Source organism: Diadema setosum, chromosome 1, assembly GCF_964275005.1.
Source record: "Diadema setosum chromosome 1, eeDiaSeto1, whole genome shotgun sequence".
In the NCBI taxonomy this organism is placed as follows: domain Eukaryota; kingdom Metazoa; phylum Echinodermata; class Echinoidea; order Diadematoida; family Diadematidae; genus Diadema; species Diadema setosum.
Window position 1 is genome coordinate 25242363 of NC_092685.1, and position 53459 is coordinate 25295821.

Here is a 53459-nt window from a genome sequence, read left to right on the forward strand (position 1 = left end):
TGCTTTTACATTTAAAAATTATTAAAGGTAATATTCGGCTCCGTAAGGTGCTAACAGACTAATAAATGTTGGATGATTGCTTTTACAATAAGAAATGAATAACGGTAACTTTCGGCTCTTTACAATGCTAAAACAAATGTCGGATGCTAACAGACGTCGGCAAATGCTCCCACTTTTTCATTTCAAACGTAAGTTCTGACCTCCTTAATTTTTAGGCATCAACTTTTATAATAATCTATACGCCTATTTGCTAAATCTTAAAACACAAAATAAGATGATTGGATTTTCTAATTTTAATTTCGAGTAAATTCGACCACCAAAAAATAAAAATCAGTGATACTGCTGGTGGCCCGATAAAAGTTAGTGTGGAGCCTTGTCTATTCTATTTTTTTTATTATGCTCGGCCTATACTTCCACATCATATTCCACAATATTTTCATAATCGCATTGCTGAAAAAAAAAAAAAAAAAAATCAGTGCTTGCGTTCTCGGGGAAGAATAAATGAAACATACTTCATGAAAGGCGAAAAAAAAGTAAAAAAAAAGGCACTACGCAGGGGATTGATGTTTGGACAGTGGACCGTGATTAATGCCAAAGATGATTATAACTGTCAACACCCAACACCTACGCAGGTGCGCCATGACGGTTTAGAAATCTACGCGCGCGGTACGACTATCATGATCAAGAATTAAAACACAGTGGTTAAAGAAAAGAAGATGATGGGCAGAGCGTAGTGCTATCGTAAGCACTCCATTGGCAAGGGTGCTATGTGCATACCGTGTACGTATGTTCAATGTAGGTAGGTGTTGGGGATTTTTCTTGTCAGTTGTGTATACCGGGTATTTCTTTGGGCGCGCGATTGTTTCTGGTCGGGAATATTTACAGTCAAGTGTTAAAAGATTTGTGACATATCTTCTTCGCTGTCCACGCGCGCTTAAAAATCGGAGATGCTGAGTGATGTTGCAATTCGATTCGAGCTACATGCTGGGAAAAACAATAAGTTAATTAAGATTGGGACAGTAGATTTCACTTCGAGGTAACCGAACTTCGAGTTATTTCTTCGAGCTACGCGAATTTTAATACACGGAAACTCCATAGGAACAATCGGGACTTTCATTTTGCCCCCGAGGTAAGTGATATCGGCTTATCCGACGTCGAGGTATCCGAAGTTGACTGTATCTTGAAATATTTGTGAGATATGGAGAAAAAAGTTAAATTTTAACATTTTCACTTGACCTTTGACCCCGTGACCCTAAAATCCAAACAAAGTATTATCCCCCCAGGATATACCCTCATACCAAGTTTGATGTAAAACCACCACATGGTTCTTGAGATATTGACAAAAACAAAACAGGACGGACGGATGGACGGACGACCCGAAAACATAATGCCTCCGGCCACTTCGTTGGTGGAGGCATAAAAACCGTCAAAACCAATTGCATCTTGGATGAGAGACAGTGGTCTTGGAAGAATTTCATTTCATTACTTCGGCTTAATGAATCAGTAATCGGTACAGAAATAAGGATGTGATTACGTCCAATTAATCATATTACAGAGAAAGCATGTCCAAGTCAATCACCATTTGTATCTACATTAATGCATTTTGACATTTTGCTGAAATCTTGAATAATACAAGCGTGTAGCAAGCCAGTGGAGTAAAACGGAGACGAATGGGCCCCGAGCTTCTTGTTTAATCCCAGCAGAATCTTCATGAGACGCAAAATGAAAACATGCGAGTATCGCAGATCTCAATGAAAATGCGAATAGTGTATACACTGTCAATAGCCAACACCATCATTCTTATGGCTTTGATGTCAACATCTGTAGTGATGTTGATAATGGAACTGTGGTGAAAGGGACATGCAATTCTTACCCCTGACATGAAAGACAGAAACCCACTTACTACAGTTTTTCATGAACAGACTTGGAACTTGACCATGATTAAAGACTGATTTATAGACTTGGAGGTAATTGGATGCATGAATCAAAGTTTAAACCTTGTGGGGTTAAAAAACACTACACAACAAAAAAAGTGTTGGTATGATATGCCCTCATCACTACATTTTCAAAATTACAGTTTAAAATAATTTCAGGCAAAAAAACAAAACTGAATGCAACACCAAAGAGAGGAATGAGGAAAAACGTATAATCTATATATATGCCAAATATTTCGTGAGACTTTACTTTTGTGAATTTTGCGAGTAGGGTGCTATTTGCAAATTGAAAATCACAAAATTATCAACACTGATCCCCGATAAGAATGGACGGGCACACATGCATCTCTCTGTTCAGAAATGTACTTTACAATTGCAAATTTAACCACTAGCTAAATTGTCTGAAGTCCTGATTCACGAAATATTTGACTAGCTAATTATACAGTCTTCCATAGCTATGATAAAACTGATAGGTGAACAAAAGATGCATTGTTGGATACCAACACACCTTGAAAATCTTTTGAACTGCTTTATTTCTTTTGAGGCTTTTGTAGGAAATCAAATGGAATTTTGAGCCAAGGGGGAGAGATATGTATGAAGAATTAACAATAAAACAGTCACCATTTCCCTTACTTGCTCTACTCATTTCAAGAAGATTGGAAGAATGTGGAAAATAAACTGAATATACTAAATAAAATGTCAGATGGTTTAAAAGCAAGTCAATAAGTAACGGTACAAAATGTTAACAAGACTATTTGTCCATACACCCTTTTCTGACACACAAACATGTCAACAAGACAATATTTTCACCTGCAATACTGCAAATGAGGTTTCATGTGTTGTAACAGTCTGTAATTTTTATGATTCATGTGAACGCAGAATACCAACAAATGCATCAAATGAAGAACATCAAGTTTCATGGCACTGTTTGTAGTTCTCACTCATGATCTAGTTGCATTACAGGACTGTTATCTCATTGTAGTAAGTTCCATCGACTCCAAGGACTTTCCACATCACTTCGGCTGCTTATAGTTCATCCTCCTTTAGACTTGCACAGTGATTTCAGCCTCCACATTTCTGTCAGTTTTTGTCAACACATGTGCAAATGATGCTTGACTGCTGTACAGATCTCCCCAGTGAGGACTGCCTGTAGATAGGCATGTGCCAGCACCATTCTGAAACTTGCCATTCATGTAAAGTTCATGTCGAATCAACCCACACTCGTCATCTTGACTTCTTTGATGGGCCTGGTGAATCTTCAGCTTTCCTCTTCGCTGGAGAGGATTTGGCTGCAACAAGACAGGAAAATAATGCGTATGTCACATAAAACAAATAGAACACACAGATTGCCCATACACTCACAGGAATATCTTGTACAACTTTCATACGACTTTCATACTGTAAAGTCAAAAGTGAGATGATACCACTTTTTTGTCTCATTCACTCAACATCATGATTTTTACCTTTTTGAAGTGTCAAATTACCCCATTTCAATGGGTTAAAAGTAATTATCATAAGGGATTTGCATACAGTGCACTCCCGTTATAACGAACACGGTTATCACGAAATTTCGGTTACAACGAAGTAAAAATTTAGGCAGCAAAATCATCCATTCTATGTATCTTCATTCTTTATTTGTTCGGTTACAACGAAAGAAAACTGCTGTTCCCTTGGACTTCATTATAACGGGAGTCCACTGTATTTGAATCTACGTTTGGAAGGATCATACGATGAAAGCGAACATAAATTTGGAACATTCATATCTGTTTAATAGAGGGTTAATTTTGACAGGTAAATTGCTAATGCATGGAGTACTTCTCACCTTCTTCTTCATTCTCCCAGAGCGCATTCCTGACAAATCTCTTTGCAGCATCTTTATCCAGTTTGGCCGCTGGTAGAAAGGAATACAGTACCTAACTTCAGCATGTTTTCATCATAAAATGCACCACATAAAACTAGCAGATGCACATGTACTTGTAACAGGGAATAATTTCCCCACCCCCCCCCCCCCAAAAAAAAAAAAAAAAAAAAAAAATATATATATATATATATATATATATATATATATATATATATATATATTTAACAGGACTTTGAACAACATCTCCAGAATATTTTGATTTTCCCTATCTTTTTCTTTTTAAAGTATCACAGATTATGAAACATGACACTGTAATCAATTGTCATAATTGTACAAGAATTCATGTATATAATACATATATAATGGACTTCAGATGCTGGGGGGGGGGGGGAGGATCAGAGCCCATTGCTGTAAATTGAAACTAGTCATCATTGCCTTCCTGAAGGTTTAGACATTTGCCATCTACATGTGCATTGTTCATACCTGGGTAAGTGCTATTGACTAGAGCAGGTCTGTCTTTGAAAACTCTTTCCTTTCTACAGTTTTGACAAGTGTGATGTAGAAACAGTGACATTACAGCCTGCATTTCACAAGATTTGCTTCCTTGTCAAGTACTCAATACCTAAAACACTTTCATTTAGTCTTCACATGCTGCCAAAATCTCCAGACCACATCCTACTCAATTGGTGCATAACCTGTAAACTTCACTTGCCATTTCTAAACTTAACTGTTTCATTCATGGAATGCAGCAACAGCCTCTGGATTCAAGCCTGTGGGCTGTTCATTCTTAACTCTATGTGATGTCAACTTTGCTGGCATATCTCAGGTCAATTCATTAAAGACACAACATGTCTGAACTCACCTTTCTTCTTGTCTGTTATCTCTTTCACTTTGCCCATGTACTCCTGTATCCTGCGCTGTAGGTGAACCAATCAATACAGGGTATAATTATAAGAAAGAGTACAGTTGAACCTCTATTATCCGGCCTCCCTTTATCCGGATCTCTCTATTATCCGGACGCAATCTCGCCGTGATATCCTTTTTAATAATTACGGGAAGAAAGGGGGATTCCCAACTCCTTGAGAACTCCTACCCAAACACACATGAATTACATATTACTTCCAATATGATTAACATACATTGCATCAAATTTCCTTCCAAATTGCTTACCTTCAGACATTTCAACATCCCGAAACATCCCCAAATGTAACAATGAAAAGGTTGCAGTATACACATTACTACATGTGGTACTACAATGGGCTTCATCAGTACATGTGTATGTATATGTACATGTATAAAGCATTGAGTCTCCCGTATCCGGCCAAATCCCTTATCCGGATGAGCCCCGGTCCCGACTTGTCCGGATACGAGAGGTCCAACTGTACTGGCAAATGCATAATAAACCTTAACCCGTTGAGGACGAGTCCCGAGTATACTCGGGAAAGTGTCTATGGGAAATGAGTGTTGTAGCAAAATCAAGCCATCCTCAACAGGTGACAATGCATATGGATTAAGTTTTTTAACTAACTTAATTTATTTCTCATGCTGGACAAACTACAATACATGTACTGGGCTCCGTCTTATAAAGCCTTCAAATCAATCACAAGTCCCCAAATCAATCGCAACTTGCATTGCAGCACACACAAAACTTGTGATTGATTTCTATCACAAGTCTTTATAAGACAGGCCCCTGGATGACATCACAAAACAGGTGTATAAGTCTTTCCACTTGGACGTGACGAATCAAGAGAGAAAAGTCCAGGCAATCTCTAACCAACTCAAACGCCTCCATTGCAGACTTAACCAAGTCAACAAAGAAATAGACAATGGAGGAGAATGGTCATCGTAACTTTTTGGTCATCCACAGTTGTCCCCCCCGAGAACCAGAACGAGCGCACCAATGTAATCCTCTCAAGTTTGCTAAAAAGGAATTTGGCATGAACCTTCACACCAAGGACACTGACACAGCTATAGACTCTCAAAACTACCTCGACCAAATGATGACAACACACACACACACACAAAAGGACCAGTGATTTGAGAGCAATTCTCAACAGCTCCTTCCATAAGTACATAAGTACATGTACATTTCAAAATAGATTTTCAAAAAAATCTTGAAACATAACATATGCATAAGGGTGAAGTTATTCAAAGTTTGCTTCTATTATCAATAAAAAATGAAACAAAAACAGAAATACCACAGCCTTCAATATATAATATGCACTGAATTAAAAGAAAAAGTCAACAGCACTGCCTATATCATTCGATACACATGTACAATGTACATCATACTGTGCATGAATGGTAAGAATGGAATATTACAATTTTCGACAGACAAACATTACTAATTAAATGATTACATCACATGACAAGCATAAAATTTCAGCTGCAAGTCTTTATAACATGCAAAAAGAAATTTGAATGCATAATGCCCATCCTGCTTAATACATAGTCTCTACTTGTGGCTGATAAAGGATCATACACTACTCAAAAAAAGTTAAGGACCACTTTTTAATGTGTGTATACAATTTTCAAACCGGGTGTTGTATTTCTAGAAATACCCGAATATGGCTGTCTTGAATCTCCTCAAACACCCTGTAACAATTTCACACATGGGTGGTTTCAGTTGTTGCATGATGTCTCTCGCATTATTGCATATCCTGAAAAGTGGGCCCATTGTGAAGTGGTACAAATGTGGATTCAAATGCATTTTCTGTCTTTAGTCTCTACAATCAACAAATTGCTGACAACAGCAATGCCAAGATACAGCTGTCCAGGATGCCATCAAACACAATGAAATCAATTTCACACATGCAGTTCTTTCATGTCTCTTGCATCATTGCAATGTGCCCGTACAAAAGTGGCTTCCAAAGCATTTTCTGTCTTTAGTCTCTACAATCAACAACTTGCTGACAATAGCAATGCCAAGATACAGCTGTCCAGAATGCCATCAAACACAATGACATCAATTTCACACATGCAGTTCTTTCATGATGTCTCTGGCATCATTGCAGTGGGCCATAAGACAAGTGTCTTCCAAAGCATTTTCTGTCTTTAGTCTGTACAATCAACAACTTGCCTACAACAGCAATGCCAAGACACCACCTAAGTGAAACAGATGTAGCCAGAGCCCTAGGGATGCTGGAAGCTGGCCTCAGTCAGCGAAGAGTAGCCAGAATGATGGGCGTGTCACACAGTGTCATTAGCAGAGCAAATCAAAGACACCGAGAGACAGGGCTATACTCCGAGAGACCCCGCAGTGGCCGACCAGTTTCGACAACCCCTAGAGATGATCGCTACTTGACGAATCTCAGCCTCCGCAACCGCTTTCACAGTGCACGCCGCCTCAACAATGACTTCGCTGCAGCAACTGGAGTGATTGTTTCCACTCAAACAATCCGTAACCGACTTCACAGAGCCAATATGCATGCCAGACGGACAGCTCAGTGTGTCCCACTCACCCCTGCTCACAGAAGAATTCGTCTCAACTGGGCCCGGGAGCATGTCAGATGGACCAGACAGCAATGGCGTAGAGTTCTGTTCACAGATGAGAGCAGATTTTCCCTTGACCACAATGATGGACGTTCGAGAGTCTGGAGGCGACCAGGAGAGAGATTTGCAGACCTCTGTATTGCAGAACATGACCGTTATGGGGGAGGCAGCGTCATGGTGTGGGGAGGCATCACCTACGCCAACCGTACTCGTCTCTACGTGGTCCCAGGGGGAGCAATGACAGGAGTGAGGTACAGGGATGAGGTCCTTGAACCTATAGTGGTGCCATTTGCAGAAAATGTGGGACAAAACATCATTTTCATGGATGACAATGCCCGTGCCCACCGAGCTAGGGTGGTGACCGAGTTCCTTGAGGGCCAGGGGATTGAGCGTATGGAGTGGCCAGCGAGGTCCCCGGACTTAAACCCGATAGAGCACGTCTGGGACATGATGGGGAGGAGTCTCGAGCAGCTCGAAGCCCATCCACTTGGACTGCAGCAGCTGGGTGTGGCTCTGGAGGCTGCATGGGATGCACTGGACGTCAGAGACATCAATCGCCTCATCAGCTCCATGAGACAGCGCTGTGAAGCCGTTATTGCTGCAGGAGGTGGTCACACTCGTTACTGAACTGCCTGAAAGACACTCAGACATTCGTTTTTACCACTTCATGTCGGTAGCTGATACCCCTCGGGGCCCACTTTTCAGGATGTGCAGCGATGCGAGAGACATTGTGCAACAACTGAAACCACCCATGCGTGAAATTGATTACAGCGTGTTTAAGGACATTTAGGACAGTTGTACTGAGGTATTTCCAGAAATAAAACACCTTGTATAAAATCTTTATGTACGTTAAAAAGTGGTCCTTAACTTTTTTTGAGTAGTATATTAAGTCTCAGGTTCTTACACATTTTATACGCCTTCATGGAAATGCCCCTGCCTGTCTAAGTGACTGGTCATAATCTAGTACAGTAAAAAATCTCCTCTCTAAAATACACAGTAAAATGTAAGTGTGAAATGTCTGTGTGAAATGCAGGACATTTGATGATAGAGTGTGTGCAAAACTGATATCAACTAAAACATTCAACATATTGCAGATTTTGAAAAACTCAAATCGATGTTGAAAACTCAGCATTTTGATAATTGTTTGCTTAATTACGATATTGTTGTTACATGAATGTTGAAATGTTATATTTTCGTTTCTACATGTATGCATAGAGACTATCTCATGGTACAGACACCTCTCGTTGTAACAAAGTCCTTGGGACCGACAGTTTTCTTATTGTTACATTGAATTTCGTTATAGCCGAATAGTAAAGTGCACAAAGATACATGTACATACAGATAATATCGGGACTTGAATTTTTACTTTATCATAACAAGAATTTTGATATACCTGCAATTATGTTCATTATAACAGGAGTGCACTGTATTGTATGCTTTTCTGAGAACATATTATCAATATTATTATTACCAACTCTTGCTTGATAGGATGCTGCCTGGGGTCAACGCCTTGTGTGCAAAGATACACTGCATAGAGGAAAAGGACAATGTCACCGGTAAAGAATACATCATTATACAAATACAAAACACTGATGACACAATAAAAATAACACAAAATCTGGTTCGGCACAAACATACATGTATAAGGTGTGAATATAATGTGTTCATCACTATAAAGCCCAATTTTCTCTTCCAACAATTACAAAAATGGAGTTCAACATTGTGACCCATTGAATACAATAAAAGGAGACTAAAGTTGGGCCAGGTTGATTCCTTTAAAAAGGTATGACATTATATATCCATTTATTCTTCTGTTCTAAATTTCATGTAACAAGATTAATCAATGTACTCACAAGCATACAAGTGCCAAGGAAAAGATGCCATAACTTTTCACCTTTTTGACCTCTTCACATTAGACAAGATGAGATCCAAGATCTTGTCTTCTGAAATTCTTGGGTTCAAGAAGACAAAAAGGAGAGATACAACTACAAGATCTCATCTACACATCTTCTCAGACCCAAGAATTTTGAGAAGACAGGAAGACGAGATCTTGGATCTCGCCTATATGGACCAGATAAGGTTGAGGGGATAAGAGTTATCTTGTCTTCTCAATGGCACTTAAGGAATCAAATATGAATGTGAGGCAATCTTTGGTTTCCAGATTTCCCTTCCTCCTCCTTGCCCTGTCTGAGTCTGTATGATGTTGGGCCTGTAGAGTGTAAGAAGGCTGTATGTGAAGGTGATATGTGCATACAGCTGTAAATATGACTTGTGCCTTTCTACAGATATGTGGGTACATTTTCTTGTCAGGCAGAGCTCTGTGACGACTTACTGGAGTCTTCTAGCCACCTCAACCTCATTAAACTACAAATCACGTCAAAGACAGAAAATAGTTGGTTTCGACTGACTTTGATGATCTGACATCAAACTTGAATTTAATTCTCAACCGTTTCCAGCTTATACATTAAGTACATGTATATGGCTCCTTTTTGTCATGGGTGGCCACATTTGGGCACATGAAATTAAATAAAACAGAACTTACTCCAGAACAGTGAGTTGATGGCATATGCAGAGACCAGCTGCAGCTTTGCTTTATCGAGCACATCCATCTGTGATCAAGTACAATGTACATGAGAATTGAAGATAAATCTCATATTACAGGAAGTCAAATGGGAATCGACAAAACAAAAGAAATCAACAATTTAAACTGCATAAAGTTACAAAGCTTGTATAAATCTTTAACGTAAGACAGAAGTAGGCACAATGTCACATAACTGTATAACACAAATACCTTCACTGAATCACAGCAACTGTTCATAACTGTTCAACAGAGTGATAGCCCTCTGCAGCTGCTTATTTCAATCTATAATTCACTACACCACAAGATGGTCAGGTTTTCTAGGTCAATTTTCTGTTTTCACCAAGGCAATATTAATAATCCCTTACAAAACTAGTAAAAGCCTAGAACTTTGGATGGTCTAAAGGATATAAAATCAGACTCTGCTTGAGGGGATGCATGATCAGCCACAATGCAGAAGTTGTAGTTGTATAAACAACATTATGTACAATGTAGCAGAACAAACCTAAGACACAGGCTGAAGTGAATCATTGTCATTCGTTTGAGTATGAAACACGTAAGGTTTACTGTATGTGTGCACTGCCTGTAAACTATTCTATACCTTTAAGTTTGTCCTTGTGCGCTTGCTATCGTTACACACTGCCAAATTATCTCACCACAGACAACATATACAACTACAGTAGCAATGTAAAGTAAAGTAGTACCGGTATTTGATATTCATATCACGTGCCACACTGCCATGCCCACATTGTGCAGTATTCATAAGCACATACACTGTCAGGCAATCGTGCACTTTATGGCCCTAAAATATTGGTGTGAGATTATACCCCAATCAAGCAGTGCGTGCGAATTATTTACCAATCAGGCACCGCAGGTTCGACAGCATGTGTTGTGGTAATGTACTGTGTGCATGTGTGTGAGATTTCGCGTTGGGATGCAATGTGTGTATGTGTATGTGTCAACGTGTGTGTGCATAATGAAAGCACTTACGGTACTCCATATGGTTGCTCTAATGCTCTTCCCTGCCCAGCGCGGCGTGATCAAGCAGAGACAAACAGGGTTCTCTGCATATTGGCACACAACGGAACACAGAACACAACCAGTAGTAAACTTTCATCCCTCTTTGATGATATTACATACATATAAATGAATGGATGGTGCATTATGCAATGTATCTCAAGCAGGAAATCACTAATTAACCCATTGCAGAGGACATAATTGCATATAATTTCCACCATCTTGGCGAAATTATTCTGTGAAATAATGAAAAGAAAAACCCCAAATCTCATCCCAATTTGACAGTCTACTAGTGTTTATATTGTCTACACAGATACCGATTTACGGGCAGTCACAACATGGACACACACACACACACACAAGCCTCGCCCGCGTAGTAGCATGGCATGGGTGGTTTGCGCGATTTGTGATGGAGTCAAGATGGATGAAGGAGTGGCATAAAAATGTATTCACATTAACTGTTTTGGCTAGCTGGGATGTTCAAAAATGGAAGCTATTGTATTGCAGACTTACTGCCAACTTTCTCACACTTTCCTACAGCGGAGAGCATTGGCAAAGGCACGCGATATCGCACACAGTGTTCGTAAGTGTTTACTGTTTGATTGATGTGTCAGAAGCTGAGTGAGGTGGGCTTAGTGAACTTAGCACTCGTCAAACGGCATTCCATACAGCAAGAGAAGCTTGCCAGCTGCTAAGTGCGTGGTGGTTCATGGGATATCACCTTGCTCTTGGCGCACGAGGAATGAGGTAGGTACCAATAATCTAGGGCCTGGGCCGTATAAAGTGCATGATTGCCCACTGCCATACCATAAATACAAGTTGCATTGCTGCATTACACACCACCACCATACACGCGCACTAAATTTACAAATGGTAAAACCTTCACAACAGCAACACAGGTCACAATGTGCAATGTCAGTGGGACAAGGACAGAAGACACACAGCACTTTCACTCCGGCAATCCTGCTGAGAGGCTAGGCTGATCATAACCCCGGCGCGGGGCGCTGTGACATAGTTAATACTAGGGTTCCTCCTGGATTAGTATGTATTCTGGGGTCGCTGCTGTGGTTAGTTAGGCTGACCATAACTACACGCAGCCGCTGTCGCGAAGCGAGAGCGGCTGCACCTCTATTCCTTCGCAGACGTTGTCATTTTTCAGTGTGGTTGTGCGACTCCTTCATGAATATCTTTATTAATCGTGAAAAACTAAAATACAAGGAATTATCGTAATCTATGATAATCATTCAATAATCGGTATGCGATTTTTTGTTTAATTACGTCAAAAACTCACCGAAATCTGTGGCTGAAATCAGGTCTGTAAACGTCCTTATTGCTTCACTCCTCATCTATGTGTTATTTGAATGGCATTCACTCTCGTATACTACAACGTAGGTGGGGTACCTCTAACCCCGTCGCGGGGCGCTGTAACACAGTAACAGCGCCCCGAAGCATCGCATGCGATTTTTAGGAAGTACTGCGACGCGTACAATTCTGTCACAAACTCACCGTTCAAAAGGACACATGGATTCGCAACAAAAAGCCACATTTTGTAATACCATAATGTTGAATATTATAGCCGACTATGTATTACTCACCATTACTTCCGAAAACAAGAGAAATCGCCATCATCTTTGCTGGAACCCCACTCGACACTATCGACACTGCCGCTCGCCATTTTGAAAATATCACGTAAGTAAATTGATCTGGGCATGCGCAAATGAATATTCATGTTTACGTCATCTGCCATATATGTACATGTACAATGTTGCTCGTAGTTCTCGGACCATTCATAGCTATCAGTATCATCATCATGGAGTTCAAAGATGCTCTCAAGGAATTAGAGGAGGCGGCTGGAATTAAGTTTAAAGAGGAGCAGGTAGAAATAATGGAAAGCACAGTGAAACAGAAGGACACCTTAATGATATTGCCAACTGGGTTTGGTAAGAGCGTTTGTTTTGGTTTCCATCACCAAATCTTGGATAAAGTGAGTATACAATGGCATCAATAAGTACAGTGAAAGTAGCAAACTGAAGCCATTGTGAATGTACAACATTTTACAGTGTGAAAGGAAACTTGATTTATAGATGAGACATCTGGGACATTGCCCCTGCAGACTGGGAAAAAACAAACAAACAAAGAAACAAACAAAGAAACAAACATACCCTCTATCATGAAAATCACCTGTTATTTTCTTAATCCGTCATATCTCCAGATGTTCATTATGTGTGCACTTCCTTTATTGCAAATAAATAATGAACCACACATTCGAAATGTGCTTTAAAAACGAAATTAATAAGTGCCGGTAGGCCCGATAGTAAATCAGCGCCCAGCAATGCATTCTTTTTTGTTACGTCTCATGAATATTCATTTCAGTTCTCAGCGAGCCGTCCGTTTTTTTTTCCACACGCATACATTGCGTATTATAGTATGTGCTACGTTTTATCCATATTCGCGCATGCGCTGTGTAAGTCGTACCACAATACGAAATGCGGTAGGACTATAAAAACCCTCGGATAAACTCTTTCACTGGGCTCTCAAAACAGATCATATTGTAAATCGACTTCGCTTGCTGTGATTGTAAGTATCTTATCTAAGAGTAAGGCTACTAATTTCAGTGTAAAACCCTGTATTTTCGTCTCTGGTCACCGAAATGCTAAGCCATATCAGGTGCTTCTGTGACAGGTATAGGCTTGCTGTGCGACCCCTTTACGGTACGTATTTGTTCGTATGGGGTCGCTGCTGCGGTTAGGGTACCTCTAGCTCTCCGACTACCTACGTTGTACGTTGTAGTATACGGCCTTGCCATAAAGCTACAGCTGTACAGATGAATTGACGGCCAGCGCATGCGCACAAATTTCAAATCCATTGACTGTATAAGATGTCGTTCTCCCAAGTTCCTTTCGACCGAGTCGTATTTAACTCATCAATTCGAGCAGAAATGGAATATTGGCAGGACCAAAAGTTGAACGCTGTCAGTCTTCAACATTATAACTTCACCTGTAAGTCTTCATATTACAGAATTTTTGCGATTTCATATTGATATTTAGGCGCTATACTTCGCCTGTCATGATCATGTCTGCTACAATGCGCAGCCCCAACACTGCGTGTTGGGGCTGGTCGCAGTTAGGCTGACCATAGCCCGACCAGACGCTGTTAATACGCTACGCGAATACAGCGTCTGACCAACGAGCGGGCACCTACAAAGTGGGGAACCACAACACAACTACAAAACTTATGAAAATTTATACGTTCTTTATAAACAATGTACACGTTACCAAACGTTACTACAGAAGGTTCGTAAGTCCATTGAGAGCCCTCGTGATAAGTCCGTGGAACCAAAAAATGATACTTTCTGGCGGATTCCCTAACACCGTCAGGGTTCATCGTTGCAGAATTCAAAATGGCGCCTTGATCTCTGCGGAAATCTTTTGCGTGCGTGCGATGCGCTGCTTGAGTGTTGGTGTAGCAGCACGGTCGACAGCGCGACCTTTTGAAAGGGCATTCAGATCATGTGACCTCCCGGATATTGGAAATGGCCTGGCGTGAAAGACGATGTACCGTTCGTGAACCGTTCACACATGCTGCATATAACCATCATTTTAGGTAAGTTATTAAATCTAAATTTCAGATATGAAGACTCATTATCATTTTGTTCGTCAGATGAGTTTGAAGTGACAAAAAAATGATCATAAGTATCAAAATTCAATCCGATCGCATGCGATCGTTGGACCCTCTTCGTGTTTGGAGCTTCGTTGGTACAGCCCTGTCGCGCTACGTATGTACAGCGGCGACTGGGCTCTGTATAGTTAGGCTGACCACAGCTAAAATTACAGCCAGTGTTAAATTTTACACTTTTACACCGAGTCATTGATTGAAGACAGATGTCAGGAATACGCAGTATAATGAATGTAAGAACCTCGAGATCTACTCCGTACATAAATTACATGTATTGTAAACAGCAGGTTGCTGGAAACTGATTCACGTGCACGACTGCACGAGGCGAGGTTGATGCTACAAATTAAAAGTATTGAGGTGCCTACTAACGTGAATCTTTATACATGGGACCATGCTAAACTTGAATGAATAGAGGCACGGCACGGGAGAGGAGAACTTTCACATCTCCGTATCTACTGTAACTTACCTTCCTGTGTATATCTGCAAGACTAACTGAAAACAGAGATTCAAATGTTTCTTCTACATCGTGCAGAGACGATTTGAAGACCTCCAAACTTTTGCTTATCTCCTTGGGAACCTCCATCTCGATGTCATTTGTCCGTGTCGCGTCAGAGCAGAGCTGTTCAGCTGTACACACCACGCATTATTATACGTACGTACGTGTAGGTAGAGTTCTGTGTGGTACACACGTGATCGAAATCCTCGTTTGATCCGATCCGCAGCAAGCAAAGTCCGTGCAAAGTCTGGCTGCTGGTGGTTGGTCACTAGCTAGGATCGCATCGTGATTGCATCGCCAGCAATCGCGATCGCATGAGGAACGAATGAATCTGAAGTTTTGAGGACAAAATGCACCTGTACTTTTGTGTCCATACCTAATAACTTTGTTTATTGTATTATATTCATATATTAAGATTATTGTTGGCTTATCGCTGACCTTAAAATACGGAATTTAAATTAAAAAAGATGGTACGTTTAAACAGCTTGTACTGATTTTTTCTGTCACTCGCGTTGCTTCATTTCTTGAAATTTATGCTACAATCTATCAAATCAAAATTTACAGATTATAGGTTCATTGGTTTGAGTAAAATCAGTTCGTTGTTTACACATACACGCACGCGCACATACACACGCACACACACACACAGTACACAGACACACACACATACATACACAGACAAATATAGAAATGATAAAAAATACATGTAGGCCTATACATTATCTCTTATTGGTTTCGAAGGCTTCCAGTTGCTTAACCTGGTTATGGTTTATAGTATTCCAGTTTATAGCATAATTTTAAAGTGAGTCAACTGATAAATTTTCCAGTTCTGACCAGTAGAATCCAATTGGTGTGCCTTTGCCCAGTTTGGTCCTTTTTGTCCTAATAGGCCTATGGAGTCAACTGGTTTGTTGTTCAGTCATATACCTGTTCATTCCATTGTTTTTAAGTCGAATCAGATAGGCCTAATTTGTGTCCAGTCGATCCCAATTGGTATCAAAGGGCACTGTTGTTTCTATTGGAATCAACAGGTTGATGTTAGTACAGTGTAGTCAGTGTATACCGTTATTATATCCAGGCGCGGTGGAGCACCCCAATTTGCATCTCATTATCGCCCCGTTCTATTTGAATTTCCAACGGGCATCTACGGCTGCCCGAAACTGTGTGCATGAAAAAGTCAAATCTTTACCTCCTCCTTGTGCAGCTATGCTTGCCGCTAGTAAACTCAAACTTCCCACACTATCTAAGTTTTTAAAAACCTTCCTTTCGATGAAAAAATCATGAAATTTGCTGCACTAGAACTTGAGATATTAAAGCGTTTTGAAAATCACCTCTCGCAAAACATGCTCTCTGTTTTTTTCCGACTGGACTATGGCCGGGCTCCAATGTGTCCGAAATTGGCAACATAAGTTTATCAGGCCTCAATCCATATATGGTGAAAGTTTTCGCTTGGTTCCACCTGTATTTTTTTGAGAAATCAACATGTTTCTACAGGGTTTGGAATAGAAAATTGTAGTAAGCGAAACAATTGAAAATGACGTCATTTCTTTTCCCGTAATATTGGGCATGCGTGGTACGTGAGATTTAGGATTTCGTGCTCATTGTTGGTTTGCATGTGACGCAGTCAATTTTGCTGAGTGTCGCACGGCGGTGACTGCTGAGCTGCTGCCGCGCACGCTGCATGCAGCAAAGCGTTGTGTGTGCTGTGACATGCAACGCTACAGTCACGCGATTATATATACATGGGACCGACCTGTACACTTTGCGTTCGTGTCATTTTTGACATCACCTTCTGTTTTTTTCCGACACAACCATGGCCGGGAATATTACGGTATGACATTTAAAATGCAAGCAGATAAATAAATTTCGGTGTACTTTGTTCGAATGGCGCTTTGGTTCCGCAATCACACTTCGTGAATTTTAGGATGATTTTCGAGGCATATTTTTGGTAATTTTGCTCGCCAGGTTTTCGCTAATATTTCACATTTTATCATTGTCAAATCCTTTAATATGTTATATGTGCATATTCGGACATGTTTTCAAATTCAAACTAACTCAATTTTAATCCGAAAATAGGTTTCCTTAAATTGTTATTAGCTTGAGAAGTTGTTTACTTTTTCTCAACTACGCGAGTACATGTTGTTTACTTTATGCAAATGAGGCTCGGCTGCCGATGGATTTCTGCGAGATAATTAGGGTGCTCCACAGCGCCTGTATCATCGCCTGCAAGTGAAATGAAGTATATTTGCAAGCGTGTCCAGAATGGGTGCTGTTCGTTATTCCGAAGGTTCGATATTCCGAAGGTTCGTTAATCCGAAACACGCAAATTCCCTATACCTAGAGGTTCGTTAATCCGAAAATGAAAAAGGGTTCGTTAATCCGAACATTTGTGGCGTTATTCCGAAGGTTCGTTATTCCGAAGATGTGTTCATCCGAAAATGAAATTCGGAAAAACGAACCTTCGGAATAATGAATCTTCGGACTGAAGAGCCTTCGGAATAACAAACCTTCGGAATAACGAGCTGTAACCGTCCAGAATAGGCCTTTCTACTGGTATATGATTGGCCAGCTCTTATGCAATTAGTTTCAATTACACTCAGTGAATATGTTTTAGACGTGTCAGTTAATTCAATTTGTTTAGCCGGATTCGGCTATAAAAATCTGCCACTATAGGGTTTCCAAATAGAATTACTCAACTTATATATTCGATTTGTTTCTCCTGATATTAATTGGTATATCGCACAGCTTGCCTGTTCATTCCATTGGTTTCAGCCAGAATGGTATCGAACCAGGAGGCTCCAGTTAAAACCAGCCCAACAAACCAGCATAAAAATATCCAACCAGGTGAATGGATTCAACTGTGACCAATAGATATTGATACTGACATGCAGTTAAAATTTCCGAAGTTGGTGGTATAATGTTTTCCGACCCGAATATTGATGTAACATAAACATTTGAAAAATGATGGTCAATAATAAAGTGGACGGTAAAAGTGACTTTGATACACTAAGTCTATACATGTCTATTTTTGTTTTTTCAGGTTAAACCACCCAACGTATACTGGTTGAATAATTCATGAAAAGTGGCCGTCATAATTATGGTGGTCATAGATAAAGAACATTTGTTCATAAATTCGCCATATTTTCTGCAGAAATACCTGTGCAGTTTAAGATGATTAACGACTCCTGTTTACGATCGCACTGTTATACATGAATTCGAATATTGACGTAAGACACATTTACTGTACGTCATATAAATATGAAAAAAATGTAAATTATTTTCGTAAAATTCACTTCATTTTGAGGACACAAAAACAATGGGAAAATCTATGTGAAATAAAGTCGTCCTTATATTACCCCATGAATTATATAGGGCCTATATAGTCCATGTGATATGGTCAGCCAGTCTGACGCTCAAATATAAGACGTTATCATGCGATCGAAAGGACAAAAGAATGGATTTTTTTTTTTGAATTGTCTTAGTTAGAGGTTACTAATTGGTGAAGCCTTTAACGCAGATCTCCCATATTTCATATTATGATCATGAAAATAATGAAATAACACATTTTGCACATAAGGACGTCAAGTAGGCCTATATACGCCATATTATTGTCACCTGTTGACTTATGATAACTCTCTGACTTATAAAACTGGGCGTCGTCACTTTTATGCATTTCACGTTATTTTAAACACTTGCAGCTTCGTGATTAAACCGTACAGAAATTGATCACTGTAAAAAGAGGTTTTTTGACATGTTTCCCAAAATACATGTTTTTTTTATATGTTTCCCAAAATACACGTTGACACGTTGCGTCATCACTGGAGACGTGTTCACAGAACTCTCCACGAATACGTGTACAAGTACTGGATATGTATGGCAAGCCAAATGTCCTACAAATCGAAAAACTCGGTTAATCGTCCGATAAACTATAGTTTATCGCCCCCCCCCCCCACAGAAAACCTAGTTTATCGCTCAAAAACTATAAAGTCTATCGATAAACTATAATGTCTGTCGAGTGAAAACTAAGTTTATCGAGTGAAAACTTTGTTTATCCTAATAAACTCAGTTTAGCGGCAAACTCAGATTCTCGCGAAAGACAGAGTTTAGTGATTAACTTTGTTCATTAAGCAATACACAGAGTTTTTCAATAAACTCTGTTTGCAAGCAATAAGCCGAGTTTTTATCGAGCGATAAACTATTTTTTTCCATCTAGAAAGAAATGAGTTTTTGTATTGAGAAAACTAAGTTCACTGAGCCATAAACTAAGTTTATTGCAAGATAAAAAGAGTTTATAGATTAAGCGACTTAGTTTTTCACTCAATAAATGATAGTGTTTTCAATACCATAAAACTAATAAAATAAACAAAATAAACTTACTTTTTCTAAAGTCTATCTATTAAGCAGTAACTACGTTTACTCTGTTATGAAGTGAAAAATTAAGTTTATCAATAAACTCTGTTTGTAATAACTAAGCTTATAGAGTAGGAAACTCTGTTAATCAATTGGACAACAAAGTTAATCGTGATAATTTAACTGAAAGCTTAGTTCCTTTTGTTTAATAAAATGTTATATTTCGATCCATCATCCATGATCGATTACAAATGGAACTTCAGTAACAACTCAAGCATTGTTTAAGTTAGCATGCAAAATAAATAATGCAACTGTCATTGTGTCAAAAATTAATTATTTTTATATTAACTCAAGCATTGTGTAAGTTAGCATGCAAAATAATAATGCAACTGTCATTGTGTCAAAAATTAATTATCATACGTTACAAACACAAATCAATAAATGCATCCATCATCACGGCAATGATTATTAAACAATGGAATCAATATCATTAATAAAGGATCAAACAATAAGCGTATACATGTACGAACTATGCATTCAATACCTATGCATAGGGGTACATAATTCAGTGTCTGTTTATAATCCTTGCCTGTATTATTTAGAACGTTGTTACCCCTCGATCGCTCACCTATTAAATATTTCCGTTCCGGGCACACCACAGGTTTACCTAATACAAGCACAAATGCATAAGCACACAAACAAACACACAGAGCCTGTTCACCATGAACACAAATGACCACCCAACAATCATGCAATGTAAATGGTATAGCTATACAGATGTAGAGTATAGAGCACCGTGTTAATATCCGTTAAAAATTGGTTTAATTTCTTGCTGTTCGCTGTTCATGTTCCTGCTTTACTTCGTTTCATTATGCGGGAATTTCTCGAATTTCCAACATTCTTTCCTACATTTCCTTTATCAATTGGGACCTGCTCTTTTGCAGGTTAGGAAAATACACCAGCATCCATTTTTTTCAATAATATCAATCATATGGTTTATGAGTTGCCCCTTTTCCGATATCTGTATTTTAGTGCATACATGAATAGATTTCCAAGGTGTATTTCTGTACCTTGGGTAAAACAAAAACTTGTCTGCATAGTTTCCAAAGATTATCAACTTTTTTGCAATAAAAAAAAAATGTTCATAGGTCTCAACCTTAGAGTGACAAAATGCACATTCATTGTTTCCTGTTAAACCAAAAATAAATAACTTACCCTTATATCAAACCATACATTATTTAATATTGAAATTCACATGTCTGCAACCGAGAGAAGACATCCGAGGCGTATGAAATTCAATCTAATAATACATGTGTCTCTTTCCTGAAAATTATTATATATCAACTAAATTATTAAATGCTGATGATGTTTCAATTTGTCAATTCATCTCTCATCAATGCTTTATAAATAAGTTTTGATGTTATATCCTTTGTATAATATACATGTATCTCATTCTGCAAATAAAATTCATTTTTACGTATCCATGATTTAATATTTTTCCGCACCCTTCCTCGCCCTTATGGAGCATTTGGCTTGCCATATACATGTAAATGGATGCACTTGTCGGCGGCGGAGAGACAGGATATGTGATGGTCTGTCTCTTCTTTTGCATGTGATGCAGCTACTGTCCTGCATGCGATGCCGCCGGTTTGTATACCAGCGCCAGTGCAGTGTGATGGTGTGGCACCGAGGAGCACTCAGAGTCATATCCCGTACTCAATCAAGCCACACAACTAGTAGAAATCTAGTGGAAGATACATGAATGTGTGTGAGCGTACTGAGATTTCGAATTTATTTGTCTGATTGTCTCCCGGTGTCCAAAACTTTCGAAGTGTTTACGACTTTTGTGACGGAGTGCCAGTTTAGTTAAATAAAGAGGTGGATACTAGTGTACAGTGCAGTGCAGTACATGTATCATCATCACTACACGTACCCGTGGGCCGTTCGTTAACTTGTTAGACCACCACTCTACCTACGGGTGGGTACGTGGGGATACACGACGACGGTGTCACTGTCAGTCATCAGCTCAGTAACGTACAACATACTAGGACCTACCGGTAGTCGCAACAACTGGTGGTCATACGGCAAGCGAGCAATCGAGCTAGTGCGTGGATGCCCAGCTAGCTAGACCTAGTATAAACTACTTGACGTTGACAGGTACGTATACATACATCCGCTTTATTTTTTTTTTCCAGCCTCGTCACTATCGTGGTGCACGAGAACAGATATTAATATTATTAGGAAATAGGAAACTGCAGTGTCAAGTGATGCTGGTAACAGCAGAGAAGAAATGCATAATGCTAGTGGGTAGTGCGGTTAATTCTGAGTTCTCAGCTGACACTGTCACTAGTGTCAGTGACAGAGCTGCTCTGTCACTGACACTAGTGACAGTGTCAGCTGATACCCCTTTCATAAACTCATCCTCCTATTATCCGCATAAGAATAATGCGGACAATTCAATAAAAAATGCGTTCACAAACTCTGAAAATAATCCGCATTATTTTTACGAGCGCCCGTCCTGAAAAAGGCGGATAATCATCATGGTGACTGCACACGTCCCTCCTGCGGGAAAGACAGGTGACGTTTGACCGCACCCCGGCAATTATCCGCATTATTTGGGTTTGCGTTCATAAACTCAAAATCTGGTCCCGATGCTGCTATTATGCGGATAATAGAAGGGTCGAAATAATGCGCATTATTCTATCCCCGCTCCGGTTTTACGACCAAATGTTGCGGATATTATCCGCATTATTGAGTTTATGAAAGGGGTATGAGTAACAGACGCCTACGACTCGAGTACATGATGTAGGCCTATACTGTCATTGTCTAATCGTGGATGGAGTGGTGGAGTATAATAACTAGGGTAGGCTATCAATTGATCATACCGCGAGATAACTATACACAGCCCAGTCGCCGCTGTACATACGTAGCGCGACAGGGCTGTACCAACGAAGCTCCAAACACGAAGAGGGTCCAACGATAGCATGCGATCGGATTGAATTTTGATACATTAGATCATTTTTTTGTCACTTCAAACTCATCTGACGAACAAAATGATAATGAGACTTCATATCTATGCTATGAATATTGAAATTTAGATTTGATAACTTACCTAAAATGATGGTTATATGCAGCATGTGTGAACGGTTCACGAACGGTACATCGTCTTTCACGCCAGGCCATTTCCAATATCCGGGAGGTCACATGATCTGAATGCCCTTTCAAAAGGTCGCGCTGTCGACCGTGCTGCTACACCAACACTCAAGCAGCGCATCGCACGCACGCAAAAGATTTCCGCAGAGATCAAGGCGCCATTTTGAATTCTGCAACGATGAACCCTGACGGTGTTAGGGAATCCGCCAGAAAGTATAATTTTTTGGTTCCACGGACTTATCACGAGGGCTCTCAATGGACTTACGAACCTTCTGTAATACAAGCATGCACTTAAGGTGAGTAACGTTTGGTAACGTGTACATTGTTTATAAAGAACGTATAAATTTTCATAAGTTTTGTAGTTGTGTTGTGGTTCCCCACTTTGTAGGTGCCCGCTCGTTGGTCAGACGCTGTATTCGCGTAGCGTATTAACAGCGTCTGGTCGGGCTAAACGCGAGAAACAAGGTGCAAGTGAAGTGGGTTGATGTCTGACAATCTAATTCATCATGCCGCCGTGGTGCATAGTGTGACATAAAAAACAAAACAAAAACGGGCATGACATTGCTGTCATTTGTTTGTTACAGGTGTATTAAACTTTACTATTATGTATAGGCTGTGTCAAAAGCAAGGAGTGTATGCAGCACAGTGTAGTGTATCAACACGAAGCGACAGCGGCTGCACGACATTGTCATTTTCAGTGGTGGGTGTACGTTTCCTTCATGAATATCTTTAAAATTGTAGAAAACTAAAATATAAGGAATCCCTATAGTCTATGATTATTCATTCAATAATCGGTATGCGATTTTTTTTTTTAAAATTACGTCAAAAACCCACCGAAATCCGTTATTAAAATCAGGTCTGTAAGCGTCCGTATTGCTTCACTCCTCATCTTTTGCGTGTTATTTGAATGGCAATCACTCTCGTATATCTACAACGTGGCAAGTCGGAAAAGTTCATGACCTTGTTGGAGCGGAAGTGACCCATGAAAAGGTCAAATCATGAGAGCAGCACGCACGGAAGTACATGTATGTAGCAAACGACAAGCTTTACGTAACACACAAAACGCATGGGCGTACGTAAAATGCTACCATGGTACTTCCGGTTGAGCATTTGTGGTAGTTCATTGATTTTGTGAATCATCGCACGATCTACTCCGAAAAATTCAACAATAAGGTCTGGATACCAACAAAACACCAAATTCAACTCGACCATCAGCAAAATACAATGTAGGTGAGTGGTAAAAATCATCTTGTTGGTAAAATCAAACAAAATAAAAGACATTTTAATGTGATTTTGCCGTCAAAAGCGATGGTCGTATACAACGTAAAACACCAGTAGATGTCAGACTGGGGGGTGCTTCGCACAGCAGTCTGGTCAGGCTAAGTGTAGTGTAGTTTGTGCCGACACCTGACCTGCAATGTAAATTTATGCACATTGTCAATGTAAAGTCCCACCCCACTTCACCTGGACATGGGTGCGTCATGGTCGTTTTGGGGATAACCAATACATGCTTTTTGATTCATCCCTCGTTCACTTTTTTGGTGGACAAAACATTGAAAGTGATGCACACCTCCATCACAAATATGACAGACATCCCTGGTTAATTGATGCACACCAGAGTCAAAATTTTGATGCACATGTTATATGCGTAAATACGGAAACTAATTTTGAATGTCTTTTATTCAAGCATTTACATTTTTCTTTTGGTTTGTTAACATAATTTGTAAAAGTTCCAGTTTCCCTTACCCTGTACGTACAAGTCACTCTGCCACAACGATAATCCATATTCTGTGTAATCCATACATGCCAGTGTGTGTGTGTGTTTGTTGCTTGGTTGAATTGAATACATGTAGTTTATGTTCGATAAAGGAATCATGGTGTCTTTTACAAGCAGAAAACAAACAACTGTTGATCATGAAATAGACTAAATTAGTACTGTACGAGCTGAAATTTTCACCTACAGATATTTTCGCGAATTGCTACTTGGAGGACATTTTCGTGTGTTGTTAATTTCGCGGTTGTGAGGGTCTAACTGAACTTAGTTATTCGCGAGTTGTTATTTTCGCGGTTCAAAGAAGATTTGCGAAATTCGCGAAAATAAAACCACCGCGAAAATTTCAGCTCGTACAGTAATCAGAACAACTTCACGGTTCAGGGATAATTAAAATTTTTTTGAATTTTGAGAAGTATCATGCAGTTTTGCTGAACATGAAACCACAAGAAGCTTTCAGCTTTGAGATTGTTGAGAAGCTGTCACAAACACACACACACATACACACACACACACACACACACACACACACACACACACACACACACACACACAACAAGGTGCAGCAGTGTGTTACTATCCCTTACTACTGTACCAATACTGTGTACCATACATTTTTAGTACATGTGTGAATGCGTGGTACACATAGCTGAGCCTGTTATATGTCCCAAGACAGAAATTTATTTCTGTAAAGAAATAAAGAAAACACAATCGGCTTGATGTTGCTTAAATTTCGATAATGTACACTTTGTCCAGAGATTTGCGCCAGATCATTACTGCCAGTCCACACTGCAGTATGAGATGTGCTGCTTGCCTGTCGAAAAGAAAACTTACTTACTGTACAAATTTCGATGGAGATGATTTCAAGGCAGTTACAATGTGAATTTTGCAGCACTGTTACTAGTGTTAGAAAGTCAGCAAAATACTCCTAGATTGTTAGTATTAGACTTTATGAAGTTGTAGGAATTCACTAGTACAAGGAATAATTTAATTTTCCCATGAAGACAGCAGAATGGAGAGCTCAGGAAATTGCCAGAGTTTCATGAGTTTCACAGTATCATCTAAAATGAAAGTGCAGGCCACTCCAAAAGCAAAGAGGTCCCAATAAAAAATGAAAAAAAAAATGGTTTCAGTAATCAAAACAGACAGAAGTTTGATAATGGTTGTTCTGATATATGTACTCAAATGTTTGTTCATCTGTTCTTTATAACTTTGCTAATTTTCACTCATCACAGATTTCCCAGATGGATAAATTTTCCTTTAAATGTGTCTGGAAGTGTACTAACAGTGCATTCATTTCATGATCAAGAGTAATAATAATAGTCAGTTCTTAGAAACGCATAATACCATACAAATAGTCTCTATGCGTGTACAAAATAATGAAACCAAATCTATCACATATTTCTCTAATTCAAACATGTAATCAACAATTGTCAAAAAGGTGAGTTTTTAACACAGATTTGAATTTATCAAAATCTGTAATGCATCTAACACTGAGAGGGAGATTATTCCATAATGAGGGTGCCATTTTTCCAAAAGACCTATCACCATATGTCTTAGATTTGACACTTATTTCAGAGAGGAGTAATGACCCCCTTGAAACAAAATAATACAAATGCATAAACCTTGTGATTTATGTACTTGAAACTTGAAATCGTTTTCTTTGTACTTTTAGGGTACATGTGTAAGTGTGTGTTGACAGACCCCCTGGTCTCTGCTTGCTGTGCAAGACACAAAAATATGGAGAAGACGGTGTGGTTGCCCTTGGCGCCTCTGCTTGTGCTCTATTTAATGGCCATGGTTGGGAACAGTGTTGCAGCACCAATGTCAACTGACATGGACATGATGTCTACAGTGTTTGTGACTGAAACTGAACTTGTGAATTTGAGCACCGTCACAGCACCATCACCCAGCAAAGAGAATCAGAAAAATAATTCCAAACTTGCAAGTCCAGCAGTGCAGGTATGTACATTGTATTCCTACCTGATCTTGACTAATGAGGGATGCTTGTATTTGGATATAAAGTGCATGGACAGCCAGAACTTAATAGTAGAAATGCAACTCACATGACTTCACACAACACAAAATTCTGCTTAACTGAAAGTGTGCTTTAGTTGACCTATATCCTGTTTTGACTGATCTTATTTTGCTGTTACATGCATTGGAATCATGCCCAGTATCAAGACACTGAAATAAATTGTGTACAGATTGATGATGATTGCTGTATGTTTTTTTAGCAATTTACCAATGTGGTACTCTCATGAATGAACAGAGTAGGCATCTTTATGTCATCAAAAGGTCAAATATTTATGACAACTCTGCTCTAAAGGACAGTATTTAGGAAACATTTCCATTTTGTGTGACCTTTTAAAGCTTCTCACTGATTGCTAGCACTCTGTGTATCAAAACTCAGTGCACCTTAGCCTGATTTATTGTCTCCATTTGTGTTGCCATGATTAAATGAGATCATCAAATATTGTTCATTTAGCTTGTATACCAAGGTACACTGTATTTTACCTTTTTTGAAAACTTGCCCAAAGATACTGGTGACAGATCATGAGAGTGTCGGAATGAAACCCATTATAATTGTTATCTGTTTCCATCAGCCCCCTTTATTCCATTATTTTCTACAATGTTGATATGTTATTCATAATGCACTTGTACCCTGCAGAGTGACATGACTCCAGAGTCAACCACAGTGGAACAGACTGCACAACAGTCGACTCTGCCATCAACCCAGCCTGCAGCAGAGTCCACCGGAAGCCCTCGGTCACAAAGCTCGAAAGACGGTCTGAGTACCTCCTCTTCGCCAAGTAGTGAAAGGACAATGACACCGTCCACATCAGTTTCCACTTCATCAGCTGTATCCTCACAGCAACCACCTACTACAAAGGCATCCACAACATCAGCCAGGCACTCAACGGGAGAACCGGTGGAGGGAGTGTTGTCATCATCAGCAAAGACCCTTACTCAAAACCCATTGTCATCGTCCGCAAGCACCAGACAAGCAACGGCAGGAGCAAGCACAGGACAACCTTTGACACAACCCACGACACGGCATCAATCCACATTACCGCATCAATTTACCACATCGCCACAGAGGGAGATATCTGCTACTGCGACAGCAGGTGCAGTGCTGACATCTCTAAAGAAGACAACTGCACCGAATAGCCGTCCAACAGCTTCAAGTGAGTATATTATGGCCATTGTTATTTGTGTGTGTGTGTTTGTATGTATTTTCTTTTACAGTGCACTCCCCTTATAATGAACACGGTTTCATAACAAAATTCCAGTTACAACGGGGCCATAACATTTTTTGCCGTATGTTTTTTTATTGTTTATTTGTTTGGTTATAACGAAATTTCGATATAACGAAAGAAAACTGCTAGTCTTGAGGACTTTGTCATTTATAACTGGAGTCTGCTGTACGTTTGTATCTGCAACCCAAATTATTTGCTCTTTTCATTGCTATTTAAGATTTATTAAACTTTTGTTACAGAAAACAGCACAAGAACAAGTGGTAGCAACAAGAATAAGTGGTAGCAAAGGTGTATTCTTTGCAGCTAACACATGTGGAGATCGGAGTGTGCATGCTACTGCTATGTATTGTCTGGCTTTGATAGTCCAAACATGTAGTGGAAAAGCTTTGCACACTATTTATCTGACAGGGCAAACACCAACTTACAGATAAGAGCATTCTAGAGTGTACTGAATAATGATCATGTCTACTCCGGTAGTTCTCATTTAGCATGGTACATCGGCAAAGAGGAAAGGTTCTTTGAAACGTTGTACCTTGTATTATGCTCTAGCTTACATTGACAGAGACTTAACCTCCTTTTGCCACCAAATTTGATAATTCTTCATATCAACTGCGATCCAATTGTAATTTCACATGAATTGCTGCCATGATAACCATAGAGTATGTTTTGATTGTAATGTTGTGTTTTGTGAATTAACTGATTTATTTCATCATACAAAAATTCGTGTTCAGTCCAATTTATTTTTCACTTCTTTCCATTGAAAGATTTAAGGCATATCACAAGCCAGGATTGATAATAATGTCTGAATATTTTAGTGTTTCAATTCTTATAGAATTTTTGAAAGGAATCTACATGTCTGATCTTTGTACCTTTTTAGTTCATATCATCCTGGTGGAGTTTCATATAGATATGAATATTTAATGTTTGTCATACATTGTAGAACATATCGAGTGTGGTAAATGTCCTTGATCATTATTTCATTCATGTGCTACACTGCACTTTTTTTGTTTTGGGGGGGGGGGTAATACATGGATTTCTATGGTATGTACACTGTATGAAAACATTGCAATATTGTATGTTTCTTTAAGCAATTGTAAATGTGAGTCAAAATACATTGTAGATGAACAGATTTTGACCAGACCTATCTGCAGCTTGTCCTTGCTTTCCAATTTGGTTACATAATCAATAGACATCACATTGAGATTTAAGATATTTATATCTTGACTTCATATTGGTCATGACTCAAAGGATTAGGTGCCAGGTCAAAAAGGGCAGAAATAACTGTGTATCTGGGAATGAGCAGTGTGTAAAAATAATACCATTTTCTAGTCCTTTGATCTGAGCTTGATTATGATCATTGGCGTTAGTGTCTTGAGAGAGCGTGTTGCTGTCAAAAAGAATGATCATCTTTTATTCAGTTGAACTTGAAGAAATACAGATGTATCAAATAGCAGACTTTGCTTCGTATGTGCAGTCAAGACTGGATACAGGTATATTTATTAGCAAGCAAGGATGGTTTTAAGCACGTGAGAATAAACGTTTTTGCTTTCAGCATGGTTAACCCTCAGTGGAAGTCCACCCTGAATAATTAGTTTGTGTTAATGGAAGCAGAAAAAGAAGAGGAACAGGACAATGGAAGTTAGGCAAATGGAAGATGAGCTCTCATGCTATATTACAAAGTTGTCAAATTTCTGTTTCAGTGGTCACATCATCAAAATTTCATTTCATTTTTTTTTAATCTTTGAATGAGAATGTGGTCAAAATTGCATTGCCCTATTCTCATTTTTCTGGTTCTTTTCAACGAACTTATTTCCAGGGTGGACTTCGCCAATTAAAGTGTCTGTGCTCAAACTGCTATTGGCTTTGTGTACAGACATGTTGCCAATAGTACTGACATGGTTAGGCTAACAGAGGTACAGTAATCTCTTGTCTGTTATGAAAGCTCTTTCAGAAAAATCTATTTCATTCTTTAGAAAGCATGTATATTACTGATTTCTGGCAAATCATAAAATTTCATGGGATGAAATGCCTTTTGACCAGAACTGAAAAATGCTTCCATTTAGGGCCTGATGCAAGGATAAACTAAATGTACATGTACACTATATTATGTAATGGACATTTTAGCAGTTAATCATTATCTGGGGGTTCATAGCAACTTTGTTGTGTGCTTGGAAGAATGACAAAAACGCATGGGAGGAGCCTAGAAGAATGATGCAAACGCATGTGAAGCCAAAGTATATTACGTGCCTCTTGTGTATTCTTGTCATTATTTTGGGCACATTTTATACTCCTCGCATGCATTTGCATTGTTCTTCTGGGCACATAATGATTTGGATTGAAATCTGTTACTGTATACGCCGAATATTTCGCAAGGTTTTTATCTTCCCGAATTTCGCGAGTCAGCTGCTATTTGCAAAATTAAAATCATCCGAAACTATTGACTCTAATGCCGATATGAATGTGACGTACGCGTATACATTTCTCCGTTCAGTACAGGACTCCCCGATTGCAAATTTAACCACTCACGAAATTGTCGGGAAGTCCCGATTCGCGAAAATTTATACTCGCAAAATATATGGCATATACAGTAATCTGTCTTGCAGATATTGTTCGAGACATCACAATTGATCTCTTTCCCTCTTTTTTTCTCTCTGTTTGCTTTTGCACTACCCATCTGTCTGTCTCTGTGCCGTTATCTGTTTGTGTATCTTTCTATTTTTTCCTGTCCTTCATAATTTCCTTCTCTTCTTTTTTTTACCTATGCTTAAAAACAGGTGGAGATTGGTCTATCCTTGGAATCACAGTAAGTATGGTTGCTCAAAATTGTGAGAGTGAAGGAAATAGTTTGATACATGTAGATGTCCTGATCATCATATTTGTCACTCATGTCCAAGTGCTTTAGAATCTTTGAAGCATTCTACTAAAGAATGGAATCAATGTTCAAAAAATATGTATAAAAATATTAGTTCAGGGTCCCATTATAAATCCATTATTGCATATCCTATAGTGGATTCAAGTAGTTAAGCAATTTGAATCCAGCAATTAAATAATGTAGTGCATGTACACATGTACTGCACATAATACATGAATTGAAGATATACATGTTCTGATTGTGCAGGGTTCGAAATTGGCGATGGTCCGTTGGCCATTGGCCACCCGAAATCACGTCGGACTAGCTAAAAATCGAAAAATTCTGAAGTTACTAGTCCGTCTGGCTAGCCAAAATATTGCTTCAGTGTCAAATTTGATTCTAAGTAGTCCGCCTGGCTAGTTAAAAAAAAGTTAAGTGCGACCCCTGTTGTGTGTATGATCATGATGAGATGTGATTCAGTAGAGATGATGTGATCTTACTCAGGTAGACCTGATGTATCAGCCATCTTTTCCTATTGCATGCATATCATTATCTTGTGTCTAAATAGCTATCTTGAAGAAACATACTGTGAACCTAACCCATCAGCTAATCAGCAATTGTCACAATTACCTCTGAACCACAGACTTGTAAAAACATGGACGTAATCTTTTAGAATTAGAGGAGCATTTGATTACAGCCAAGTGAAAAAGTGGTAATTTACAAATAAGTGCTTCATGAATGGCTTTTGTTAATTTGGTTTACAAGACTACACATTTTCTCCAGTTTCTCAAATATCTCATTTACAAGTCAATTTCCAGAGAAGGTCTTATGTAACCTTTCAGACCTCAGACCTGCACATGCTCAGATTGTAGCAGAACTGAATGATACACAATGTCTGCTGCTTATATATCAGAATTAATCATATAAATCTCATTTGATGAATCCTCAATTCTGATTGGTTGAAATAGGGGGGCATAAATGCAGGCCCTCTGAGCATGCTCTCTGAGTCATTGCATGGAGTTGAGATTTCTCTGGGCAATGATATTAACAATGCTTCAAAAAGCGGTCCATATGATCAGTAGACGTTGAAGAACAGTCTATCTGCATGAAGGGTAATTTCATCCCCTATCAAAATTCTCTATCCCTGTTTGCCAGCCCTTTCCCCCTGCGCCATTTATTGTAAATGACAATCGTGTGTGAGCCCCGGAGAACATCACATGCATTAATGAGTTGCAGGGGCAGGAAGTCACATTATCATAGCGTGTGTGTACATGTATGCATGTGAAAGTTTGTGTGTGTGTGTGTGTGTGTGTGTGTTTATGTGTATGTGTATGTGTGTGTGTGTATGTGTGTGTGTGCGTTTATGTGTATGTGTTCGTGTACAGCTGCTGGATCGGCAAGGTTGGTAAAATTATGAATTGATAAAATCGGCCTGCCCCCCATCAAATGCAAACATCAAAGCTCAGCTGCAGTTAATTAGACTTGGGGATGCAGATGGAACATAGTACACTAGAAATGTTGGCAGCTGTGAATATTGACAAATTTTGTGCTGCACATGAGTGTAACTTGGCTTGGCGGATTGTTCTAAGAGTTCTTTACGTCATGACATCTGCTGTGTAGTTCCATTTTCAATGTTAGCATCCCTCCAGTATGCCTGCTTTTTAAGAATGAATAGATATGTTCTGGTGGATGGTAGATGGTGAACTATTCACTGAGCGGGTGATAAATGAAGTATGGTTCATTGTTTGATAATGCACTGATTTGTTGTTGTTGTTTTCTCTCTCTCTCTTTCGACTTGACAGAAAAACAGCTTTACAGGCAAGATTCTACTACCGATAGCAATTGGGATCTTATTCTCTGTAGTTATCATAGCTGTGGCATACGCATACTGTTCTCGGAAAAGGAAAACGAGGACGGGAAAGACACATGGAAATGGGGTAAGCAGGTGGATGCCTATCCTTTTTTTTTTGACAAATTTTGTAAATAGAATATGTCAGTGATTCATTGTTTGTCAGGAAGTGTCAACAAATTATAAAGTACATCCAAAACAAACATCCATTACTACCCCAGATGATAGAATGCAGACATCAATGTTTACAAGGACAAAAGTGATGTACAGCTATAACAACAATGGGGGAAAATATCAAAGAACAGAGAAGAATAAAAAGTCAAACTCCAGCATAGGAATATAGTTTCCTTTTCTGTTTCCTGTTTGTGTTGGCAAACATGACACTTTCTTCAGTACATGTAGCCAGGAACAATATTGTCTTTTGACAAGGAAATAATTGTCAGATCAGGAAGGAAGCTGGTTGTGAGTTGACAACAGACACTAGTGATTCAAATGATATTGCATACACTCATTGTTGTATTCATTAAACCTGTGGAAGTGAAAGATTTTTGTCACTAATGAGTTTTCACAGCGCGGGATATTATTGACACAAACAACAGAAACATGAAATCTGCGTTAAACAGCATCAAAGTGCATGATGCTTGTGCTGAGGGCTTAGAGCGGATTTTCCTTGTTCAGAAAAGGAAAAACTTTGTTTTATGAAATAACACAAATTTATGACATGGTCATGTCAAACTTGGACATGATATGACAAATGATCTCATCAACATGGAAGAGATTTTACAGAAAATTAGACAAAGTTTAGAGAAATCATGATGCCATTCAAGAACTTCACTGGTGACACAATATCTTGAGCAAAGGAATTTTTCAGTGCATTTCCTCAAATTTTGATACATGCTTGCGACAATGACAATGAAGCAATTGGGTCTGTTAAGGCCATATTCTTACACATTGCTTGCTAGTCATAGTGGCATGGAAACGATGGAGTTGAAAAATGTAAGATTCGGCCATGAAATTTGGTGCACAAGTATCACTTTGATATGCTTTGACTTCATAAACATTTCAATGTTCATTTAGGACAGACATAAGGCTTTTAGAGCCTAAAGTATAAAAGTTTTCCCTGGTATTTTACAAAGTTTTTGAGAAATACTTGTTTGTATGCTCCTTTCTAAATTCCTCACAATGTACTGAGTTGTTAAACAATATGTACATGAATGATGGGGGGGGGGGGGGGGGTTGGGTCTCACACAAGCCAGAAGAGTTAGCAATTAATTACCCAGCATGTTAAGTAAACACCCCCTCCCCCTGTGGAAAAAAATGCACCTGTTTGCATTTCATCTTGAGACATACATTCCTGTCACATTAACCCATTGAGGATGGACTGATTCTGCTTTCACGCATTTCGCATAGATACACCTGCCCAAGTATTCTTGGGATTAGTCTTCGACAAGTTAAAGTGTAACCACTGGTAAAAGTGATGCTGTATGTGGCATCGACAGTTTCTGCTTTGATTCAGGCTCATCTGTTTGATGTAAATGACATATTGCTTTGTATCGAAGCATGTCGTTATCTACAGTGAGATCTCAATGGGGAGGATACATATCAATGTCACTTTTTTTTTCATTGTGAAGCATACATTTGTGCATGGAAGCATGAAGGAAATCATGCACGTTCGGGTCAATACAAATTTTCCACAAGGACCCTCACAAGGTACATATAGTCAATACTTAGCTGACGTATGTCTAGCTTGCTGAATGATCTCGTTTTTTTCAACCTGTTTCTTCTTGTTGCCCTAAATCCATATTTCTCTGTTGTAGTATATTTTATCTATCTTTCCTTGCAGTCAATTATGCCATCTTTAAGGGTCATGAGACTTCATAACTGGCATGCCCTGCTGTCTAATGTCCATGTTATGTTGATTTGATGCTGTTTTACCCCATGTTGACAATGAAAACGCAAGACTTGCATTGTTCTGAGAGCACAACATAATATGAAGTTTCATGGCAATTGAAATTCTCATGCTACAGTGGAGAAAGCATTATGTAATCAATGTAACTTAAATAAACAGGAATGCTGTTTCTGTGATGAAATAGTCAAGATTCATCCTGTGGGGGGGGGGGGGGGGGGAAATGAAGTCTGAAAAGGTCCTTAACATTCTCATAACTGCCAGCTACTAGTAAAATTCAGTAAATTTTAATACTGTTAGTACTGTTTGGCATTGTAAAATTCTGCGCTTTATTTAAAAAAATAATAATAATAATACATAGGCTATGTACTTCTTTGCAAAACAATCCACTATTATGTCGGCAACTATGCATTCGTGGTGTAGTATGTCCAGGGCCCCGTCTTATAAACACTTGTGGTTGATTCAAATCAATCACAACTTTACGATTAAATGCAAATCCATCTTATAAAAAAGTTATGATTGAAATTAAGACGGAGAACTGCAATCAATCAATCACAGGTTGGGATTGATTGCAGCTTGCAAGAGATTTGTGATTGATTGATTTCTATCACAAGTTTTATAAGACAGGGCCCAGTTTGTTAAAAAGTGTCCCCTTTACATTTGTTTGGCTTGACCCGTCAAGTCTACGTGAGCATGGAGTGTAATGCCAAAAAATGTATCAATGTATCTCTGGTTTTCCTTTTTATAACATTCTCTATCCCTTTCTTTTCTCACCTTTGTCTAACCAGGTACATGACATGACAAGTATGGACAGAGTTATGCTTCTAGCGGACAGTTCGGAGGATGAATTTTGATCAGGAAATACCCTCTTTAAGATGAAGGTAGTCATATGTATAGAATTGCAATTTTCTATGTGTTTTTTTTTTCTTTTTGCTTAGTGATGCTGTAAAGTTGATTTTTTTTTTTTATACTTTTAAGAGATTGAATATAGTATATGTATGTATGAATGTGCTTGTGTATTCCAGCTCATCTCTTCAATACCTGCTTCTAGAGAGCTGTGTGTTTTTAATAGTGCACAGAAAAAAAAAAAAAGAATAGGTTCTCAAATGATTGGCTGATATAACAAGAGTTGTCTTCCAAGTTTATTTTATTTATGTCATCAGTGTACTTGAAAGTGTTTAATGTTCTTGCTTGCAATAAAAACTCTTGATTTTGCCGTGCTACACCGATAATGATGACTTGTAGATATGACCCCATGTTGCTTATGTGAACATGGCAATAATGGATTGGGAGATTGATAATAGTGTGAAATCAGTACGAATTAAAAAAAAAAATTAAAATCAAATTCAAGTATTAAAAAAAAAAATGACTTTGAATGCAAATAAGGGAGCTTTGGTAGATCATTTTTGTTATGTTCCCCTGGTAAATTCAGTGTTTCACGACCCATAATGCTTATCCAAGGAGACTCCCAGGTTTGTGCGATGTAGCAGGAGTTTAAAGCTGCAGTCTGCACTTACGCTGTTGAGATGCTCTTTTCAGAGCATCTTGTCTGGATTGCCTGTTGTCACATGCTTAGAAGGGAGAAATTTCTATGAATGTGCATGAACATATGATATGTAGACCAATAGTTTAATGAAGCATAGTAATAAGTGATCTGAAATTGATATAAAGAATAGAACAATCATGCATATAGAGCAACAAAAACTATAGTATGTAACATCAAATTTTTATTTTTATTTTTTCAAAATCAAACCCATGTATAGTTTGCATATTGCTACTCACACAGTGTGAGAGAGAGAAAAAAAGTGAGTTCCTATGTCTCTGTGAATCGATTATGATCTTTAAATCAGTTTTTCTTTTGTATGTTCATTTCATTTCAAATTTTTACATGTATGTCATGATAATTGGACACGTGACAGCCTTATTAAGCATGTTGTTATAGCCACAGGAAATTTGTTTGCAGTGCAAATTGTACAATATTTTAGATAAACTGCATATCGATAGTATAATGGAAATATTTTAACACAATTGTGCACATTTCCAAGGTGTGTTGAACAATAAGTCTCTGATATACATTTACTCCTCTTTTTCACTTCTTTCTGCATTTACCTTGTGGGACAGTGCTTGTTTCTTCAATTGATTGTGCATGCATTGTTTATTTTTATGCCTTTTAATTGTGATTTATTTCCCCCTTTTTTAACCTGGCAAAATAGATGCACACAGTATCCAGACGTAAAATTTAGAGATATTTTGGTGTAAAATCATTGTTAGCACTTCATACATGTGTAGAAATGAATATATAAACTACAGTAAGGACTTATGATTTGTTAACTTTATTGTTGTGGTTTCCGGTAGTGTCATGTATTGCTGATATGCAATGGCACAAGCATGATACACTGTACGATTTCTAGCCACACCTAAACTTCATGTACAGCATGTTCACCAATATACAATATGTCTTTGCTGATGACAAGGACATCAAGAAAGGTTTGAAGAGTACCCAGGGGGGTTCCAGGGGTACCTAGAAGGGTTCTACGGGTGCATAATTATTTGGATTGTCCATCTCACAATTTGAACACCATGATATATTGTCCCCATTATTGTCCTTGAACCCTGTGATTGATTGCAGCAGTTTAACTCCATGCTCAATGTAAAGTATGGGCAAGCTGATTATAGTTCGGATGAATAAGGTCAATGGTGCAGGTCAAAGGGCAAAGGTTGACAGACTTTTGTATACATAACCAGGTAAGCAGAACTTTCTGTGTCAGGTATTTAAGGTTAAGTGTAGAAATATAAGGAGCATTCTTTCTTGGTATGATAATTAAGCTATGAACCATATATTTACACATAGTCAGGGGGTAGGTGACAAGTCTATTTCATAATCATTTTTGAACCCTAAGTGTCGGAATGTCATATTCACCATAAAGGTCAGACTTTTCAATCACAAGGGAAAAGAGATGCATTACCAACAGTCAAATTAGTTTTTGACCCTGCAGGCACGATACCCAGGGTATATGTAACTTGATATGAAAATATAGATAACTTTCAATACCAATTCATTGATTTTAGATCATACTTTTTTTAAATCCATGAATTCTCATCGTAGCGTAGTATCTTGGACTGGACAGTTCAGGTAAGGAAAGTGGAATGGAACAGTTTGTTTGTTTCTTTTTCTTCTTTTTTTTTTTTTTTACCATAATACACTTTATTTACTTCTTTGTTGAGACACAACGTAATAGATGTGGAGATACGTGATGCATTTCTTTAGAAGACTTTGCAGTAGGATGTTTGTTTTCTGTAGTTGCTAATGTGAGTAGACAAGCCTTGTGTTAGGAAACCATGGTATGTGTTAAAGGTAGGGGATACCTTTTACAGACCTCCCAAAATGCAGCAAAACATTAGATATGAACCTCAGGGGACTTGTTTAGGCCACTGCTGAGAAATTTGGAAGTCAAGTTATTTACAATTTGAATAATGCACAAAACTCAACTACTCAGTAGTTCTGTGTGTTGGCCACACTTAAGCCTTTTTGTTGCAGTCTTCTGTATTTTCTATCTATAAACACAAATCTAAAAGTATAAGAGCTGATGTAATAACATATAGAGTGTGTGGCAAGAATGTATATAGAAATGTTTGTAAGTTTTGATGAACTTTCTTCACAAAATATACATGATGGACACACATGCAGTGCATGGGTCTGCAAAGGTAGCCTAGTAATGTACTGGAATTTTACGGTGAGCCCCGAAAAAAATTCAATTCAAATTCAATAAAAATGTACTAAATGTTACCTTCCACTTTCAATACTTTTATGGGAGTTTCTAAAATGATACTCTCTTCAACATACCACTGTATTTATACAACTCTTCATTTAAGGCATGCAAATGGGATTCCCTACCTTTAAGATAGGCTTGTTTAAACCTTTCTGTGTCAGGAATTTTGGACAGTGTGTACTGTGCTATGGGGTTTTCTGTGCCAATTATCACTCAAAGCACACAAAGGGTTAAGGTGGACTAAGGACTGCCATGAAGTAAGCATCTCTTCATTTCTGTAGTACATAATATGCTCGTTCCTGTGATATGAAAAGCACAGTTTGATTATCTTGTGTACATCGCCGGAACTTGCTCGTTAATTATGTCATAAAAATCCTTCGTCTTCCATGCAACCTATATGAACGTGTATAGAGATGTATTTTTGAAAGCATACATAGCCGTGGTATTGGGGTAATGGTGGGAGTACCAGTAGGGTTTTAGTCATTTCACAGTTTCATCCTCTTTCGAAAAGACAATCATGTGCCGGTCATATCACTGCGGCAGTAAAGCAGGGATCTCGCGATGTCAAAACTGCAGCAGTGATTACACTTTTTTGTTTCTCGTAAGTGTGATATCACTTACCCTTTTCTTTTTCTATTTCTCCCTTTCTGTCTGTTGTAAATGAGGAACTGATGTGAATAATGTACGTTGTCACCATTTGCTACGGAGGAAAGGTGCTAAATAGATTTCTAAGCAGTAATGTGCTATACATGTGTAGTTTTATTGGAAAGTGTGCTGCAGTACAGACATTGTGCTGGCAATATATCTCATATACAGATTGGCTTGATTCATTTTATCAAGCCTTGGGTGGTGTACTTGGAATGCAATATTTTCAACTTGTTCTCATTGAACGAGGCCAACATAACACTTTGAAGGACGAAAGGAAAAGGACGGTTATTGCACTTTATTTATAGCGGGGTTTTCTCGTTTCTGGTATGGGACCAAATTTGTTTTGGGTGCCATGGGATGAACTAATCAACCTTACACTTCATACAACATTGTATCATAAGGAAATTTTCTCCCTGGCGTGGTTAGTTAGGGATGACTTTGACAGCGATTATTGGGAATAAAAATGATAACAGCCACACAACATGTCATTTTATTATTAGCTAGGGGGAGAAAATATTGCTATTATGAATTCCTTTGGTGTTTGATATCGCCACCTGAAAACTACCTTTTGCAGTGGCACTGTTTTTTGTGGTCGCTTACAGTACCAGGTAGATGGCATGGTATGTGGTGTCTTTAGCATGTCATCATTCTCTTACGTGTGTTCTGACATATCCCCAAATTGCTGCATTTCACCTGTTTCATTGATATTTATAATTTTGCAAGCATTTTTTTTCTATAGCAGTCACTTCTCCAGACAAAATAAAAACATATCCTTTGCATTTTCACTAATTACAAACAAATTAAATTTGCATTAATAAACATGCAAAGAAGTAGAACAGAGGAAAACAATACAATAATTATCAATGATTTAATGGCATCAGAACATTTCATGTGGTAGTATAAGATTTCTCACAAGCAGGTATTGGGCAGACACCAGGCTTTTATAGTGCCTCTGTCATCATGAGTGATACAAATTATACTAGTTTAGTGTGATGCCCACACCTGTACTGATTAGATTCATCACATGTGAGACTTTAAAGGAAAAGTTCACCTTCATAGACATGTGGATTGACTGAATGCAGCAATATTAATAGAACACATCAGCAAGAGTTTGAGGAAAATCTGACAATCCGTTGAAAAGTTAGGAATTTTTGAAGTTTCTGCTTAGTCACTGCTGGATGAGAAGACTCTTACAGCTTGTGACATCTGTCACATGTGTACAACGATATAAAGAAAATATTTAAAAAAATCAAGATATTTTCACTTTTTTCGCACAGTAAAAAAACACTCGACTTCCCTCTTTCAGAAGGCAAGGGGGAATAATATTACCCTTAACCTATTTCATTGGCGAGTCAAGGAAATGTGCCCTTTTTATGCCTCCGCCACGAAGTGGTGCCGGAGGCATTATGTTTTCAGGTTGTCCGTCCGTCCGTACGTCCGTACGTCCGTCCGCTTTCGTTTACGCGATAACTTGAGTAATATTTACTGGAATTTTACCAAACTTGGTCCAAGTATGAAGTATGATGGGGCAATTAGTTGATAAGATTTTTGGTGAAATCGGCTAAAGGTCAAAGGTCAAGGTCAAATCATGAAATTTTATCCGTTTACGCGATAACTCAAGACTGGATGGAGCAAATTTCACCAAACTTTGTTGGAGGATGATGTATGATGGGACAATTAATTGATTAGTTTTTCAGTGAAATCAGACAGAGGTCAAAGGTCAAAGATCAAGGTCAAATCCTAAAATTTATCTGTTTACGTGATAACCCAAAACTGGATGAAGCAGCTTTCACCAAACTTGGTCCAAGGATGATGTATGATGGGACAATTAGTTGAGTAAATTTTAGTGACATTGGCAAGAGGTCAAAGGTCAAAAGGTCAAGGTCAAATTCTACAAATGTTGCAATTTTCCCCATATCTATGCAATGCCCGAAGGTATTTTCTTGAAACTTGGTGTGGACATGTACTACTGCATAAAGATTCTCCAATGAGAGTTTCATGTCATAAGGTCAAAGGTCAAAAGGTCAAAGGTTAGGTGAAAATGTTGCAATATCACTTTTCTCGCAAATGGTTCGATGTATTTTCATGGAACTCGGTACATACGCATGTACTGTCTGGCAGGGATTCTCTATGGAATTTAGGGGTCATGGGTCAATAGTCAGGGGTCAAGGTCAAGGTCAAGGTCAACTCAAAATTTTACTATTTCCCCCATATACTAGTATATGCAATGCTTGCATTATTAGTTTCAAAACTTAGTACATGCATTACCTAATGGAGATTCTCCAGGAAATTTCCAGCCTGAAGGTCAAAGGTTAAAGGTCAAAGGCCAGGTTTCAATGCCCCCCCCCCCCAATAAAAATATTTTTTTTGTACCGTTATCACACTCTTTCTTCATACCTTTGAAATTACTCAATGCATAAACTTCCCCAAAATTCCCCAAATATATATACCTGCACTCTTAGAAAATTATGGCAAACACAGTTCAAGACATTTCTGACAAACCTGTCATTTCAATATTTTGCCAGTTATGTGAAAATGTCATGGATCACACATTGTGAAGACATTGTACTATACGCCTATTGGGAGAATCACGCATTAAGGCGGAGGCATCAGTCGCCATAGCGACATTTCTAGTTTTCAAGAAGTAAAATTTTTTCGATTTTTCGATTTCCCCCAAACTTTCACTGACGTGTTCTACTAATATGACTGCATTCACTCCATCCACATGTATATGAAGGTGGACTTGCCGAGAAAAGACCTGGTTACGTGGGGATTCATGGAGTGTGAAGGCTGGCCAAATGTGGATATATTTGAGAATACCCAAAACAAAGGGCGCGGTCACACTGGCAAAAGATCGAGAAGTTTAAGATCGCGATCTTTAAGATCTCAAAGTTTTGCCAGTGTGACCGCAAACTTCCCGCGAAACTTCTCGATCTGTTTGCGGGCATTGTCTCCGAAGCGCGAGGCCATTGTCATGTTCAGATGTGCATTGTTACATCACAATCACTAGCCATCGGACGGCGCACTCTTTCTTGCGCGCGTACGAATGGCCCAAACTTCGTGATCTTAAACTTCTCGATCTTTTGCCAGTCTGACCGCGCCTATATTGTGTACAGCTCTATCACTGATCTCTGTGTAAGTACACACAGAGCCAAAAAATCTCAACCGGATTTGACCGTTACCAATGAACGTTACCAATGAACGTGGCGCTTCGATGCATGTATTTGCTGACCTGTGCTATTTGTGGTTTTTGAATGTGCTCCGGTGGGCCACCCATGAATTCCCGTGCTACTGGGTCTTGAGGAGAAAATCGTGTCCATGTTTAAGTTTCCTAGTATGCATAGAGTGAAGTCAATGACACAATTTAAAGGAACTGTATAGTAGGCCAAAGATTGTAATTCATGTAACATTTTTGTGATGATTTGGATTCATCATGCTCTCTCTCTCTCTATTTGTTCTGTCATGGTTCATCGGAACAAGAATAGATATATTGCGCCACATAATGTTTTGTGTAGGTTTTGATTATGATAAGAAAAACTTGAACAGAAAAGATGCAGGGTGCCACATGTAAGATGTGTTTCTACTGTTCTGATTTTTTTTTTTTTTTTTTATAGTCATGACATTCCCAAAGTTTTTAGGTGCTCAAGTTATGTAGTATACAAGGTATATTTGTGTTTCATTATATGTACTCGTATACACTGTATATATATGATATTAGATAATGGTTATGTAAAGAGAAAATGAAGAATGATGTGTTTATTTTATAGTCTCATAAATATGATTCATGATCAATGAACATGTTTTTTACTTGTACTTTGAAATAATATTTAGTTATGGTTTATTAGGTAAAAAAAGGGATTTTTGAATAGATGAGATGGTATAATTTGAGAGGACATATTGAAATCAAGAAATTGCAGTACCATGGTATTTTCTAAAAATGTATATTTGACCTGTCAGCACCTCACGATCACTACGTTGCAGACACTTAAGCTGAAAAAACTTCAAAATGAGGTGCTTGCATGCAAAAGTCATACTTCGCTTTGATGTTAAAAATAGTGTGACATCTTCACTACCTCCTGCCCATGTTTTCAAGTCAGTGAATGATTTTTTCTCCCCCCCCCCTTTTTAAGGAGCCTTTTGGTTGTGATAAAGAATGTTTCTGTGTAGCTTTGAATTGGCCTATCAAAGGTGGTTATAAAAGTGAAAACTTTTTTTTTTTTTTTTTTAAACCCTGTAGTGCTCATAAACTTCAAAGCAGGTCTTCTTGGTATTGTGTTTTGTATGTGAAGGCTAGCTTAATGCCATTTCCATGGTCAAGCGTGGAATTAAAGTGGGACAAATCGTAGGTGACTAGAACTTGGTTTTTGTGGCGATGAGTCATGTAGGAAGAAGATTCATGTGGATGTAGTAGGGCAGATATGTAGCAAAAATTGGTCGAGATGCTCACATCCGGCGGAAAGTATGAAATTTTGCATGTAGGGGTATTTTGGGGCACTGATTTCAAAAATTGCCAGATCCAAGAGATCTGACCACGGGGTCGGCTGCCATTTTCAATTCCAATATGGCCGCCATCACGAAACAAATTTAAAGATCCCTATCTTCAGTTCTGAATGACCTGTGTCACCAAAATTTGATACACAATAGCGTTTTGACATATTGCATTTAATGACAGATTAATTTGAAGTGTCTGACAAACATCGAATGGCCGCCATTTCGAATTCCAATATGGCCGCCTCGACGAAATGTTCAAAATCCCTATCCCGAGTTCTAAGTGGTGAGTGACGCTGAAATTAGGTGCACACCAGTATTTTAACATACTTAGTTAAAAAATGGATTGATGTGATGTGTCTGACAAACGCAATGCCGGCTATTTTGAATTCCAATATGGCTGCGAAGACAAACATCACCACTAACATTCATGGGCATACAAAAAAGTGTAGCAAAAATGAAGCATAATGCACCTGTCACTGACGTCACAATGTAAATACAGCAGCACGCACTCAATGAGTTACAAACGCGCGCTCAATCAGGTAGCCTAATTTACAAACCCGAGATAGAGATTTGCAACACTCGAACAAAGCAACTATGTAGGAAAATTCAAATTGGCTGCCGTGCAGCTTGTCAGACATATCAAATAAGTCTGTTATTGAAGTCACCATACCATCCTGCTTTTATGTATCAAATTTCAATAGCTTATGTCATTCAGAACTGAAGATAAGGATCCTTGGCGGCGGCCATATTGGAATTCATAATGGCGGCCGACCCCGTGGCTAGATCTCTTGGATCCGGCAATTTTTTAAATCAGCGCCCCAAAATACCCCTGTATGCAAAATTTCATACTTTCCGCCGGATGTGAGCATCTTTTTCACATATCTGCCCCACTAATGTATGTTGGATTTGGAATACAATATCCACTTCTCATCAGTCTCGTCCAGAGATTCATAATCTGTGATGTGCCAAATGTTGTTTTACACATGATTTAGATTTGATTCTGAGTACATGATTGGTGAGAATGGACATTTGCTATGAAGAACATGCTACATACCTACATACTGGCATTCATGCATGTAGGATATCACTGCAGCCTGAGAACAACAGTGGGCCTGTTGTCGCATGAATAATCACCAAGCAAAATATATCAAAATTATGCAGTCTATAATTGCTGCAGTTGCAGTTGATTGTAAATGTATTAGGTACATCTATTCATTTAGCTGCTATTGACATTACATGACTGTACTAGTATCTCAATTTTCTTATTCAGTCGCGTCTCTTCATACTCTGTTGGCCCCAGGTCATACCGTAATATGCAGAATTTAAATTTTGATAATGTAACATTTTGATTAATCAAGACAAATCGGGAAGTGATATCATGGATTTGTAATTCACCTTTTCATGGCAGCCCAGGGAGGCTATGTTACTACAGTTCCTACAGACAAGATTCCCATGACCTGGAGTACCAGTTATTGAGATATATGAAAGTTCCATTGAAAGTAGGAGCCCAATATAATAAAAGGTAGCAGGGTAATGTATGGTGCAAGAAGCTCAGAGTAGTTGCATCTGCGTTACTCTACGCAACACGACTGCAGAGCTGCCTTGCCAGTGACTCGTCTTTGGTCGTCCTTTTCTCGCTGTTTTCTTGGATCATGGGGTCAGATGTGAAAAACCCTCGTGCTACCTGGTGTAATTCATGGCAGTTTGTGTGAACCTTCACTCATTCACTCAATGTACTTTGATGCCTGCACAATGTCATTTAAGATAATGTAAAAGATCTTCAGAGATATTTGTTGTTCATGATATCAGTGTGTTGTCCATGTCTGATGCCTTTCCTCTCATGAGTCAATGATAATCGGTTCATCCCTCCAAACGAGAGAGGGCGACGTACTTGTATACATATAAGTGGAAATTTTCATGCATTTTGTGCGAAATGAAACTTGCGCGAAATTGAAAGCATGCAAATTTTATTGCTTGTAATACACATGTACTTGGTTATATTTTGATGCTTGGTATTGAAAATACACAAGATTCATCTTACCCAGCCCAGCATGAAAAATTACGCAAAAATTTCCACTTTTACAGTATGATGCACGTGAGGTCCTCTGTACAAAATTCTGAATGATTACTTGTGTTAAACAAGATCGTTCTTATCTATTCGTATGGATTGAATTATTTTTTGATTGAAATAAAATGAAGATGAAATTTGTGATACATTTTGTGCAATGCAATAAAAGAAACAGAAAATAAAACACAGTGTTTGTTTTCATATTTGTATAGTATGATATAGTCCACTCCCGTTACAGCAAACATGGTTATAACGCAATTCTCTTTTCTACAATGAAGTAAAAATTCAGGCCCCCAATTAATCATCTACACATACAGTATACAGTATGTCCCCCAAAAAAATTACAATCAGATTTTTGCATTGATAATACCCAATATGGTTAAACTGTCTAAATGCTACTTCAAGGTCTTTAAATGTAACACCTTGGCTCTATTTTGCAGAAAAACCCGTTCAATTTGGTTAAGCGGTCACAGAGAAATGTGGATTGTTGTAAAGCATGTCATGAGTCTGATTTCCAAGTTAAGCACTTCGATGCTCTTGTGTGTGAATACAACAACAGACAAAACTTGGAGGGAAGAGATTCCTGACTTCCTCTACAAACTTCCTCATTTCTCTTTGACCACTGAAGCAAATCAAATGGGATTTTCTGGAAGATGTGGGTAATGAGTTGTAGTTTCATACCCTGAATTTGTATTAAGATTGATTCACTATTTTCAAAGCTATCATTGCGGAAGGTCCCGTTGTAATTTTTTTTTTTTTTTTAACATACGGTATATCTTTATAGTTTACTTCACAGTTCGGCTAAAATGAAATTTCAATATAGTGAAAGAAAACTGTTGGTCTTGAGGACTTCGTTATGACAAGAGTCGCCAGTAATGATAAGAGGCTTGTCTTGTTTGGAGGTTGTGTGTGTACTCTGTGTGTGTGTGAGCATGTGTGCATACTATGAGCTCTCAAAAAAGTTTTGTATGCTATGACAGAAAAGAAAAAAAAGGGAAAACTTGTTATGATAAGGTCTGATATAGTGAGATATCTGATATATAACAAGATAATTTTTTTGGTCTCATTTGTTTTTATGTTTTGTTTTATCCCTGATATATCAAGATACCTGATAAAACAAAGAAATGTTGGTGGTTCCGAATAGCTCTAATGTGGTTCCCCTGAACATAATACAAGTGTACAGCATTAGAGTACATGCTAGCAAGTCATCTTCTCCCAGAAATAGGTGCAGTTCACTCCAAAGATTAAAATTTGATATTCAGGTTTATAGTGTCACACCAAGGAGGTTCTAGAGAATGGAGTCACAACCGTCTTATTCCCTTTGCTAGATGTTTGAAGCCGCCGCTCAAAAATATTTGAAGCGTCTGACAAACAGGGTCTGCCGCGCAGATACGAAGACAATTGACTCGTGTCTCATTGCATAATCACCAGCCACTTTCAACGGAAGATATGTCTTTGTGGTGGTAATTACTTTTTGCTATCCCTTCTTATAAAATGTAGGTGGTACAGACACAAGGATGCGCGAATAGAAATCGAGCAAAAAATGCTGAAATAAAGATGAAAATCACTCCACTGGGCATACCTGGGCACTAATCTGATATATCTATCAATAAAGAATTATACTTGAAGATTATTCCATATTATTTTCACTTGTGGAATTAGCAGAAAAATGATAAAACCAGCTTTCTAGGATGGTACAGTTTCAAACATTTTCACATGATACAGCTCTGATTTACTCTTTTGCGCAAATTTTTGGACGGAAATGACTTTTGTTTTACGTGCTTTGTCATTAATTGAAATTTCATTTCATTTAACAAATGAATAAGCAAAATATGGCCAACATTATGATAACATTCCAAAATGAATCTTCAGATTGCTCAGCAAGACGGCGGCTTGGAACATCTATCTTCAAAGGCACAAGTGCACCTGTGGAATTCTTTTGTACATCAATAGAAATCTGACAACTGTTTGAATAATTACAGCCAGTTGAAACTCCATTTATAATACCTCCTTGGTCACACCAAAAATTACGGGTGCTGTTCGTTATTCCAAAGGTTCGATATTCTGAAGGTTCGTTAATCCGAAACACACAAATTCCCTATACCTAGAGGTTCATTAATCCGAGCATTTGTGGCGTTATTCTAAAGGTTCGTTATTCCGAAGGTTCGTTAAACCCAAAATGAAATAGGGTTCGTTATTCCGAAGGTTCATTAATCCGAGCATTTGTGGCGTTATTCTAAAGGTTCGTTATTCCGAAGGCTCATTTGTCCGAAAATGAAATAGGGTTCGTTATTCCGAAGGTTCATTAATCCGAAAATGAAATAGGGTTCGTTATTCCGAAGGTTCGTTGATCTGAAGTGATATAGGGTCCGTAACGAACCTCCGGAACAACAAGCTTTGTTTCATTTCGGATTAATGTACCTTCGGAATAACGAACCTTATTTCATTTTCGGATTAATGAACCTCCGGAATAACAAACCTCATCACATTTTTGGATTAACGAACCTTCGGAATAACGAATCTTCGGAATAACGAACCTTCGGAATAACGAACCTTCGGACTAAAGAACCTTCGGAATAACGAGCTGTAACCAAAATTACAGCAAATATTACAGACCCCCCTGTGTAATTCAGTTACTGCAAGAGGTAGGGTGCATAAAAAGATATATAGATAGGAAGGCAGATTGATGGGTAGGTAGGTAGATGGATGAATGGGTAGATCAATTTATGTGTTGATTCCTTTCTTAAAAGCAAACGAAAGTTGACGTCATGGTGTTAAACATTAGCATTATATGACACAACCAAAATATTTGAGTGATGAATACATCTAATACAGTTGCATATAGATGGCACATGCATACAATCATACAAACCATACAAGATGGCTGCATGGTTTTTCTATGACAATAAATGCATCTACATGCTAAACTTGAATGATATTACATTTTAGCCTTTATGTGAGGGATGTCTTCCAAGAAAAAAAAAGTATTGAGGAAGAAGAATATTTAACGATCAAAACAAACACTGCAAAACAAACCTGATCAATTGCTCATTAACTGCTATTACATGTTTATGTCAAGATAATGAAAAGAGATGGCACTAACAATACCAGCCAATTTTCTTTTCCTTATCGCAAAGTGTGTATTGTACCTATCCCCATGCAGCACGCATCAAATGTCTATTTACCTCATTCAACTCACAGTGTACTTACAAATACTTTTCCTGGTTTTGAAAGCAAATTGTGGTTTCTGTTTCTTCTACACGAGGTGTGCAATGCAAAGTGCCATATTGGAAAGTGAGACTGAAAGCAGATATCTACATCCTGACCAATAATGATTTAGATAGAGACTTATCCTGGCAGACTGGATGACAAGTGGTATACAGGAAGAGGAGAAGAAACTAATTGTATACAGGCCAACGTTGTTTGTCCTGTCATCTTTTTTACTGATCTTTGTACTATCTGGGCCCCGTGTCATAAAAAGTTGATATGATAGCAACTCTTGCTGGAATGCCAATTGTCATGACAACGACAAGAATCCAGCTTCCTGATTGGCTGCTGCTATTGGAAGTTGTCATTCCAGCAAGAGTTGCCATCCTAACATCTTTTATGAAACGGGGCCCTGGTCATGGACTGGCACACGACTCTCTTTGTGTTTTCAATTTGAAATTTTATTGAAAGTGAAAAATAACTTTTGTTCTCGTTCAAATACAAGGAACTAAAAAAAAAACAAACAAAAAAAAGGGACGTAAATTTTTATCACAATGGTGATGTACATTAATACCAACCCAAATACTATTCACTGGAAGGAACAAAGACCAAGAAGGTGTATTTCCACTCATGCAGTATTTCACTTCCTCGGCTGAGAATGAGAAGGGGAAATCCAGTCCAAATATAAGTTAGTCTGATAAGAAAGAGTAAAATATTATGAGTTCAGCAGTATAAATTTGATCGAAATCAGATGAAAAATAAGGAAGTTATGACATTTTGAAGTGTCATTATTTTTTGGGAAACAGTTCTTGAACAGTCAATATGAATATGCAAATGGTAAAGTGAGCATGTCATTCCCTCACAACTTACCATACAGTTTGTACTTTCCAGTTTTTCATTCAAACGCAATTATGCCCGAGGTTTAAATCCTCGTACGTTGTTTACACAAGTGATCACTATTCTGAAGCTATTCAACCAGGAATAACGTCATGTTTCAGATTTCGATGACAGAAACATTGAATCTTTGTCATTTTTGTACACGATCAATGGAATATTGTGAGGGTATGACATAGTTAACTCACTCATTTGCATATTCATATCCACTGTACAAGAACTGTTTTGAAGAAACTAGCAAAACTTCAAAATTTCATAACTTCCTTATTTTTCATCCAATTTCAGTCACATTTTTACAGTTGAACTCGTAAAATTTTACTTTTTTTTTTATCAGACTAACTTATAATTGGACTGAATTTCTCTTTAAAGGTGCCTCGAACACTATGGCTTTAGTGGCAACTTAACACCCTAACTCATTCTCAGCGGACGATTTTATTGTCATAGTATTTGAATTCTGACATGTGCAAATATTATGCACATCATTGTGGTGAATAGTAAATTAACAATGCCACATGCATCAAAACTTGCCTTTAAGATGGTTGTGCTGGAGCATATCATGTTTACGTAGTCGTATCACTTATCAGGATGGTCACCAGTCCGGACACGGCCATTTAGCAAGGTTGGACTGTAAGTAAAATTGTCGGTTGAGAAAGATATTTAGGGTGTTAAGGTTTCACAAACTCTATGGTGTTGACACCCTTATCTTTCTGAAGTGACGGAATGCGTGTTCTAAATATACAGCAATGCACACTTTGTGAGTACCTGACACTCGTTGAAGGAGACCTGCGGATGATTTTCAAACTTTCACACATAAACAACTATAAATTGGTTATAGCGGGTACAGAATTTCAGAATTTACAGTGATTGGGATGAGGAATAGCAATGTTTTCAGAATTTATAACAAATCACAATGAACAAGGATGATGACATGGCAGCCTCACTACAAGAATGCATGAGTTGGGGCTCAAGGAAGCAGAACAAAAGAAGAAAGCATGCATAAATTCTACACAAGTGAAGTTGTTATGCATGTGGTATTGTAATGGAATTACATTGCTACATTTCTGAAATATGTGAGGCTCCTATGTCGTCATTCTTGTTCAGTGTAATTTGTTTTGGGTTTTTCAGAGTACCCTGGTATTGATTTCTCTGCTCAAGGACCACAATAAAATTCCACAAATCTATACATGGGGCTGTTGATTTATGTGCTCCATGATGTGAATTTATGAAAATCATCTGGAATGCCCCTTTAATTTTCTGTGTAGAAATGTTCTACAGTACAGGAAGTCTGCAGGGCTTGATCTTACATAAATCAATATCGAGCACAGTACGATGTCTTTCATTCTTTCCACACAGTAACTCACATAGTATTGAAGTCACAAGTGTGAAATTGTTCAGTTTCTAGTTTTTAGGTTTGAAAAGTCTGTAGTATGTACCACCAGTAGGGTATTATGTGAGCTGGTTTGAGAATTGTGGTGATAGGCTTCAAAGAGATGCCAAAGGCATGGGTAAAAAAATAAAATCCTAAATCGATACATATACATGAACTATCACGGATGCATTTCCAAAGCATGTTGCAGTATATTCTACATGCATCGCTGCTGACCTCCAGCCCTGGCCAGATGTTATTACACTGAACAGACATTGTGCATTTATATTGGGTAGTACAGGTGTGAGATTATTGTGTGTATACTAGCTATCGTGTGTTTGTCGCAAGTGGCTGATGGAGTGTGCCAGCATTTCTTGAAGAATCTGTGTACCAGGTACGTGCTGTTTTCATTGCAGTGCTTGTATTAAAGTTGTTTGTCTTTTTCTGAAAATCAAGTTATTTCTGGTCCACAATAATTGTCCTTTACAGCTACTGCACCTTCATATGGAGTGGAATTGCGTATCAACAGAAATCTGCAAAAAGAGTGAAACCAACAAAATGAGATCCACAAAGGTATGGGGTTTCTTATATTATTTTTCATCATCTCGTCCATTTATTGGCAGTAAAACATGGAAATAAGACACACATGCACACACGTTGCAATATACAGTAAAGGTGGAAAATTTTCACATTTGGCCCGGTAAGATGAATTTCATGTATTTTTAATTCTGTGGAATCAAAACATGAAATGATGTCACATATAACAAACAAACAAACAAAAAAAAAGAAACAAACAAACAGAAAAAAACACACACATTTGTGTGCTTTTATATTGGCACTAGTTTTCGGTCATAAGAAATATGCAAAAATCTCAACACGATGAATATTTTTTTTTTTTTACTTTGACAGTATCCCAAACATATACAGAATACCATGTGAAGTCATTGGGCAAGTATAGTGACACACAGAATTGTTCATATGCTTCCTCAAGCTACATATTTTTTTCTCTCTCTCTCCACGTTCTATATATTTAGGAAAATAGACATCCTTGGACTGATGTAAAATTGGCACATAAAATGCAACAAAAACCAAAAAGCAACATTCTGAAGCTTAGCTCTTCCTTCACAATCACAGAAAAGACGACATAATTGTCGAAAAGACGACATAATAACGGGCAAGCTTAAGAGTACAAAGTTGCCTAGAGGACCATTTTTTTTTTTTCAGTCGTAACTTTGTGACTGAAATAGATTTTTTTCAATACACTGTACTAACAAAAACCATACCCTATAGTCAAGTGTACAACTCCAATGATGCACACTTTGCACCGTTGCCTATGTTGGAAGCACTGCACCAATATCTTAATCATGTGCACATCATAATACATCATTAAACAGCATTATGCATCATTACACACGTACACACAGAAGGTACAAGTACCTTCACTTCAAAAATTAAATCATTTTAGTACGATCAAAACAACTGTTCTAGGTTCCCATATTTTCTGCTCTCTTCCAAAGATTAGATAATTTACTACATATGAACAAGATCTTGAACAAAGCAAAAAAAAATATATATATAAAAAATAAAAAAAACTACTATGTAGTACCGAGATTTCCAAAATTCATTAGACACATTCAATATCTATTACCAGTAATTATTTGGGATCAGAGAATTTCCATAATTCCATACATTCACTCAATATTGGTTAACAATGATTATTAAGGGTTACAGAATTTCAACAATTCTATAGACTCACTCAATATTCCATAATTCTACAGACTAACTCGATATCAACTAGAAAAGCACTCGAGCACAGACCTCTGCCAAGCAGTTCACTTCCACCCACTATACACGCATGCTGAAAATCACCCAATTTTGCCCAATATAGAAAGCCTTTTGCTTACATCATCACCTTCCAGCTACGCAGCGCCTTGCCCGAGCAGAGCACGCGCTTTAGTGTGCATATGGAAACCCCAAAGACATGTATATAGCTTGAACTTGCCAAAAGATAAGAAATCCTTCAAAAATCCACACAAATTCAGGGAGTAGAAGGAGCATACTATTCTTCCTCCCTGTTGGCCCTAATTTTCTCATAGTACCTGTAATGGCAGTTTAACCCTAAAGGGGCCGGGCTTTTTTGGCTATGCTCAGACCGGGGGGGATGGATTCCGCCCCCCCCCCCCCCCCCCCCCCCCGAGATCTCGGCCATCGGTGGTGCGATCGCGATGAAATTTTGCAAGCGTGAGGCCCGCGTCATAATCTACAAGATTAAGTCATAAGATTTTTTGAAACGATCAATTTCTAATTTTAATTAATTAATTATGCAAATTAAGCTCAAGATGATATTTTAGCCTAATTAAAAGCATTGAGAGTCTAATTTTTGATCTGTAAATCTGTTTTAGCATATTTAACAATTGTACATCACAAAAACTTCCAAAACTCATTTCAATTCTTGTGTATTTTATTGTTTTCAGAATTTCTTATGTATTTCTTTGTTTTTCAACTTTTGGTTTTTCTTTGTTTTTTCATTGGAAATTGGCACTGACCACTTTTCTACCATAATTAGCACAAAATCAATCAATGAAAGTGATTAATTGTAAAAATAATCAGGTTTTTATGACTTTCATGACAGAGCACCGTTTTCCATAGGAAATGTACACAAAATCACAAAATTGTGCCCGTTTTGGGGCGACATTCCATTACAAAAATGGGCGTGGCTTCGCAAAAGTATGCACGGACGTTGCAAATTTGGTCTCAAAAGTTGCGCGAGACTTGAACGAAGAAAGTCAAGAAGCCTCGCGACGAGGCCTTCTCGCGTTACA

General features: G+C 38.3%; 2 protein-coding genes across 2 annotated transcripts; one reads left to right on the top strand and one right to left on the bottom strand.

Annotated features, from left to right (window-relative positions):
* Window positions 1-1431: 1431 nt before the first annotated feature.
* Window positions 1432-15177, bottom strand: LOC140228859 (nuclear nucleic acid-binding protein C1D-like). The gene is made up of 6 exons (XM_072309132.1): window positions 15024-15177; window positions 9830-9896; window positions 8759-8814; window positions 4658-4712; window positions 3757-3825; window positions 1432-3223 (listed from the first exon to the last, which is right to left on the bottom strand). The coding sequence occupies exons 1-6, from the start codon at window positions 15138-15140 to the stop codon at window positions 3159-3161; spliced, it is 429 nt and encodes a 142-aa protein (XP_072165233.1). The 5' UTR covers window positions 15141-15177; the 3' UTR covers window positions 1432-3158.
* A 5864-nt stretch (window positions 15178-21041) lies between these two features.
* Window positions 21042-35103, top strand: LOC140227895 (uncharacterized). The gene is made up of 7 exons (XM_072308312.1): window positions 21042-21050; window positions 21509-21560; window positions 26003-26289; window positions 26999-27515; window positions 30362-30390; window positions 32241-32375; window positions 34982-35103. Exons 1-7 carry the CDS (start codon window positions 21042-21044, stop codon window positions 35045-35047), a joined length of 1095 nt encoding a protein of 364 aa, XP_072164413.1. The 3' UTR covers window positions 35048-35103.
* Window positions 35104-53459: the final 18356 nt, after the last annotated feature.

Bases quoted from the DNA above. Each gene is read 5' to 3' on its own strand.
- LOC140228859 (XM_072309132.1), bottom strand. From the start codon at position 15,140: ATGGAGGTTCCCAAGGAGATAAGCAAAAGTTTGGAGGTCTTCAAATCG. The intron at 4,713-8,758 runs GTAATAATAATA...GTTCACCTACAG, and splicing joins ATCCTATCAAGCAAGAGTTG to CGCAGGATACAGGAGTACAT. The intron at 3,224-3,756 runs GTGAGAAGTACT...GTCTTGTTGCAG, and splicing joins CTGGGAGAATGAAGAAGAAG to CCAAATCCTCTCCAGCGAAG.
- LOC140227895 (XM_072308312.1), top strand. The intron at 27,516-30,361 runs GTGAGTATATTA...GCTTAAAAACAG, and splicing joins TAGCCGTCCAACAGCTTCAA to GTGGAGATTGGTCTATCCTT. The intron at 30,391-32,240 runs GTAAGTATGGTT...TCGACTTGACAG, and splicing joins GGTCTATCCTTGGAATCACA to AAAAACAGCTTTACAGGCAA.